Below are 68113 nucleotides of genomic sequence, written 5' to 3'. Positions count from 1 at the left end.
GCATTATTAGTCGGTGTGCATTATTCAACTGAAATTCTACATTATTACACTATAATGGTGCATTATTAGTCGGTGTGCATTATTCAACTAAAAATCTGCATTATTAAATGACATGTGACATCAATCTAACCGTCGGATGATAAAATCGTGGGGCTGAGATTAAAAGGAACAATAGAACAAAAGATACAAAAAGAAAATGAATGCATCCCTATCTTAGTATGTCTTATCAATAGCATTGAAATATAAATTTATGACCACTCCACTACATAATCTAGTGATTCTATACATTACACGGCTCTTTAATTTATTTTATTGTAAATATGTCAATAACTTTTCACATCATATACAATATAATAATATTATATCATTAATAATTTTTGTTGTCTCCTTCCTCAAAATACATCGTCTCCTTGCATTTTCCTCAAATTTCAGATTTAGTTTAAGCAAAAAGGAAATGGAGTGCAGGGCTATTCGAGTCGCCTGGGGCGGAGACCAGGCGGAGGACTACCGTGACAGGAAGGTAATCGGGTCCGGCGGCGGCTAAGCCCCCGCTGAAGCGGTGGCTTGGCCCCGTGTAGTTCCGTCCCTGGAATGTTGCATTTATGATTTGGTTGAAAACTTATGTTGATATTAAACTATTTATGTGATACGACTCCGCATGGAGGACCCGTAACGAGGTCCATGGCGAGGCGACTAGAGCTCTTCAATTTCATCAAAGAGACGCTGCGAGAGGAGTCGATGAAGATTGAAGAGCCGACGATAAAGATCGCGCTGCAAAACGAGGGTCATGAGCATCTACCCGGCCGGGTGTCATTGCAACCACCTAGTTGGGTGCCTACCCGCTGGAATCCGCAAGCTCAAGTCTTCCTACCCGGCCGGGTACCTCGAGGGCAACTCGATCACCTGCTGGGGTACCTTCACCAAGGCATCGAGGAGTCAGGGAGTCCCACCCGGACGGGTGGCTCGTCGCCAACCAGATCACCCGATCGGGTATTCCGCTGAAGGCGGCGGTGAGTCAGAGACTTCTACCGGGGCGGGTGGCTTTTCGCCCACAAGTCCACCCGACCAGGTGACAGGTTGAAGAAAGGAAGGAGTCAGGGAATTCCACCTCGTCGGGTGGCTCAGTGTCCAAAAGCTCACCCGGTCGGGTACAATGCCTATGCTAGATTTTGTAGGCTCATTCCTTGGGTTTTGGACTCTAAGTATAAATACCCCTTGATGTCATTTAATTATGGGTTGGCTGAATTTTGACATTAGAATCTTGCTAGACTTGTGTACTCTCTTGAAGAGAGTTTTTATCCAATTTCTAGTTTTCTATGTTGCTTGATCATCAATTGATCCAATCAAGTATGATCAAGTATAGGTATGCGTCAAGGGTTTGTGAATTCCTTTGAGCAGCAGAGTCATTACTTGAATCTAGTATGTTGAAGATTACTTAGAGTATTTTCTCCATCAATGGATTTAGCTAATACTCCATCCATCCCTCTGTAGCTGAGTCGTATTCATTTTTGGGTTGTCCCATTGTTGATGAGTCGTTTCTTTTTTTGGCAATAAGCAACAACTTTTATTTTCTCTTACTTTACTCTCTTTTATTTTATTCTCTCTTCATCTCTCTACCTTTTTCCTTTTCTACTTTATTATTCATTTACTTACCCCACTTAACACAACGTTTTCTTAAATATCGTGCAGAAAAGAAACACCTCTACTATAGAAGGACGGAGGGAGTATCAAATTCACACTTCTTCATTTCTCATCTCCCATCAAATCATTTTGGATCTAGTTTTTTAGGGCTAGATCCACCCTATCCTTTTATTGCTTTTTGTGTTTTGTGTTCATTTGCAAGATCAAACATCATCCAAGGGTATAAATCTTGGGTTAATGGATCTCAATCTACATGGATCGATATCATACTGTTTGAGTCCGTTCTGATTATCCAAAAAATTGGTATGATACAGACAAAAATTAACATGTCTCGTGCACAAGATGACATGCCTAAATAGAGAAATATATTATTATTAGTGATTAATCATTTAATTACATTTAAAAAATTAATTGTAGAAGGTGGGCCTCTGATGAGCCCGGTCATGGGCTGGTCCTGGGCTGGGCTAGGCTTCAGATGGATCTAGTCCTGGGCTTGGGCTGAACCTGGATTTACAAAATGCCCAATTGGAGCACATCTCAACTAATGAGCCCAGCCCAAGCCCACTTCATTTCACTGATGGGCTGGGCCTGGGCCTAGCTGGCCCAGCCCAACACTCTTCTCTGAGTCAATGTAATCTCAAACAATGACAGATGACAACGACCTGCATGGCTTATTTGCCTATTGAAGTTTCTTATATTTTGCACAGCAGTTAAAGGCGGCTAATTTCACAGGCTTCTCTTTTTGCCCAAGTAAAGTGGGCCCCCTTGCGCTTGAGAAATCTTCTTTCCCTACTATTATAGCCAAGTTTGAATTTATTAAGAAATATCCAAAAATATAAAAAGTAGGAGCAAGGATTTATTCTCTTCTAACCAAATTTGAATTTTTAAGAAATATCCAAAATATAAAAAATTATTCCCCTTTTTATACATCCCTAAAAATTTATCACCTTGCACTTTTATCATTTTTGGTAGTGCACTCCTCATTCCACTCACTTTTTCAACCCACTTTCCATTACATTTCTTAAAACCCTACCGGGTCAAATGGTGATGAATTATTAGGGACGGAGGGAGTAGCAGTAAGGATTTATTTAATACTCCATCTGTCCTCAAATAAATAGATTAGTTTTATCATTCTAGATTGTCCTCTAAAATTAGATGAAGTTTAAATATGAAGATTTTAACCAATTACACAACACAAATAATATAGACCCCATAGTCCACTATCAGTCTACCACTCCTTCCACGACCTTTTCTCCTTTTATCTTACTTTATCAATTGCAAATTGAAACTCGTGTTATATAGTACACGTTTGTTTATATTTTGAGGACATGAGAGTAGTTAAATATCACTTGATAGTTGATAGTCTAACTTCTATTATCTATAATAATAAAGTAGTACTTCTTTCGTTCGCCATGAAAATGTTCCATTTTTTATTCGTCCGTCTACCAATAAATGTCCTAATTCACTTTTACTATTTTTAGTAAGTGGATCCATATTCCACTAACTTATTTCACTAATATTTTATTGTAAAACTAATATATAAAAGTAGGATTCAAGTTCCTCTAACTTTTTATATCCATTTTTTTTTATAAAGCCAAACAATTTCTTAAAATCCAAGTCAGTTAACTATGGGACATCTATTGTGGACGAATGGAATATGTTTAACATAAGCGTGATTAAATAAAAATACTTTACGTTTTAGTAAATTATAAGTTTGTGATCGAATAAAAGATTTATGTGACCGGATCATAATGTGGCACACAGACGTGTGACAAATCTTTAGTGTGTGTGTTACATTGTCAATTAGTTGACCATGACCAAGCTTATGTTTCCTAAATTGATTTTTCGTATTTAAAATTTTCTTCCACAAACTTAAGAGAAGGAAAATCTACATAATAGTCTATGACCTAGCACCCTAAATTCATTACTTTTTCTAACATTGATTTGTTATAGTTTAATATTTTTTTCAATTTAATTTGATATAATACAAAGAATTAATATAGCCGAGTTAGAACACAACATCATGTGACGATAACCTCGATGAGATTAAGATAATCATGCTTTACACTTGTAAATGCATAAAAGGGTTGGCCGGCGGACTACGTATACTATATTAGATCCCATGCGTTACATGAAATTGTTAAAGGTAAAATAAGCAATGAATATTACTACAATATACAATGTGGTGGGAATGTCCAAAGGCCAAATTGCTAAAGACGTGGATCCCCTGTAGCAAAATGTACAAAATTGTTCAAAAATCTGAAATGCAAATAAACATAATAATTTTCCAATAAAATTTTAGTATTTTAGTTTATTTTTATTGTATGTTGATACGGTTGCTCATGCAGCAGGGGAGCCGGCAGCTGCTCCGGGAGCACCTTCGCAACAGCAGCAGAGGAAAGAGGACGTCACGGTAACGAGGAAGTTGAGGCCGAGGGATCGACTCAAGCCACCACGGAAGTATGCGACGTAAGTCGCAAGGCCAGGACCTAAGTCTATTAGGAGTCGTTTTCTATTTTTGGTTTTATGTTGTTTTTTATTATTTTTGGATTATTATTGTTATTTTATTTATAATTGAGTCGAGCGAATTATAAGCCTCGTTCGGGTTTTCTTAGTTGATTCTTTCCCGAACGTATTAGGATTAGGTCGAATCAACCCTAGGGTTTTAGCATAAATAGAGCCACGTTGTCATCCATTGAAACATCTATGAAATAATCTTTTGGCTCAATTGCTTTTACTTCAAGAAACAAACCTTCCCAGGCTGACAACGAGCTATACTCGCGCTCAGCCCACCGCCGCACCGGACTCGCCGCCGACCCACACGCTTGAGCGCTCGACGACGACGGTACCCGTTTCTTGATTGTGCTCGATATTTCAACGTTGAGGAAGCGTTTCCCGAGCCGGACCCCCTACTTCTCAGGCGCGATTTGACAAGATGGAGCTCAGGCTGGAGAAGTTGGAGGCGGCGTGCGATCCTGAGCCGGACCCCCCTACTTCTCGGACGACATCGACAACGACGGATATCGCTCCCCTCGCGACGCTTGGGCGGGATCCGAGGATGTCCTCCAGCCTTTCTCCCATGGTCGGCGAGACCATGGTGGAGATGTCCGCCACCGACGTGGCGCTGCCCGCGCGTTACATAGGCGCGACGGCTGCTATACCGCGATCAAACCGAGGCTCGGCCCCGCACGTGTTTGGACAAGCCGAGGGATCGCGTTCTGGGGGACGTCGACACAGGCTTTCGGGGGTACCGTCAACCTACGTCTTGGGACTCACCCCTGACTAGGCAAGATTACGGGACACACAGGCTTGAGAGACCGAGAGGGCTTTCCATGAAAGCGCCCCCCTTCGACGGCTCAGATGCATCAAATTGGATTTCTAGGGTCGATTATTACTTCAACCACCTGGGGATGCCAGATTCGGAGCGCCTACATTATGTGATCATGCTTTTTCGGCCGTCGGCTGCAGAATGGATATTCAATTATCGTGAGAATAACCCAGTAGTGACGTGGAGGGAATTTTTGGAAGAAGTGGGTCATAGGTTTGACCCGCAAAGTTTCCGCAATTGCATTGGGCCACTCTCCAAATTGGTGCAGACGGGTTCGGTAGCAGAGTATCACGACGCCTTTGAGCGTTATCTTAACCTGGTGAAAGGGCTGTCTGAGGAGGCGTTGATCCCGATTTTCATCACGGGCCTTAAAGAACCCATCCAGGAGAAGGTAGAATTGCAAGAGCCGCGCTCTTTGGCGGAGGCGATGGCTCTGGCTTTACGACTGGCAGCGTCGCACGACGAACGCCAATCCCAGGCAGGGCGCGGGAGGTGGAATCACCGCGACACGCGGATTCCCGGGGTCGGCCAGCCCCAACCAGGCGGCCAGGCAGACACGGCGCCCAGAGAGGCCATGAAAGCAGCTCACGGAAGGGCTTATGCTACCACTATTCGGAGAAATGGACACCGGGCCATGTATGTAAGTAGAAAATATTGTCGTATGTGGGCGAGGATGATGGGGAAATTAATCTTGAAGGGTCAGACTGCAGTGAGGAGGGCGAGACGATTATCACAGTAGACCTGTCACATCTTCACGCCATGGCAGGGGGTGCTAAGGGTCGCCCGTTTAATGTTGCCGGGACCATAGGAACTACTACTGTAAGTATACTCATAGATACCGGGAGCACACATGATTTCCTGCATCCACGAGTGGCGAAGCAATTGTAGTTGTCCCTGACTCCCTGCATCCACGGTGCTTCGTTAGTTTGCTCGCACATCGCACGTCGGACCAAGCTATCAGTGCAGGGAATCGATTTCCACTTCGACCTGCATATTATGGAAATTCATAGGCCGGATATAGTGCTGGGGATAGAATGGTTGGAATCATTGGGCAAGATCTCCGCCGATTTTGTTGGGAAGACCTTGGAATTCAGCCAGAGCGGGGTAAGGGTAGCGTTGCGCGGCGTCCAACCCTCGCCACGCCTTATTTCATTGCAGTCCTTGGCGATGCTTGCGTCCCATTCATCTACCCATGAGTTTTACAAGATTATACCGGTCGTCACGGAGAATGGGGAGACCGGACCGCCAACAGAAGAGGACTTTCCGCCAGATACACAGCCCGAGGTACGGCGTGTGTTAGATCAGTTCAGACAGGTCTTCTCCTTGGGGACTGGCATGCCGCCGCGGCGTCAGTTCGATCACCACATCCATCTACTCCCTGGTTCTAAGCCAGTTAATGTGCGGCCATACAGGTATCCCTACTTTCAGAAGAGTGAGATCGAGCGTCAGGTCCGCGACATGCTTGACCAGGGGCTTATTCAACGGAGCCAGAGCCCGTTTTCTTCCCTGGTCCTCCTTATTCGGAATAAGGACGGTACGTTCCGATTCTGCATTGATTACAGAGCCCTGAACCTTGCCACAGTACCAGCTCATTTTCCGATTCCCACTGCGGATGAACTTTTTGATGAACTCGGCAGAGCAAAATTCTTCACCAAATTGGACTTGCGTTCGGGTTACCATCAGATCCGCATGCATGACGCGGATGTATTGAAGACGGACTTCAGAACTCACGATGGTCATTATGAATTCCTGGTTATGCCGTTTGGCCTCACTAATGCCCCATCTACGTTTCAGGCCGCCATGAATAGTATTTTCCAGTCCTTGCTCAGGAAGTGTGTAATCGTCTTCTTCGACGATATCCTTGTATACAACCCGACGCTAGAAGAGCACTGTTCTCATTTGACAGAGGTGCTACAACTACTACAATCACACCAGTTCTTCGTCAAGATGTCTCAGTGTTCATTCTGCGGTACGACAGTGGAGTATCTGGGTCATTTGGTATCGGATGGAGAACTTAAGGCTGACCCAGAGAAGATTGTGGCTATGACATCGTGGCCCCAACCTAAGTCGGTTAAGCAGCTACGTGGGTTCCTGGGATTGACCGGCTATTATCGTCGGTTCGTAGCCAACTACGCCATGAACGCCGCCCCGCCCACAGATCTACTGAAAAGGAAGCATTTGTTTGGTCCCCGGCGGCGGACACGGCATTCTCTGCTCTCAAGCAGGCTATGACATCGGCGCCTGCTCTGAGCTTGCCAGATTACGACAAACCATTTTTCATAGAAACGGACCCCTCCGACATCGGCATCGGGGCGGTGCTAATCCAGGATAAACACCCAATCGCCTATTTCAGCGAGAAGCTGGGGCCGCGTTGCCTCGACGTACCACAAGGAACTGTATGCAATAGTAGAGGCTGTGCAGAAATGGCGCCAGTACCTTCTTGGCCGTGAGTTTATCATTCGGAGTGATCAAAAGAGTTTGAAGGAACTCTTGCAGCAGGTTGTCCAGACTCCGGATCAGCACCTCTATGTGCACAAATTAATGGGGTACAGGTTCAACATCGAGTACAAGAAGGGAAGTACGAATAAGGCTGCGGATGCCTTATCGCACCGGGATGACAGTGACACCACCACCGCGTCCGTTGACCCTGCGGAGCCGGTGGCCCCACCAACAGGAGCCGATGACCTTCTTCCGTCAGAAGAGGCGGCTTTCTTTGCGGCAGTCGCCCAACCGGTGCCGAAGTTAATAGAATTGTTGCGCGAGGAAACCGCCAAGTTGCCCGACCTTCGGGAACTGGTCACCCAAATCGTTGTGGGCGCTGCACCGCCGCATCTATACGTCACAGACGGCCTTGTTTATTTCAAGCGCCAGATCCTACTCAGTATTCACTCCAAGCTCAAACACCATCTCTTGATAGAACACCATTGCACGCCCATTGCTGGCCACCCCGGCTATGAGAGGACTTTTCGCCTGCTGTCGGCTGGATTCTATTGGCCTCAGATGCGCAAGGATGTGAAAAAGTTTGTCGATGCCTGCGCGGTGTGTCAGTCGACCAAGTATTCCACACAAAAGCCTGCAGGTTTGCTGCAGCCACTACTGATCCCCTTGCAGGTTTGGGAAGACGTATCCATGGACTTCATTACGGGTCTTCCCCCATCTAGAGGTTATACCACGATCATGGTAGTGGTGGATCACCTCTCTAAGTACGCGCACTTTGCCCCGTTGCCTACAAAGTTTGATGCCTTACGGGTGGTGCATTTATTCATCAACACAGTGGTCCGGCACCATGGTTTTCCGAAGACCTTGGTGTCGGATAGGGATTCAGTTTTTCTAAATGCGACGTGGGAGGATATGTTGCGCCTAAGCGGCACCAAACTTCATTTTTCCACAGCGTATCATCCCCAAACTGATGGCTAGACTAAGTCCGAAACCGCGGCTTGGAGCAATATCTGTGTGCGTTCGCTGCTGATCGCCCGTCCAAGTGGTGTAACCTGTTGCCATGGGCGGAACTGTCCCTTAATTGCTTCCATCACGCCGCGTTGGGAACTTCCCCCTTCAAAGCATTATATGGCCGCGAGCCGCCGCTTTTGGTGGCATCATCGCCATCGACCACCACCCCACCGAAGGTGGCTGATCTGATACGACAACGAGGGACGCTCCTTCGCGAGTTGCGCGATAACTTGCAACGCGCACAGCAGAGGATGAGGGACTCCGCCAATAAGCACCGTCGCCATGTGGAGTTCGAAGTGGGCAACTTGGTATGGCTGAAACTCCAACCTTACCGTCAGCATTCGGTGGCCAAACCTCTGTCGGCCAAGCTAGCCAGACGATATTACGGCCCGTTTGAGGTCTTGGAACGAGTAGGGCCAGTGGCGTACTGTCTGCGCCTTCCGGAGGGGAGCCGCATTCATGACGTCTTTCATGTCAGCCTCCTTCGTGAGTTTGTGGCGGGGAAGGACTCAGTTACACACGTTACCCTTCCAACCGATTTCGTAGGTAGCCGTCCGGTCGCGCAACCTATAGCTTTTGTGGATTCGCAAGTGATGTGGCATGACGACAAAGCGGTGGAACATGTGCTCGTGCGTTGGTCGGATGGCTCTGACTCGCCTTCGTGGGAGCCTCTGGACGTCATTCGTAAGCGTTACCCTAACCTCCCCCTTGAGGCCAAGGAGTTTGTTAAGCCGGGGGGAGTTGATACGGTTGCTCATGCAGCAGACGAGCCGGCTGAAGCAGGGGAGCCGGTAGTTGCTCCGGGAGCACCTTCGCAGCAGCAGCAGCAGCAGAGGAAAGAGGACATCACGGCAACGAGGACATTGAGGTCGCGAGATCGACTCAAGCCACCACGGAAGTATGCGACGTAAGTCGCAAGTCCTGGACCTAAGTCTATTAGGAGTCGTTTTCTATTTTTGGTTTTATGTTGTTTTTTATTATTTTTGGATTATTATTGTTATTTTATTTATAATTGAGTAGGGCGAATTATAAGCCCCGTTCGGGTTTTCTTAGTTGATTCTTTCCCGAACGTATTAGGAATAGGTCGAATCAACCCTAGGGTTTTAGCATAATAAAGCCACGTTGTCATCCATTGAAACATCTATGAAATAATCTTTTGGCTCAGTTGCTTTTACTTCAAGAAACAAACCTTCCCAGGCTGACGACGAGCTATACTCGCGCTCAGCCAACCCCCGCATCGGAGCCGCCGCCGACCCACACGCTTGGGCGCTCGACGACGACGGTACCCGTTTCTTGATTGTGCTCGATATTTCAACGTTGAGGAAGCGTTTCCTTAACAAATTGGTGCCTTCATTGCGTACTCACCACGACTGGATCGGATGAACGTATTCCGCCGACGGGGCTCCTCACCGGAGGCAACGCGCAGGTGGTGATCGGCGGCACGTCGCGCCGCGTGTCCACAAGCGCATCTCACGGCGACGACCAGCAGCGTTATCCGCGGCGCGATTTCCAGGCGGCCGACGAGCCGCCGCACGACGTGGCAGGAACAGCCGCGATTTCCTCCACCTGTTTGGAGAAGATCTTGGCGAGACTTGACAAGATGAAACTCAGGCTGGAGAAGTTGGAGGCGGCGCGCGATCCCGAGCCGGACCCCCCCTACTTCTCGGACGACATCGACAACGACGGATATCGCTCCCCTCGCGACGCTTGGGCAGGAGCCGAGGATGTCCTCCAGCCTTTCTCCCATGGTCGGCGAGACCATGGTGGAGATGTCCGCCGCCGACGTGGTGCTGCCCGCGCGTTACATAGGCGCGACGGCCGCTATCCGCGTTACATATGTAGTATGATTTTACCGATGAGTTAAATGAGAAAATGTAAAAATAATCAAATTGCTTTGAAGATAAGTGAAATACTACTTCTAAACAATATGCAACTAGAAACGATAAATAAAAACATTGTTGAAACTAATTGAATTTTCATAAATTATACTCCATGTTCCTTTGCAAGGAATATTAATTGTTCTACACCGAAATGTTTATATTTATTCTTTTGAAATTTACATTCAGTCAAAATATGCGTATATATATACTATATGTTACACTTGTAGTATTTTCAGTGATACATTACAATATCCATATACGAGTATCATAAGGAAAAGTTTACATCATTAAGTAATTTCAATTGCTCTTGTCTTTTATTCTTAAGGAAGAATTTGATTCTGAATTACAAAACAAACTGAATTTTAGATACTGCATTTGTTTTATTAATCACTGGTCAATGCCGTATAACGAAAGTCACACATCATTAAGCTGTATTGGAGGAAGGGAATATCTGATTAAATTAGATTGACATTTTGCCATAATACTACCACTTATTAGTACTTATTAGTAGCATCTTTCTATAAAGTACAAAGGAGATAAAATGTAGTAGACGGTTGAATATACAGAAAAGAACCATTCTAATAAGAATCATATTTCCTATATTAGTCTCTTTCGTCTAATAATTAACTCTCTCAATTCCTATCTAATGAAGTCATTAAGAGCATTCATAATGACTGCCCCTCTGGCGGACGTCCGACCGGTGTGCCGGACGTCTGCACGGAACGTCCGCCATTAGGCATGGGAGGGATGGATACGGACGTCCGCTGCGGACAACGGAGTTCCGCGGCATTCCTACGACGTCCCGATTTTTCATTCTTTTAAAACTCTATATATACGGCTCGTTGAACTTCATTTCATTCGCACCACTTGTTTTAACGAGTTTCTCTCTCTCTACGTTTCTTTTATATGTCCAGAATGGTTGGTGGTAGTGGTGCAGGTGGTAGTCGTGGAATTTCTGATGACGTACGTCGGCGAATTAGAGAACAATTGCGGGCCGTTACGTCCAGGGAGATAAATCGCGCGATACAAGCGGCCTTGCAGCAGTAGCAGCAGCGGCGATACCTCGACCCATCCATCGTCGAACTATAGTACCCCGGGACCACATCGCTGCACACCGTCGGTTGTATGAGGACTACTTCGCTTCGGAGTCGCGGTTTGGGGAGAACATGTTCTAGCGACGTTTTAGGATGCATCGTCGGCTATTTCTGCGTAGCGTCGATACAAGTATTTCAGGATGAAGGAGGATGCGGTTGGTAAACCCAGCCACATGCCCATGCAGAAGTGCACTGCTGCAATCAGGCAGCTGGCATACGGAGGTGCGGCCGACATGTTCGATGAGTACCTCCACATCGGTGAGACGACTGCCCGAAATTGTCTGAAGTATTTTTGTGAGGGAGTTAGGGAGATATTCGGGGATAGGTATCTTCGGAAGCCTACCCCGAAGATTGCCAGGCTCTGATGGATATGCACGGGAGTCTGCACAGGTTTCCAGGAATGTTGGGCAGCATAGATTGTATGCATTGGGAGTGGAAGAACTGCCCCGCCGCCTGGAAAGGGGTGTACACTACCGGTTTCAAGGGCAAGAATCCCACGATGATCCTTGAAGGGGTAGCTGACTGCCGGCTGTGGATTTGGCATGCGTATTTTGGAGTAGCCGGGTCGAACAACGACATCATTGTCCTCCAGTCATCGCCCATTTTCAACGACCAGTGTATGGGTGTTGGTCAGACCGTCAGTTTCGTCGCCAACGGAAACCAGTACAAAATGAGCTATTATTTGGCAGATGAGATATATACCCTATTTGGGCCGTCTTTGTGAAGACGATCAGATGCCCCACAGAAGAAAAGAAGGTTTATTTTACGGGTCGTCAGGAGGCAGCGCGCAAGGATGTGGAGCGGGCATTTGGTGTGCTCCAGGCTCGATGGGGGCAGTGAAGGGTCCATCACGACTGTGGTATATTGACAACATCGCTGATATCATGTACGCATGTATATCATGCACAACATGATTGTCGAAGATAAAGGTCCAGCACTGACTGATTGGGCCAATGATGATGTTGATGCTGCCGGTCCAAGCCACGACGTGGCCACCGCCAATGTACGTATGAGGATACCCCAGGAAGAGGCCGATCGAGTCCGTGCATTTGCCGACATGCGCCAACGACAAGCCCATATTCGACTCCAGAACGATATTATTGAAGAGATAAGGACGCGGAGGGGTCGTCGTTGATATTTAGAATGTAATTTGTTTAGACTTTTTTTTTGTTGAAATGTACTTTTTTTTATTTTTTTAATTCCGTAAATTGTTTAATTTGGTGAATTTGTGAATTGTTATTATTATGGGATGTCCATCGGGATGTCTTTGAAGATGTCCGTCATTGTGCAGTGAGATATCCTTATGACGTGATAGGAGGTATTTTTGGGAAGTCTGTTGAGACATCCCGCTGTGTGGATGCTCTAATACAATAAAGAGTGTTACTAGTCACTATTGATGATATTATTCAATATTACTATAAGCCGAAAGAAGAGAAAAACAAAAGTTAGCTACTCAAACGTTGATTTGATTTGAAATTTGTTTTATAAAAGGTCACAATTCGCCCACCGAATCCCATCTACCCCTCCGCCATGGCAGCAGCAGTGGAGGAAATCACCGCGATCTACAAATCCCTGCCGCCGCGGCCGTCCATCGAGCAAGTCGCGGCGGCGAATTCCGTGCTCCAGACCGTGGAAACCGAGCAGCGCCTCCAGCTAGAGGAGATCTCGAAGCAGCAGCAGCAGCAGGGCGTGCCGCCGGAGCTCTTCTCCGTGCTGCAGGAGGTGAAGAAAACGATGGTGTCGTTCCGGAGCCACGAGCAGCGCAAAGAGGCGGCGGAGCTGGTGGAGCTCGATCGGATTCTCCAGGTGTTTGATGAATTGATTCGGAAGGCTTCGTCGCTAGTGTCTGGCTGCCCCTTTCTGGAGGGAGATGGAAAAGATGGTGATGATGATGACTGTGGAGAGAGCGAGATCGTTGAGGAAAAGAGTGTGGATTCTACTGATGATGATGTGCAGAGCCGTAGTATATATCCAATTACTGCTCCTCCTTCTAAAATTGTTGCTCTAGCTGCAGGTTTGCGTTCAATCCTTGCTTGCTTTTCTTCAATTCAATCATTCAATTTCGATTTTTTATTATATTATATTCCCATTTATACCACTCTTGAACTGTAGACTTTTTCTAGTATGATTTATTTGGACTATCCTCTTTCTAGATTGTTATAACTCTATATGCAATAATATCTATTTTGGATAAGCTCTGACCAATACCAATTTTTGACTATACGTTGTGTCTAATTGTTATTTCCAGAATTCGTATTGAGAAGCCTAGTTTTGGAAGGAAAATACCTATTTTGCTTAAATTTATAACTCAACTTCTGTGATGAGCTTCAAACGTATTACTCCTCCATTGCATAGTAGTAGAGTCATTTCATTTTTTGGCTCTAGTTTTGGTAGGAAAAATAACATACTCCCTCCCTCTTATAAAAATTAGGATACTTTCCTTTTTCTTTGTCCCATAAAAATATCTCATTTTCTATTTATAGAAAGTTCTCCCAAATTCATCATCCATATAGTATTACTTAATTTACAACTTATATCACTAACGCCCATCATTAAAAACTAATAAAAATAAGAGTCCTACTATCCACTAATTCTATTTTAATTACCTTCTCATCATCAATCTTACTTTAACAATTATGCATTAATTCTCATTCCCAAATGTCTTTATCTTTTTGGGACAGATGGAGTAATAAATAGTTAAGGCGGATAAATAGTAAAATAGAAGATAGAATAATGTAGAGAGTTTCTTATCTACATTTTTTTTTATTTTACTGTTTCTCCACTTTAATTATGAAAAGTCTTTACTATTAATTATGAAAAGACTTTACTATTGTGGAATGGAGGGAGTAGTACTTATGTAGAATGCATGATATTTAGCATTTGATTTTGAGCGATCTGCTTGTGTTTCAGCTGCATTCCCTAGAGATGGAGGATCAGAGAAGCTGAATCTGATGGACGTCGCTGCAGCCATCGAGAACGCCTCCAAAACTGGGGCGACCGTCTTAGATCTTCGAGGAAAACTGATGGACAAGGTCGAATGGCTTCCTTTCACTCTAGGGAAGCTATCAACTCTCTCAGAGTTGAACATATCTGAAAACAGAATCATGGCTCTCCCCAATTCCATAGCCACTCTCAAGACCTTAATGAAGCTCGATGTCCATGGAAACCAGCTCATAAACCTCCCAAGTTTGTTCGGTGAAATGCACAGTCTGACGGATCTTGACCTCTCCGGCAACCTGCTGAAGTCTCTGCCCGAATCTTTCGGGAACTTGAAGCTCTTGATCAATCTCGATCTTAGTTTAAACCGCTTCTCAAAGCTGCCCACCATCGTTGGCGATCTGTGCTCTTTACAGAAGCTAAATGTGGAAACAAATGACCTTGAGGAACTTCCCTACACAATCGGGTCATGCTCGTCTCTAGTGGAACTAAGATTGGATTTCAACAAGCTGAAAGCTCTTCCGGAAGGGATTGGGAAGCTTGAGCGCCTTGAGATTCTAACTCTGCACTTTAACCATGTAAGAAGATTGCCATCGACAATGGGAAGTCTCTTCCGTTTGAAGGAGCTGGATGCAAGCTTCAACGAACTTGAGATGATACCCGAGGCACTGTGTGATGCGGTTAGCCTGGAAAAACTGAATGTAGGGAAGAACTTCGCAGACCTAAGAGCTCTGCCCGAATCCATTGGGAATCTAAAGATGCTGGAGGATCTCGACATCTGCGACAATCAAATAAATGTTTTGCCAGATTCCTTTAGATTGTTGTCGAGGTTGAGAAACCTGCGTGCTGATCAAACGCCTCTTCAAGTTCCACCGATGAAGATCACAGAATCGGGGGCGCAGGTATGTTACGGTTCTTGTGTCGTGTCATGATATAGATATACTAGTACTAATTTATGGAGTGCTTATGTTATGGTAGGGTGTGGTGGAATATATGGCTAAGTATGTTGCAGAGAGGGATGGGGGATTGGTGCAGAGACACAAGAAAAGGGGGATACTTGCATATATATGCCTGCTGCTGCTCTGTTTTCCCACTGGGAAGGCTTGACCTGAGTTTCCCGCCATGTCTCCCTACTGTAAATTTGTAAAATATGGATTGTAAGTATTTAGTTTAGGCATCTGCCAAGTACTATTGTGTGACTCAATTACAAACACTTTAGTGTTCATAAAAATATGAGTGGAACATTTTGTTCAAATATACATTTTTGTACAATTGTTCAAATCCATATCCATAATAATAATATAATCTATACATATATACAATGGAGTTTGATAACAATGTCATTATGAATTTGTTAATAAAATTAATGAAGTAAAATGACTTTATTTATTTTTAGAGTGAACTACTATTCAGAAATTGTTATTATCACGTTTTGAGTATCCCATGTCTAGAAAATCACTTTTTACATCAAAACGCATGAAAATCACAAATTAGGACCATTTTTTTTACTATCTGCCCTTTATGCTAACAAGGGTGAATTAGTTTTTTTTTTGCAGATCGTCAGTCGTTATATTATGACGGGTTAATTTGACATTTGTCTGAATAAAGTATAAATAGCTAAGAGAAATGTTATTCAACGTTAGTCACTTTCCATTCTTCTTTAATTTTTTTATATTATATTATTGCTTTTATTATCGATTTATCTTCTCCCAAATGAACTTTCTCTCTCTTCAGATTTTTCTTTCTCATTCTTCACATCCACGTTTATCCTCTCACATCCAACGTCAATGTTTTTCTCATCCTCTTCTTTTGCCAGGTTTAATTTTTGTTACTAATGATTTTGCACAATTACGGATAGAGTTCTCGAGTGGGCTGGGGCCTAGCCCGGCTCAGGTTCATGTCAAACTAGGGCTGGCTGGGCCGAACTTGTATTAATTTTGCTAGGCCTGACCCGGCCCAACCCAAATCCAAAATAAGCAAGTGATTATTAATTTAAATCCTAAAATATTTGATTTGAACAAAAAATATTTTGAAGTTTCAATACATCAATAAAATACTCAAAAATAATTGTATCTGACAATAATATCATAATAAAAGTAAATATAAAAAAATATTTATCAACGCAATTAAAATCTAAACATGAAAAATAGAAAGGCATGATTTAACTAAGAGCATCCGCAATGACGCCCGTCGCGTGCGGGAATTCCGTCGCTGACGTTCGCCATTGTGCATGCCCGCAACGGATACGGGATTCCCCTGATGACGTCGCAGTTCCGCGGCGTTAAGCGGAATTCCGCAGGGAAGTCAGCCATTGCGTTGACTCCCGCGAAATTCCGCTTTATTTCATTTTTTTGGTACCGTCTATATATACTGCTCGTTGAACTTTCATTTCATTCCGCGCGAAATGTATTTTTTTTTAATTTGGTGAAATGTACTTTTCTTTTTTTAATGGAATTTTTTCCCTATTTGTGTCGAAATTTTAATTACGTAAATTGTTTACTTCCGGAAATTGTTTAATTTGTGAATTTTTTTTATTGTGGGAATTCCGTCGGGAATTCCGTGGGGAATTCCGCCATTGTGCAGTGGGAATTCCGTATGATGTGGCAGTGCAGTGGGAAGTCCTTATGACGTGGCATGAGGTGTTTTTGGGAATTCCGCGGGGATTTCCGCCGGGAATTCCGCGCCACTGCAGATGCCCTAAAAATAATGACTAATAAATAAGTGAATCGACACTAATTAATTCATGTCTTTTTATTTTATGCATAAATTTTAATTGTGTTGAAAGTAGTTTTTATATTTATTCTTATTATGATATTATTGTTAATATGATATAATTATTTTTTGAGTATTTTATCGATCCAATACTCACTCGTTTATTTTGTATGTTTGATTCATAACTACATAAAACAATAATAACACAATCATATATTTGAATTTACCAATATTTTATTATCATTAAAATTAATTTGATTTCAAATTCATAATTTAAAGATATGATGATAAAAAAGAGAAAAAATAAGAAAAAAAAGTAAAGGTGAAAAACAACATAAACAAAAATAATAAAGAAGGTATCCGATAACGTTTCAGTTACCATTTGAAGTGTACTACATATTAATGGGTATTTAGTCACGGACAACTTTGCTATCAACTCAAAAAATAGCTAAAAAGGTAAAAATGTCCAGAAATAGTGCAAAAGTCCTTCCAACGATGATTATATTATACGTCCAAGGACCAAAGATATTAATAAAATTGTCTAATGATCTAAATTGTTACAATCCAATTGTACAAGAACCTTTTTTATAGTTCACTCTTATAAAAATAGGGATGTATTCACATTAATGTGTAAAAAACTGTTAAAAAGGAAAACTAATTTCATCCATTGATTAGGTGTGATCTGATAGTTGATATGAAAGCCACTTGGAATTAAAAAAAATAATACTCCCTCTGTCCCGCTTTAGGAGTCCCGGTTGAGTCGGGCACATGTTTTAAAAAAGTGTTTGAGTGTGTAATAAATAATTGTTGTAGTGGATGTTGGGACCCATTTTTAATTGAGTGTGTAATAAATAAATGTTGTAGTGGATGTTCAGACCCACTTTTAACACTTTTTTACTTATTTTGTAGGCATTTTTTATTAGTTTATCCCAACCGGGACTCCTAAAGCTGGATGCCTAAAATTAATCAACCGGAACTCCTAAAGAGGGACCGGGGGGAGTAAAAATTCGAAAATGGTAAAAATGGTAAAGCACAATTGTACATGACTTTGCTACGTGATGTAGTTATATTTGTACATCATGTTCTATTAGTACATGATGCTAATGTATGAAAATGGTATTTTAATGTACGAGTCTCACGCATTAATGTACGTACGTGACTGAATAAGGTATACATTATCATGGGTATATCGTACATTACTTTCTGTTTCATGAATTTGTTAATTTGTGGATGCTATATAGTATAGCTTCCATCCAAAAATTCATACGATGCTGAAAGTAATGTACGATATACCCATGATAATGTAGCATCGTATGAATTTGTGGATGGAAGCTATACTATATAACATCCACAAATTCATACGATGCTGAAAGTAATGTACGATATACCCATGATAATGTACAATATACCCATGATAATGTAGCATCGTATGAATCTGCGGATGAAAGCTATACTATATAGCATCCACAAATTCACAAATTCATGAGACAGAAAGTAATATACGGTATACACATGATAATGTACTATATACGCATGATTATGTACGATATACTCATGATAATGTAGCATCGTATGAATTTTCTTAGGGCCGAAAGTTAACATCATTCACCAAGGGTTTAGTAGTCCATGAGGCTAGGGTGTAGTACCATAATATTAACATAACGTTCACTAACCAGAGGAAGTTAGATCCAGTCCCCTAGGGTTAACTTACCCATAGGGCTAGGGTATAGTATCCACAAGATTACCCTATTGAACGTTGTGTTACTGAGTCGGTACTACACCTCATGGATTGCTAAACCCTTGGGGAATAGATATAACTTTCGTCACTCATTCAAAAAATTATAATCTACATTACGTAGAAGGGGCATATACATTAAAACACATTAATGTATACATTAAGTTAATGTACTAATTCATATAAATGATGTAACAGTAATATACCCAAATTGCTCTTTAATGTACGAAAATAGTATAATAATGTAAGGCGATACTTTTAATTAAAGCCATTAGATTAATATATAAAGGAATTATATTAGTCCTATGTTTTATACTAGGGGATGATAAGGAGGGTAATGAACCCCTATAAAAATATGGACATAAACATATAGCAACCTATTCGTTTAGTTATTGCTCTACAAATTAAAAAACCTTGGTATAATGACCGGGCGACAATGATAACTACCGTCACGATGTAAACCTACCACTAAGTTCGAATGATCACATTCATAAGATAAATATGGAATTGTTATTAATCATGGAGAATTGGAAAAGACCCATAATATCTGGTTGCCGACATAAGAACAAATAATTACTGCTAAAATGAGAATAATTACGTGACTAGCACATGGGAAAATAGGCGCGGCCCATGTTCGCCATCTCTCAAGATTCTTCTTGCCAAAATAAATTTTCTGTTGTATTAGTATTTGTGGTTACAGATATATTGTAATTAGGTATGAGCTTAGAATTCTATCTTAGAATGCCATATTTTATTACTTATTAACTAATCAACATTTTGTTTGTAGAGGGTAACATCTCCCCTCCCAAAAGATCCCACCACTGAATTAGTTAATAAATTACTAATAAAATAGGTTTATGATTGTGATATGAATGAATGTACATCCCCATTTTTTTTTTTTGGATCGATCTCCCTTGATTGCGGTAGTTTTTAACTTTTGCAGTCAACGAATCATGCAATTTAAATTCGAGGGCTAATGGAAAATAATTCAAAAGGTGAAATTTTGAAGTAAAATGATGTTATTTTAATATAGAATTAAAACAAAGTTAATGTCGACACTTTTGGATGATAGATATTTGTTTGGTTTATTTCAATGTTTTAAAAATCAGACCGATGAGCGAACCGGCAAGACTATCGGTTCACGGTTCAACTGGTCCAATCGGTTAGACCACCGATTGAACCGTTATACTGTATTACATAAAAAATAATTATAGAATATTATATATAAAGTATAAAATATAATTAAATCATAAATTATTCAAAAAATTAAACCATGAATAACACATTTAATGATTAATACTAAAAAATGATAAACATAATTTAAATTTAGTACATGATAAATATAATTAAATTATATATACAAATGTTTAAATTATATGATAAAGTTTCATTATTTAGCTGGATTGAATACAATCCAAAATAAGGGGCAGAGTACAGAAAGTAATCTGAAATTGAAATACAAATTGAAACTGCAAAATCGTAATGTAACAAACTGAGTTGATGAATCTTCTTTTGGCAAGATGAGATACGTTCCAATAGTGCTCTCGAGTTGACTTGTCATCCTTAAAAATAAAATGATTTCATCTTTGAAGTAGCCACACAGAGCTTTGAAAAACTTGATGATGACGACTTTGATAGAAAAAATAAAGTTAGAGAAAAAGCTTATGATGCATAGTATGTTTGTTAGTACTTGTTAGGTATAGAATGCATGACTACCCTATTTGTAGATGCAGTCCATTGCACGTGGAGGTTGGAGTCAACGCAAACATTAAATTTGTTGTCATTCTTGGTGTGTAACTACCGGGGGTTATAGACGTGTCAGCGCTGGAGCTAAAGGTTGAACCTGGACGGATGTATTTGGACATGCCTCGGGTCCATGTTCGTCCATGGATGTGGACATCCAACGTGACAACCGCGTTTGCTTCGTCACGTCATGTTGACTTGGATTGGGTTTAAGTTCGGCTCGGATAAATCTCAATTGTCAAGTCCAAGTAAGTCACACATTCCACTAACTTAACTTAATTGTCACTCTTTTCTATTTTGGTCCGTCCCAACTTAATTGTGACACTTCATTTTTTACCATAAATGGTAAGTAAGTCTCATATTCTACTAACTCGCTTCTCTCACATTTTATTATAAAATCAATATAAAAAAGTGAGTCTCATATTCCACTAATTTTTCTTTACATTTTTCAAAACTCTTGTCCACTCCAAAGTGACAATTAAATTGGGACGGAGGGAGTATTTATCACTCAATGGAGATCGATTTAAAGAATGAATATACCATGATGATCTGCTCCGTCATAAATACGATGTGATAAGAACCCTTAACCGGTCACGATCTTAATAGAATCTTTACATTATTGACAATAAAAATTACTCCGTACTAATACTATTATTGAAACAGTATGAGTTACATAAAAGTGTTTTCATATAAATTTATAGTTCACTTTAAAATTAGTTATACGTATTTCATTTTGATAAGTTTTTTATGAGTAGAGAAATTTCATTTTACATTAATAATAATATAACTAATTTTTATTTCTATCTTTTTACATATTTTTATCAATTTCATATTAAAAATTTATATTTCACCCTAAAACTTGTGTCGTTCTTAAATTCTTTATTTTGTTGGACAAATGACTTATAAAAAGTGAAGTGCCTACCTGAAATGATCGATCTTTAACCATAGTTGTGGAACTGCGTGAGCTTTTTAGAGTGAATTAAAATCTAAAATAAGAATGAAAATGCAATATATCTTTAATATATGATCAATTCATAATTAAACCAGTATTTGAACAAGCGCATGGATAAAAAAACCCAAAGCCCCAAATCAAACAATTTCTTTCACCAAAATTATAAAAAAAATTACTCCTCTCCCAAAAAAAAGGTTAAATATGGAATAATAATAATAGCAGTATTTTGTGGACAATTTATCCTAAAATATGCCCCCCAATCCCTAAAATGTTAAGAAAAAGAAAAACTAATCGACCTCGTGATCATCATCAACGTCCTTGTATAGCACCAAATCCAAATGCGTACGCGTCCTTGTGAAATTTCCCTGCACGGCGGAGGCGAAGGTAGTCAGAGAGGAGGCATTCAAACAGCTCTCGCTCCACGTCCTCCTAATCGGAAAGGAGACGCTATTGGTTGGAGAGGCGTGTGTGCAGCGGTGGCGCTCCCTCACCTTATTATCCTTATGCAAGGCGCACTTGCAATTCTTATGGTACGGCCGCCTCTCGATGCTCATGTCTCTCCCGGAGATGCAAAATCCCCGCTGGAAACCCTCGCCGGCAGCACCCGCCGACATTTCCACCGATCAATTCAGATCTCTGCCCCTTTAATTGATTTTAATTTTGATTTTGATTTTGATTGAGAGAGAGAAGGGGGCGTTTGGGGAGAGTTTTTAGTGGCGATGAATGAATATTAATTGGTGGTTTATAAAGGTTGATTAAGAGGGATTTTGTAACTAATTAAACAGCCACTAAATATTAATGGGCCTCCACACCTACTTCATTTTACTATACCCATGCCATGCCCATCAACTTGGACTCCTTTCTTAGATATTTCTCAGCTTCTAATTAAATTTCATTATTCATCATAATGATAATTTTGAATGCCTATAAATTTTTTTAAATATATCGGTTCCATTTTAATACCAAATACCTTGACTGTTTGAACGTCGATTGAAATAGTAGGAGTAATAAAATTTTGTTTTAGCTTGCATTATTTTGAAACAAAAAAATTACTACTACTATTATAATCAACTAAGACTAATAGTAATTAATAAATACTCTCCTCTGTTTCGCGTTAATGCAGTCCTCCTTCATTTAATTTATTTAATTTTATTTTTAAAAATAAAATAAATAAACAGTAAAAAGGATGAGGTTCAACGGCGTAGTGCAATTAGAGCATCCACAACCGTGCTCTTGCCAGCGGCACGGTTGTGGGCCCGGGCGGTACTATTCATGCCTGCTCTCTGGCAAGAGCACAACACCCACAACTGTGCTCTTCCGCAAGGACGAGCACAATTAATTTAATATTCAATTAAACATAAACATTTCAATAATACTAAAATTCATTAAAAAAACATAAATAATATTACAAATGACAAATAAAATAAAAAACGACATAATTAAAATCCTAAAAATTAAAAATTATATAATTAAAATACTAAAAATTAAAAAAACCACTACTCGTTGCCGAATTTCGCCCACATGTGTTTGATTAGGTCTTCTTGTAGCTGAATGTGGGTTCGGGTATCGCGCATTGTGTGCCTTGTCTCGATCCTCTGGCCAACCGTCGTATGCTCACCTCGGCGTGGGGGAGACCTCGCTGTTGAGCTTCCGGCTTCATCCTCGTCGTAGAAGCTAGCCGCCATTGTCCCTTCGTCGGCTATAATCATGTTGTGTAAGATAATACACGTGAACATGATGTCGGCGATATTATTCACGTACCACAGCCGAGCCGGGGCCTTCACAATGTTAAATCGAGCTTGAAGGACCCCGAAGGCTCTTTCAACGTCTTTCCGCGCGGACTCTTGACGCTGCGCAAAAAGAACCCGCCTCAGGTCGTGCGGGTTGTGGAGCGTCTTCACGAACGTCGACCACCTTGGGTAGATACCATCGGCGAGATAGTAACTCATGTGGTATGTATTTCCGTTGATGGTGAAGTCGATCGCCGGTGCTACACCATTCATCACATCATTGAAGAGTGGTGAAGAATAGAGCACGTTCAAGTCGTTGTTGGCTCCGGCAACGCCGAAATATGCATGCCAAACCCATAGGCGGTAGTCGGCGACCGCCTCAAGGATAAGTGTTGGGCCGCCGCCTTTGTGACCGCTTAAGTGTTGCCCCCTCCAAGCATTCGGGCAATTCTTCCACCTCCAATGCATGCAGTCAATGCTGCCAAGCATTCCGGGGAAGCCATGGACTGATTCGTGAAGACGCAGCAACCGTTGGCAATCATCGGTGCTGGGTGGCCGAAGGAATTCATCCCCGAAAGCTGAACGAACGCCCTCGCAAAAATTCTTTAGACAAAGGATTCCAGTGGACTCACCGATATGCAAATACTAGTCGAAGATGTCGGCCGTTTGCCCAGTAGCGAGTTGTCGGATGGCACACGTACACTTCTGCAACGGCGTGATACTTTGCATGCCAGCTGCATCTTGACCTGTTTGGAAGAATTCAGCACGTGCGGACAATGTGTTGACAATTCGCATGAACAAGCGCTTTGACATGCGAAAACGACGCCTGAAGTAATCTGCCGGAAACCGCGGCTGGTCGGCAAAGTAGTCGGCAACGAGCCTTTCGTGGGCTCCCTCCCGGTCACGATGGATGTAGCGCCGATTTGATCTGGTTCGTTGAGGAGGAGGAGCGGGGGTATTCGCCGCGACATATGCTTCGTAAGCGGCACGATGTTGTTCGTAGTATTCTTGTTCTTCGCGTTCCGCTTCCGCCATAATATGGGTGAAATCCATTTGAGGTTTTGACTGAGGGATGCATGTGTTGATAGTTTGTATGAGAATTTTAAGAATGAGAGATGAATGGGAGATGAATTGATGTGATAAATGGATGATGAATGTGTGTATTTATAGATGATTTTGGGGGGAAAAAAATAAAAAAAAACTCAAAAAAATTCAGAAAAAACGGGAAAAAACGGCCATATTTTTGGGATTTGGAAATTTTTTTTTATCATTTTATATAATTTAAAAACGATTTTTAAAATAAAAAAAATAATTCAAAGGCAACGGCTATGCCGTTGCCCAATCATAAGCCGCCGCGTCGCCTGCTCGCTGGCATGGCGCTGCTCGATGCATCGAGCAGCGCCGTGCCAGCGGCGCGAGCGCAGCGGCGGCGGTCCTCGTCCTCGCCGCTGGCACGGACGGCGGCCTTCACTCCCACCACCGTTGTGGATGCTCTTACACTTGCATCTTAGGTCATCTACAATCCAAGCCAATTTTTTCAACCACAATTATTTTGTTGAATAACAAGAACACTAACAACTTTAGAGCCATGTAAAATAATGGAATTTTTTAAGTTTTGGACTCTATAAATTAGAGTACGAGACGTCCAGCAATGCAACCAAATAATTTATGTTTTATAATTTATACACATATTTAAAAGGAAGTTGAATACTCCCGTCACCCCAAGGTAGTTGAGACATTTCTTTTAGACATGAGATTTAAAAAAATTGATTTGTTAAAGCTTAAAGTAGAGAAAGAATAAAGTAAGAGAGATGAAAAGATAGTAAAGTAAACGATAATAAAGTTTTTATCAAAAATAAGATACGATTCAACTGGGACGGAGGGAGTAATATAGTCTCTCTTTGATGAGCTGTATTATTGGTAATGTACAAAGTACGTAATAAAAGAAATTCAAACCTACTAAAATTTTGGTCGAGCCGATTAAATTCATCATAGATGATTTTTGACGGAAAGAAATAACAAGGTGTTCCTTCATGGGTTTCCTATTTCACAATCATGAATCACCCCCCTCCTTAATACTTGTAGCTGACCTATAAGTCTAAATTATTTCTTTGTTAAGAATAATAACGCATGTGTGTGATCAAATACTAACTAATTTATAGTAATAATTAATAACTAATAGTATCAATTTTGTATGTTAAAAATATCAACACAAAGACATAAATTTATCAATATTTTTGTGTTGATAAACTTATGTATTTGTGTTGATATTTAAATTTACATATTATATTGATATAATTATGTCTTTCTGTTGATAATTTTAATACACAGAATTGAAAATTATTAGTTATTATTATAAATTAGTTAGCACACTAATGCAACCCTAATAACACAATACACAACTTCTTCCGTCCCTGAAAAATATGAACATTTTGTTCGGCACGAATTTTAATGCATAATTAGTAAAGCAAGAGAAATAGAAAGAAAAAGTAATTAAAGTATTGTTAATGGAGAATGAGTCACGCTTCATTAGAGAGAAGACTTCATTAGAGAGAAGAGAGTTTAACTGAGTAAAAACAAGTCACATAAACACACAATTTGTAAGCACTACTAAGCACTAAGCACAGCAAGGCAATGATATTGAACAGCAAGATGACCTCAAGTAGCTAAAGCCAAGAGATCAAGTTTTCTTTTTCCTTTTCACTAACCACGTCCATTATTGCTCAATTATTAAAATTCAGTTTGTGTAATTAAGTATTGAAGTTTCAGGTTCGAGTCATCCGTGACACTAGGGCTGGTAATTTTTGACACGATACGATAACACGACACGAACTAGCACGAAATTAATGGGTTTGGGTCAGAGCTTATTGTGTTCGTGTCCTTATCGGGTCGACCCATTAAGGACATGAAAATTTCGTGTCGTGTTCGTGTCGTGTTCGTGTCTGGTTCGTGTTATCCGTTAACAATACGTGTTCGTGTCGTGTTTGTGTCGGGTTCGTGTTATCCGTTAACAAATAATATTTTAATATTATTAATTCTTATTATTTTTATTTTTCAATATTTATTAAATTGACTCTCATAGTCTCATATGGCCATATCTCATTTAAATCATTTAAGTATTTAATCACTTTCCAATACGTGTTGTTATCGTGTCGTGTTGACCCGAACTGGTTCGTGTAGTGTTCGTGTCGTGTTCGGGTCTGAGGGTAGCGGGTCGTGTTCGTGCTCGTGTTTGAGGTTTTCTTAACAGGTCGTGTTCGTGTTTGTTGTTATCGTGTTCGTGTCGTTATTGTGTCGACACGATAACGACCCGACACGCACGATTTGTCATCCCTACGTGACACGGCCTTTAAATTTAAATTTATTTACCATAAAATTTTTTAAAAAAAGGAGGAAAAGTGTAAGGTGTCTAGACTCCAGTGTGTAAAACTCCGAATTGGCCACTTTCATTATGAAGATATACGTATATCTTTGCTGTTGCAATAATTCAAGAATGTTTCAGGTACAACATTATAATAAAAGAATAGTACAATCAAGCATATCGAGTATCCATATGTTAGAACTGGACATGCCATAATCCACTAATTAGTTTATAGTGCTAACATAAATTACTTTACTCGAATCACAGCTTGTCTTGTCTATGATTTCAATACTATTATTGTTTCCAACTCCAACTAAATTATTTCTCAGCTACAAACTCATTATTAACACCTCAAACTGGATTTTGATTATATTACATACCAAGAGCATTATTGTTTCCAACTCCAACTAAATTATTTCTCAGCTACAACTTAAGATATAACACATTATAAAACCAGCAGTTAAGGTCGCCATGATGGATTCATTCATTATTAAAAATAAAATCGAAAAATTAGCACAGGGATTCCAAGAAATGTTTAGTTATTCTTGGTTAACCAACTCCTTTAGAAGGCAAAAAAAAAGAAGAGAAAACAAGAAATGAAAAAATTTGCTTGTATCCCTTGCAGTGAAGAGATGATCTACTACTCCAGCTTCACCGAGGAAAAGAGGTAATGTACGAACCAGAACGACGAAAGGAAGCCAACCGTGCCAGTCGCAAGCATCACAGCGAGGGCCATGAAGAGCGAGTATCCAATGTAGAGCGTTGCGGAGACAGGTCCACTCAAGCTCTTGAGGTCGAACACGAGGTAATTCAGCGAGTAGAAGAAGATGTACATAGCAACCGAGCCTGAGGCAAAGAACGATTTCCACCACCATTTCCAGTCCTCCACGCAAAGATGCATGTACGTTAGAACCAACGACACCTCTGCACACACCACCACCAGTAGCATCAGCACAACGAACAGGAATCCAAACACGTAGTACACACGCCCCATCCACAGGCACGACATTATGAAGAAAAGCTCGATGAACAGCGTCCCAAACGGAAGTGTGCCTGCCCCAAGCACCAGAAGCCAGGAGGGGTAACGCTGAGATGGGATTTCTCGCGGGATTTGGTTGCTTCGGAGAGGATACTCAATATGACCCGCTTTTGCACCATAGTACCCGCCTACGAGAGTCAACGGGATAGTGATGCAGAACCACAGCAATATTAATACAACAAACAATGCCAAAGGGATAGCTCCTGTGCTATGACTACCCCATAGCAGAAAATTCAAAACAGTGAGTATAAGGAAAGCGATTCCCGGGAAGAAACATGCTACTTTCCATGACACTCCAATCCATCCCTTGTGATCACCACACCAGATAGTCTTCCACAAACGAACCGCAACATAACCAGCTGCGACACCAAGAATCATGTAGAAGAAAATCATCCCGGTAATCAAAGTCCCCCGGGAGGCAGGGGACATAAACCCGAGAGCAGCAAACAAGATTGTCACAACAGCCATTCCAAGAATTTGCACTCCATCTCCAACCATGACACAAAGAAGTGACGGATTAGTAGGCGCACGAAAGGCATCACCCACAACAAGCTTCCATCCCGACAACTCTTCGTTCATATGCGCTTGGCTCTCCTTGTCCACCTCCTCGTATCGAGTAAGATCCCGCCTCACGGTCCTCAGAAATATCACAAGCACGATTCCGGCCAAGAAAGTGATAACCATTAGTGAATTGAGAATTGAGAACCAATGCACCTTAGCCCCCTCCATCTTCAAATACGCATCCCACCTCGATGGCCACTTGATATCCCTCTCCAAGTACGAGACCTCATACGTAAACGCCACCGGCTCATTCTCCTTGATCTCCATAGCTACCGTCCCGGGATCACAACTAATCGAAGATGGATAACCGCTATACATCTTCAACTTCTTCATAGCATCAGCATTGTGGCGAAAGCTACAAGGCACGACCTCAAAACCGACAACCATGTAACCAGGTGCATCGGACGCCTCATTTTCAACGGTGGAGATCACCTCAACCGCGTCGCCAGTGCCCATGACACGAGCGACATTAGTCTCCTCGTACTTATGAACAAGAACCGTGAACTTGAGGTGATTGAACGCGTAATACGTGTCCTGCACCTTGACGCCAACGGGATAGCCCGTCCACCACATCATGAAACCATCCTTCTTAGTGTACCTAATTGCAGGTAAGTTATCAAGAATCACATTCACCTGGTACATTTCATCAATCCTTTTTTTCAAAAGGGTGAACTCGTGGGCTGACAGAGGCTTTGTTTGGCAAAGGAAAATGTCGGTCTCGTTCGTATACATCTTAAACCGGTATGGAGAGTTCTCTATCCGGTCGCCCATAAGGAGCTCACCGAGATTCTCCGCGCTATCCTTGATGCCCTCTTTGGGCTGACAGAATGGCAAACTGTAATAGCTGAAGGGGATTTCTGTGTCAATTGAAGTTAAGGAATTGACCTTCATATTCAAATAATCCCCAATTCCATACTTGTGAGGGTAGCTACCGGGGAGATAGAATCCTTGCCCTAATTGGAACAATGCTAACAAACCAAGCATTGCTCCGATCTTCAATTTGTGTAAAGATTCCATTTTTCTCCTCTGTTTTCCAAAGCAGATCAAGAAATCTTATATAGGTATTCCACTTGTGATCAAGAAATCTTGTTAATGGATATTTATATATATATGAGCATGCAAACACCATAGATCGAACCTGATTTCAGATTGCCTTCGTGTAAGGATGGATAACAGATTTGGATGGGAGGAAAATGAGAGAAGAAGTGGCAGTGTATGTGATGTGCCTATTTTTGCGTCGCTGCATGCATTCATATATTTATAGTATTTAAGTAACAATTTTGGAAGTGTAAAAAAGACCATAATTAAGATTGTTGACCAATTTATGATTAATGATTTTGTGTTATAAGAATGAGATATAGGATACACAAAACATGCCACATGCAACTTTTGTTTTGATACTCATACAAAAAATGATCAATTAATAATGCACGAGTTGTTTCATTTTTTAGATAATAGTAAGAATTTATTGATTTGACATTCTCTCACCATATGTCATGGCAACTTCCTCCGTTCCGCGGTAGTGGAGGCGTTTATTTTCGGCACAAGATTTAAGAAAAAATGTGTTAAGTGAGTTAAATAGAGGAAGAATAAAGTAGGAAATGAAAAAGATACATAGATGAAAAGAAAATAAAATAAGAGAGAGTAAAGTAACTCAAAAAAATTGTGATGCATTTTACTAAAAAGAAAAATGATTCATACCAAAATGACAAAATGACTTCTCTACTATGGAGTAGAGGGAGTATAATTTAGCCTTCATGACAAACTTTGGCTGTCTTAACCTGTAATAAACGTTTACTAATGAAGCTTGATTATGTTGAAAACAAATTAAATTAAATTAAATTACCAGTAACCAATACACTTTTTTCCATCAAAATATAAAACAATCGACATCATTCCAGGCTGTTTCAGATTAAGAGCATCCCTATCCATGCTCTTGCCACATCCATGCTCTTGTCGAAGAGCATGTGGCAAGAGCATGAATGTGGGCCCGGACCCACTTTTAGTCATTTTTTACTCCCTGCTCTTTGGCAAGAGTACAACACCCACGTCCATGCCCTTCCGCATCCCACCATTCTATTATTCAATTTAAATAAAAACATTTACACAATATTAAAATATATTAAAAATACCCAAAATACTATTACTAATTACTAAAAAATTAAAAATTACATAATTAAAATCCTAAAAATTAAAAATTTCATAATTAAAGTCCTAAAAATTAAAAATTACATAATTTAAATCCTAAAAATTTAAAATTACATAATTAAATTCATAAAACTATAAAAACCCACTACTCGTGGCCAAATTTCGCCCAAATGGATGATGAATGTATGTAATTTATAGATGATTTTGAGATTAATTTTTTTTTAAAAAAATTTAAAAAATTTAAAAAAAAACAGTAATAAAACACCTATATTTTCAGGAATCCGATTTTTTTATTTTTTTTTATTTTTGGTATTATTTTCGATTAATTGGAAGACATCCTCTAGGGCCAGCCAGTGAAAGAGAAGAAGAGATAAACAAAAACGGAAGAAAACAAAGAATTAACATATATATTCATTAGCTTGCCCTAATGCATTATTTCCTTAGTTGTTCTGTTACAAACTTACAAAGAGTAAAAAGTAGCGATACACATGTGTACTTAAAAAGAAGAGATGCTGCATGCAGTTTAAATTACCAAGCTAAAGACAGTTTAAATTAGACGAGGGAAAGAGTTTTCCCTCCTTTGACAAATGGCCAAAGACTTGCATTGGTTTTCACCCTGAAGCGCCCAACCCCATTGACTTTGGGCGCCTGACAGCACTCAAAGGATCGACGATCCCTTGAGCATCCCTGCCAAGTCCCATGCCTTCCATGAAACCCATCCTCGCCATCATTTTCGACCCAAATCCCTTCGTATGCTTCTCAAACGATCCCATCTTACTCTCCTGACTCACTTCCTTAATTTTCATTGGTTTACGATTCGTTTCAGAAGACCTGGCACCACCACGTCCAGCTGATTTGGTCTGAGGTGCTGTGTTTGGAGATTTAATAGTAGCTTCAGGAGCCTCTGCGCCCAATCCAAGTGATTTAGGCCTCTGAGACACTTCAATGGGCTGTGCCATGCCCTGACCGTCCTTACCTAGGCCGCCGCCTCCCACATATCCCATCTTAGCCATCATTTTCGACCCAAACCCAGTGGTGTGAACCTCAAATGCACCATATTCCACCGAGTTGGACGCAGGTTTGTCTTTTGTGTCGCTTGATTCAGTGGCTTTCAGCTCAAATATTTCAGTGTTCATAACACCACTAGAGATGAAAGAAAGGGGCTGGGCGGAATAAGAGCCTGTTTTACCTGTCTTGTTCCTTTTTCCATCCTTGCTATCAAGGTAGGTAGCGGAGTTCTTACTTGGTTTTCTCCGGGAAGATTGTGAGCCAGCAGGGATGGCAATGCCACCTTTGGCATTCTTCTTTGCGGTGGATGCATGTCCCTTGACAGGCTTACCACCAATAACAGAGAAATCAGCTTCGTCATCATTAGCTCCAATCAGCTGAAACACAGAAAGCGATTACTTCGTTAAGTGTTACAAGTTAACTGAGGTTCTAAACAAATTTGGAGACACTAAGAAAAGGAAACATGTCCAGTAAGAACAAAGACATTTGCACCCAATACCTTCTCCAGGCGAATTTTATCATTTGAAGAGGGCAGTGATGTGTGATGTGTACGCAACACTGTCACAAACCTGAGAAGCAAACACCATGTTACTTTATGATACAGTTCTCAAATGTTTGCCACGATGAAGAAAGAATGATTTGGAGATAATACAAGCCACACAATTCTTGTCAAGAGTATGATTGTACGGTATTTGCAGAAACTCCACTTTCAAATGAGAAAGACATGCAGAGCTGTTTGTGTTTCTGTAACTTCATTAAATACCTTTTTAATCAGAAAACATGGTAAATATGAGAGAATTGGCAAAATTACCTTTCCATATACAATCAAAACTCTATAAAGTAAAAATATTTGATCCAGATAGAACTCTAAAGTCAGTAACATAACTTGCAAAATACCATCCAGTAGCCAAATTCATATCAACTTATTTGTTACAAGGCTAAGATGGATTATCCCACATGGAATTTTTTTAGGGAACATGTATGAAGTATGAACAGAAACACGATTTACCTCTTCTTGCCGGATCCTTGGCAATCACTTTGCAAGCGATAGATTGCAGCTAATCTACGAACCTATAAAACAAAAACCATAGATTACATAGAAGTGCCAAAAATGAAATAAAATACAATTAGAACTAGAACAATGATCTCACTCTTGAGTCTTGAGTTTTGAGACTCCTTATAAAATTTTCAAAAAATTACAAAAAAAGAGATCCATCGAACAAAATTCTGTTTTGTGCACCTGTATTAAGCCTTGAAGAGCAAAATTCTGAACTGTCCATACTTAAAATGTTAGCAAATGAGATTATATTGTCACAACTTTCACAAGCCTAAGTATTCCATGATTAAAAAAATTACATATGGAAACCAAGGCAAAAAAAAATTGTACTCCCTCCGTCCCATAAAAATAGAGATTCTTTCCATTTTGTCGGTCAAATGAGGTGGGCCCCATTCTCCACTAACATACTCTAATACTTAACTTTTTTCTTTCAATCTCTCTCCTACTTTACCCATTATGCATTAAAACTCATGTTGTCCCAAATGTCTCTATTTTTTGGAACGGAGGAAGTATTAAAATTACAATCTTTAATGGGAACATGTTGCAAGAGGGTTCAGCAGAACATGAGACACAGTAGGTCACCAGCTGCAGAGCAAAAGACCATACCTGAGTACAATCACGTGGATACATAGGAGTGAAGGAAAGGATATCTCCACCATTAAGAACCATTCGTTGCATTTTCTGCAACAAATAAAGTATTATAGCATTTGTGAGTGTTGATTTATACATCTAGATTGCCAATAGGAATTAGGGAAAATAACATTAAGTCACAGAACCACATTGTTTGGCCTACCAAATTTATCTTCTGAAGATCTACACCACGGTTCATCATTCGGTCTCGACGCTTTGTTGCAATGGTTTCGTTACGTTGTTTCTTTTTTTCTCCTGAAATGCAATGCATGCATACCACACATTCAGTAATAAAGAAAGCTTACTCACATGAAGAAAAAACAATAAGCAAAGTAAACATAATACCCAAATGAGACTCTAAAGCACAGTATAACTTGAAAGGCAGTATATTTAGTTACCAAAACTCAACCATTACGAAACAGAATGAAAGGGGAAAGGTGACTTCTATACTGACTCCCTTGATGCAACCAGTGTTATTAAATAGCTGCCATGGCTCTATATTGTGGCGGTTTTTCAGAAAAACACCATCGCATGGTGGATTTTGGAAAAACGCCACAGCATGGTGTGTCAGCTTTCTCCTGTGGCAGCGTATGACGGCCGCCATGCCGTGGTACCATTGCAGTTATGGCGGCCGTTTTCTCACATTCAACACATCAACCCAAACAACTCGACCCAATACCCCAACCCATTTACCAATTTAAAATAAGGTTTTTAGCTTAATTCAACCTCCTCCAGATTTATCAGCATCCACACCCTGCATCTATATCTCTCTAACATATAAAAAAAAATCTGTAACAGAGTAACTTCAAACAAAAAAAGAATGTTCAAACTTATTTGATATACTTAGCAAACTAGATTCATAAGCTTGTTAAATAAATTGGACTCTTAAGTTCGTAAAACAATATCTTGCAGTAAATATACAATATATATTTATTTTATGCTTCAGTAAATATTTTTCATGCTATGTAAGTTACATTTGATTTTTATTCGTATTGTAATGGAAATAATGTCTACTGTAATAATTTATGACTTTATGTTTTAATTGTTATTCTAAGATTTGAAAATATTAGTACTATGTTTTTATCATTTTTTTTATATACCCCTCCGTCTACGAAAAGTAGTAGTATTTCGTTTTTCATTTTGATCCGTTCACCAAAATTAGTACCCATCATTTATGAAAACTTTCTCACAATTTATTACCCTCATACATTTACTTATTTACAACTTATACCTATGTGAACCACCACTTATTACCATCACCACTACTAATGATGTGCATTAAATCCCCGTGTAGTCAGGACTATTTTGTTAGGGAAATAACAAAAAATGTGTTCTAATCATGTTTTATCTCTCTTCCCTACCAAACAGTCTCTAAGGATATTTTATTTATTTATCAATAGTCATACCCCGGCATTTGGACCGGCCATAACCTTGTGGCAGTTTTTTGGCCGACTGCCATAAGCCACCATATGCCATTAACAACATTGATCCGGAATAATCTTTTAGAAACCAATAGAGGCTACAGAAGCCCTTACCTGGCAATCTCCTATGCTTTTTGCTCTTGCGAGCCTCAGGAGGCCATGTCTGCGATACTCGAGCAACATGTTTTTTCTTTCCAGAAATAGCTCTAATATCTTTAATAAGCAATATGTCGTCCAGAGCAGATGGCTTGGCAAATTTAATAGGAGTTGATTTTGTATTTCCTGGTCGATATTTTCTAACTTGTTCAGGCTTTTGCATGCCATACTCCCTTGATGCCTCTTGAAGATCAATCCCTCCTAACTTTTGCAGAGTTTCATCAAGGCTGTTTTCAGAACTGTCATCATCAGATACATCAGACATTTTCCCCGTCAGCTGATCCACATTGATGAAGTTGCCAGACCCACCAATTCCCTCAAGATAATCTTCAGCAAGCTCATCGTCAATGTCTGAACCACTATATGACGAATCATCATTCTCAGAAGTTCCAGAGTCAGCTTCTGTGAGAGATGATCCTGATCCATCATCATCACTTGATTCGTCATCTTCTTCTTCAGCCTCGTCATCCTCATCCGAGATATCGTGTGCATATATTTTAGCGCCACCAATTAGCACATAACCTGAATCTTCCTTTGGAGACATCTCAGCCATCAAATCCTCAGCTTCCTCGGAGGAAGATAGGTCATCAGAATCATAATCTTTCACTTCCATTTTAGACGAGGATTCTATAACATCAGCAGTCGTGTCCATTTCATCACAAAACCCCAACCCTCTGTGTGAGCTTTCATCGAGTGTAAAATTAGTCGTGTAGTCATACATGTACTCTACACTAGGAGTTTCCTTAACGGGCTCCTCATCTAGGTAGGCAACAATGGGATTCTTCTCTGAACTGATCAACACTAGAGGATTTGATGCATCAAAAATCTTGTCCTGATTTCCAACTTCATCTACAAATGCATTTTCCTGGAAAGTACCACAATTCTGCTTTAACTACATCTAGAGAAATACGAACAATAAAGGTATAACACGGAATCATATTTCCTATGCAAAAACAATTTTTTAAAACTTGACATTTGGTCATAATAATAATAATCACATTTCTTAATATACAAGGATTTCAGCTGTAGCTAGTAGAATAAAATTATCGATTTCCTATCAAAACTGCACCATTCAATTTAGACTCATCAAAACTTTAATCAAGTCAGCTAATTTGAAGAAACTATCAAACAATTACCAACCTGTGGATACTGGTACCCAACAGCATTATTTCCCCTGGCATTAGTCTCGCTCCTCCGATCCTGAGCCGGCCATGATTTCGATTGAGAAGCGCTACCTTTCCCATTCCCGGATCTCGAATTCCCATTTCCCCCGTTATTCCGTTTCCGCCCTAAAAAGGACAAAACAATAAGATGCGTCTAACAAAAATCATCACCAGAAAAATTTTCAGAGAGAAAAAGAGACCTCTAGAAGGGGGCGAATCGAAGGGGGTCCAATCTGACGATAAAAATCCACCTTCCACGAAGAGGGCGGAGGAAGAGAAACCGGGAGGCCTTCGTCCCCGGCTGCTATTTGATTTGCTAAGCTTTTTTCTGCTTTTTCCAGCCATGGAAAATTGATACAAAGTGCGTGAAGGTTGATAATCGGTGGAGGGGCGGTGGAGCAGCCTGGTTTTGTTTCTGATTTTTATCGGATTCTAAACCAAACATATGAATAATCCGGGCTAGAGGTTAGATCCCAAGCGGCGGGTGTAGGTTTCAGGTTGTACGTTTGCCAATTTGGCATGAGAAGAGGGAAAATTGGGGTGTACAAGTGCGTAATGCGTTGTTGAATCGGCTCGCGATGCCAAGGAATATATTATAGGGTCCACAATAGGAATAACCCAACAGTAGCCCAGTCATAGCTTAGTCACAAACTGCTCATGTCATATCATCAGTCCTAAAAATCCTCCTGCCACATCATCAAGACAAGCAAATAGCCCAGCCATAGCCTAGCCACATCACTCAAAATTATATAAAACAAATAATTAACAATCACACAACATACGAAATTAAATGTACTACACATATACGGGAAATTTTAATAATACTATTAAAATTTTAAAAAGTACATTAATTAAAAAAAATACAATAAAAATTTAAAAAGTACATTAATTAAAAAAATTCACTTCTCGTCTCCGTCGCATCTGTCGTCGCCGTCGCCACTGTCGCCGTCGCCACTCCTCGTCGCCGTCGCCACTGTCGTCGTCGCCTCCGCCACCACCGTCACCGACGCCTCCGTCGCCACCTTCGTCGCCGCCTCCACCCAAATGGTCACGCATGCTCACGAGCAATGCGTGAAGAAAACTCTTCTCCACGGGGTCCGTCGCCGCCCGCCATTCGGCTAACGTCTTGACCATCTGAGCGCGCGTCTGTTGACGCGTGAAGAATTTGAGATCCGCTGTGGACTGGCCAAAGGGGGATGCCGACTGGACCTCCTGGGAACCCCCGGTGACCCCCCTCGCCTCCCGTTGCAGCCGCTTTTGCCCAGCCGGGCTAGGTCGGTGAGCGAACGAACGAGGGGTGGGGATCATCTGGGCCGTCTCGGGGAGGTCGTGGGAACCACCGCTGCTGTCGCTGTAATCACCGTGTAGTTCAGTCGTTGCTTCTTCGGCCAGCCAGCGTCGACACCCTCTCGAAACTTCTCGGATTCGTTCAGCACCACAAAGCAGTTCCAGTTGGTGAAATCCTTATACAACCCGGGCAGGGGGAAGGCTTTCTCCGCTATCCTCCTGCAGTCATCCTCCATTTGGCCACTGCTTTGCATGCGGAGGGCGTTCGTGTACAAGCCCGAAAATCAGGAGACCGCACCCCTGATTCGGTCCCACGCCTTCCGGCAATCCTTCCCGGTGCGTGGCCTCCCCTCCGGGCAAAATGTCTTGTAGGCTGCTGCTATTTTAGCCCACAAGTTGACGATCCTCTGATTGTTCGAAGTGAGAGGATCATCGCAAACACTCACCACGCCTTGGACAGCGCGACGTTCTCCGCATCCGTCCACCTCCTCGGTACCGAGCAGTCGTCCTCACCCGGCTGTGAAGACTCGCCGACCCTCTTCCCCTTGCCCTTCTTCTTTGGGGTGCCACGACCCCGCACTGCTCCCCCCGTTTGAACGGGAGTATCCGGAACTCCGAGAATATCAACCCCCAACTCATCTAATGAAAAAGTATCAAATGGCGTGAACTGCGCCTCCGTTGGGGTCGATGTGTGAGAAGAAGCAGTCGAAAAATCAAAACTGGGGCGATAGACGTTTTCCTCCCCCGGCGTCCCCTGCGTTGTGGGTACCCCCCTGTCGGGGGCTGCATCGCCGCCCCCCTGGCATCATCTGCATCCCGGGCACCCCCCGGCATCATCTGCATCCCGGGCACCCACCCCGGCATCATCTGCATACCGGGTTGCATCCCCGATACCCCCTGCCACGCTGGCGTACTCCCCCCAGCTGCCTTCCCGGGCATATTCCCCCCGACTGCCATCCCAGGCATCATCCCCTGCCACGAGTACATGTTGTAGTACTCTGGGATCGGACCCCGTCCACCTCCCACGGGTACCGGGGGAGTTTGATACCCGCTCGTCACCGGAGTACCTTCGTTGTTGTTCTCCATTTCGCGTTGTTGCTCTTGTACAGAAATTAAGATAGAGAGAAAACTCGTTAAAACAAGCGGTGCGAATGAAAATGACGTGCAAAGCGCGTATATATAGTGTTTAGAAAATTAAAAAAAAAATCCGTTGAGCGATGCGCTCGGCGATCCGGAGCCTGGAATGGGGCCTAGCGGATCGCCCAGCGCCCACACATCGCCTAGCGCTAGGCGATTTTTTTTCCGGAAGCCGGCTCGACGGTTACAATGGTTCGCCTAGCGGACCGCCTAGCGGCAGAGCTCGGCTAGGCGATGAACTAGACGCCATTGTGGATGCTCTTACTAGAGGTTTTCATTCATTAAAATATTGTATTAATTTCTTTTCTTTAATAGTCAGATTAGAAAGCCAGATAAAATATTCTGTCTTGAGAATCAAGGTATGAATTTCATCGAGTTTCAAAATAATTTTCATTAGTCAAGAAAGCCAGATAAAATATTCTGTCTTGAGAATCAAGGTATGAATTTCATCGAGTTTTAAAATAATTTTCTTTAGTCAAGCCGAATTTAGACGGTGTTGTATAATTATAGCACAATTCTTACTATGGCAAAGAAGATAGTGTCATTTTATTATTTTGATAATTTTATACTTCCCCCTTTCTACAAAATTTATCATATTTTAAAAAAAAAATTATGGGGTAGACAGAAATAAAATAAGTGACAAATTTTTTGGGACGTATGGAGTAACTTTTTATCCTTAACATTATGAAACCGTGTACTTTTCTCCTAAAAATGACGATATCGTTTGATTTGACGGTGAAAACAATCTTGATCCGATTAGTAGCTTAAATATTATTAATCAAACACATAAGATTAGATTAATGTTCATTTGATCATAAACACATTAGCATTTTACAAGTTTGGTTCAAATTTATACATTATTTTGCCCATATTTTTTTGCCATAAATTGAAGGGGTCTGATGTGAAGCAAAAGTTTAATCATTTACACATAGATTTCGTACATTTTATTAAGTATTGGGACTCATATTTGGATGAACTTTTATTCTCAGGTCGAAATTTGACGTGAAATGAAGCTAGAACGAAGCTCGGATAGAGAATAAGCTCAAAGAAAAAATCGTGCAAACTGTCCAATTTGAGACAAATTGCTCTACCCAGTCGGGCACCATTGAGCCACCATCTTACCGGCCAGCAGTCTAGTCTGCTGCCTAGTGACTTCCACCCGATCGGCTGGCTTTATGCTCATGATTCTCCCCGGGTGACTTTCAATTTATATCACCACAGTTCGAGCATTTATTGATATCTTTCCATGCACAAAAGGTCTGAGAAATTAAATAACAAGGAAGAAATGATACGAGGTCCATCATCCAATCTTCTGATCTTCATCATCTCAGAGATAAACAACGCTGGAGGAGTGTAGAACATCATGAGTAATTTGCATTTCAATGTTTGGCTAAGGTTTCTCCATTGTTATTGGCATGTGTAGGATTTAAACTATGGATTTCTTTAAATTTAGGATTTTTTTATTTTATTAATTGTATTTAAGTTTTTAATATTTTTATTTTTTGTTTCAGAGTTGTACCTGTAGGCTAAGTCGAGCCAATAACTCTAAATAAAGACGTCAACCCAACGAGTTTTTAGTTTTACTTTTTTATTTTAGTTTTTAAAAATAAATCTTGTTTACTCAATTCTTTATTTCAATGCTTTTTTATGAATTGAATATGTAGTTTTTTGTTGTTTTGTTTTTGCTTCGTTTAAGAGTAACATGGAGAGATGAGTGATGGATGTGATGAAACCAATCACCCACCCGAGCGTACTATGGATTTCATATCAAAGTTTGGGGAGTATTCTTAGCCTTTACTATAGTCAGCCAAATGACCGTTGAATGAGGCTGAAAGGCAAACAGTCAATGGTCTGTCAACTTGAAGGCCGTGATTGAAGTCAAAGAAATGTTTCTACTTTGTCCAAATAAAAACAAAGCAAAAGTCCATTGATTATAATCTTCGTTGTGTGAACTAGAATGAATTTGACCTCAAATTCTTTTTTCCCATTCAATATATATACAGAATCCCATATTTGAACATGAGAGATATATAGATAGATCGATAGAGGGAGAGATGAACACAATCGCGGAAGATGTGTTTGTGCAATGGTTTGAAGGGAGCGTTGCATCTGAGAGAAGAGAAAAAGAGCGAAGGCCATATCACAGACACTGCAGACACTGCAGCTGTGCTCTGCACAAATCGGGATTGGGAAATGTTGGTTCTACTGATTACAAGAGATAAAAGCCGGGCGTAATACAACCCAAAAGAAGGAATACAAGAAACGAAACTGAACTGAATTACAATGAAACAAATAAACCGTGAATGTTTAGCCGAGTCGAGGAGGCCTCTTCCCGCAAGACGAGATACGCCCCGGTAGTGCTCTTCGGTTTGGCGTGTCGTCCCCAAAGGTAAAACGGCTACGTCTCTATTGATGCAGCACCGCAATCAGTAGAGCTCCGGCGAACTGGATGGAGGAGAGGGCAGAGCTTCGACAGAAGGACAATGCAGAGAGAGGGAGAGAGCTTATGATGATGCAGAAGGCTTGTAATCGTGTGTACTAATGCAGTGGTATGGCTAGCCTATTTATAGGCAAAGCCACCATGCAGGGTCAACCGAGCCATGAAGGCTCATCATGGCAGATTCGTAACCGCCGTCGGTTACGAGCGTGTGGCAGGCGTGTGCCTATCGCATGTGGAGCGTGTGGATTTCTCACGTGGCAGCCGTGACTGTGCCTCGCTTGACGACGTGTCAAGCCACTTGGATTGCTGACTCGGCGGTGGTCCAAAAAGAATAGTTTGGGCCAAGCCCCAAGCCCAAAGACCAATTGCCAAGATCCAAGATCCAAGATCCAAGTCCAAGTCCAAGTCCAAGCCCAAGATCGAGATCGAGATCGGGATCGGGCCCGGGCCTGGGCCCGAGGCCCGCGTCCCGCGGCCAGCGCCCACGCCCACGAGCACGGGCTCGGGCTCGGGCGGGGCGGGCGGCGGCGGCAGCGCGCGCGTGTGCGCGCGTGTGGGCTTTTTCACCCATCTTGATCCACTATAATTATTAAGTAACATAAAGTCACTTAATTTAAACACATTAAAGATGTATTAATCTTCCAATGTGGGATAATTAATACTAGTTAATTATTCCCTAAGCACATGCTCCAAGCTTTAATTAAAAGCTAATTATGCCCAACTTTAATCCACTATTTCTCACTCACCGGAAATCGGATTTGAGAAAGTGAATATACTACATTTATCTACGTAAAATGTAGATCGACGCTATATCATTTAATTTCACAAAATTAAATGTCTCGTCACATTTATTCTTTGGTCAAAACCATTGACCGGGCATATTTAATCCATGATTTTACAATCCCCCACATGAGTGGAAATAGCCAAATGCATATGCATGCAGACATAAGCTCAACCCTCGAGAGGTATATAAGCATAAGGATAGGTAGTTGTTGACTTTGAACCCTCCATAGTCGACACCATCGGATACACAGGCGGCTTAGTAGCGCGATGCTTTGAACTAATCCCCCACGGCGTGCACCGAGACAATGGTGTTAACGCTTAAACACCTCAACCTCATCCGTTCTCACGTTTTGTGTCCATTGCGGTCTTGGACACCACTTTGGATTCATAAGTACGTTTTATGAAGCGACCACACTTCGCACTTACATAGGTGATTCTTAGTCAAGTACCTTGCCATACTTGGTCTCTTTGAGAACTCCATCTCTTTGAGATCTTTAAGAACCATTAAAAGTCATAGACTTAGCCTTTACCACTAGGCAAGTTCTCCAACACTCTATTGCTCTTAGGGAATAGATATAGTTTGAGTGTTTTCCATGAACTCTCATAGCTTAGTTGTCCCTTTGAACCAAGTTCTTGGGATCTCCAATCATCATGGTTGGGTTACCACTGTGATAGTTCTTTAGTTTGTGGATTTCAAACCCATTCCCTCTAGCAACTTATTCATTTGATCACGGTTTAACCCTTTGGTTAGCGGATCCGCTAGATTATCTATTGACTTCACATAGTCAATTGTAATCACCCATGTTGTGATCAAATGTCTCACGGTGTTATGTCGTCGACGTATATGTCGAGACTTACCGTTATAGAAGCCATTGTTTGTCCTTCCAATAGCTGCTTGGCTATCGCAGTGGATCAGCACTGGTGGCACTGGCTTAGACCAACATGGAATGTCTTCAAGGAAGTTCTTAAGCCACTCGGCTTCCTCACCAGCCTTATCCAAGGCAATGAACTCCGATTCCATTGTTGATCGGGCTATACAGGTCTGTTTTGTGGATTTCCACGATACAGCACCACCCCCAATAGTAAAGACATATCCACTTGTTGAAAGTGAGTCTCTATTATCGGATATCCAATTGGCATCACAGTACCCTTCAAGTACCGGGGGTATCTCGAGAAGCGTAGCCCATAATTTTGAGTATGTTTTAAATATCTCAAAACCCTTACAAGAGCTCTCCAATGCTCTTTGCTTGGATTGCTCGTGTAACGACTCAACTTGTTCACGGCACAAGCGATGTCAGGTCGAGTGCAATTAGTCAAGTACATAATGCACCCGATGACCCGTGCATACTCTTCTTGAGCAACGGGCTCGCCTTTGTTCTTGCTCAAGTGAACGTCGAGTTCAATTGGAGTCTTAACCGGCGCGCCATCATAGGCTTTGAATTTATTCAATATCTTCTCAACATAATGTGATTGTGTTAAGATGATTCCATCATTCGTTCTTAGAATCTTCATTCCAAGAATTACATCGGCTAGACCCATGTCTTTCATGTCAAAGTTTCTCTTTAACATGACCTTTGTATCGTTAATTACTTGAGTGTTGCTACCCAAGATTAACATATCATCAACGTAGAGACACACTATAACATGACCGTTATTAGTGCTCTTGATGTAGACACATTTGTCGCACTCGTTGATTTTAAACTCATTTGATAACATCACATTATAAAACTTTAAGTGCCATTGCAATGGCGCTTGTTTCAATCCATATAGGGACTTTACGAGCTTGCATACCTTTTTCTCTTGTCCAGGTACTACAAACCCTTCGGGTTGTTCCATATAGATTTCATCTTCTAGTTCACCATTTAGAAACGCGGTCTTTACATCCATTTGATGAGTCTCAAGATTGTGCAATGCAGCAATAGCGAGAAGCACTCGTATAGATGTAATCCTTGTTACAGGTGAATAGGTATCGAAGAAGTCATGTCCTTCCTTTTGTTTAAAACCCTTTACTACTAATCGGGCTTTATACTTATCAACTGTTCCATCGGCCTTAAACTTTCTTTTAAGAACCCATTTGCATCCTAAAGGTTTAGCACCTTCGGGCAAATCAACCAACACCCATGTGTGGTTTAGCAAAATTGAATCAATTTCGCTTTGAACAGCTTCTCTCCAATGCAGCCCGTCTGGGCCAGCAAAGGCTACTTTTATCGATGTTGGTTCTTCATCCAACATGAAAGCAATGTAGTCAGGACCAAAAGTTTTTGGTGTTCTGACTCTATTACCACGTCTTAGTACTGTATCTTTTGGATCGGGCCTTGCACGCTTGCGCGATTTAGGTTCCGCATCTGCTGATTTAGAACTAGTGGCTTCTTCTTCCACTTGTTTAGAACTAGTGGCTTCTTCAATTCTTGTCTCAGAATTGGTTGAGACTTTTTTCCTTGTCTTTGCAAGGAAATGTATTTTCGAGAAATACAGCATTCCTCGACTCAATTGTTGTTCCTACTGTGATAGTCGATATTTCAGACTTGTGAACAACAAATCGATATGCACTACTGTTAAGTGCATATCCAATGAAGATGCAATCAACCGTCTTAGGTCCGATTGTAACTTCTTTGGGCGGAGGAACCATCACCTTTGCCAAACACCCCACACTTTGAGGTATTTGTAGGATGACTTCCTTCCCTTCCACAACTCATAAGGAGTGACATCTTTTCCTTTGAGAGGGATCTTATTCAAGATATAGTTGGCTGTCAAAACAGCTTCCCCCCACATGTTATGTGGTAATCCTGAAGTTAGAAGCAGTGCATTCATCATCTCTTTTAGAGTTCGATTTTTGCGTTCTGCAACACCATTAGATTGTGGTGAATATGGAGCAGTTGTTTGATGAATTATACCACTTGCGTTGCATAACTCCTCAAACGGGGCTACATATTCGCCTCCTCTATCGCTTCGAATCATTTTGATTTTACAACCAAGTTGATTCTCAACTTCGTTCTTATAATTTTTGAACGCTTCTATTGCTTCATCTTTACTTCTTAAAAGATAAATGTAGCAATACCTTGTGCAATCATCTATGAAAGTGATAAAGTACTTTTTACCACCTCTTGTTTGCACCATCTTTAAATCACATACGTCCGTGTGAATTAATTCAAGGGGTTTTGTGCTTCGTTCAACCGAGTGAAACGGCAACTTAGTCATTTTTGCTTCAAGACAAATTTCACATTTATCTTGGGTATCCAATTCATTAGCCTTTAGTAAATCTAAATTCACTAATCTTTTAATAGCTTTTGAATTCACATGTCCCAATCTACAATGCCACAAATTTGAAGACTCAATCAAATAAGAGGAAGTAGATGCTTTATTCTTATTAGCCAGTGGCTTTGGAACACGCAGTGTTGCTACACTAAGCTTGAAAAGTCCGTCGGTTACATAACCTTTTCCGAGGGACTTCCCAAACTTATACAATGCAAACCTATCGGATTCAAATACAAGTTTAAAACCCTTATTCACTAGTATTGATCCTGAAACTAGGTTCTTCCGGATGTCCGGAACGTGCAGCGCATCCTTCAAGGTGATTAAGACGCCAGACGTCATCTTTAGGATTACATCACCAACTCCGAGGATTTCAGACGAGGCTTGATTCCCCATGTTTATCTTTCTCCCTTCAACGTTGTTGTAGGTGGAGAACATACTCCTATCTGCACAAACATGTGCAGTAGCGCCGGTATCAATATACCAGCCACCCTTGTTGTTGTTGACAAGGTTGACCTCTTCAGTGACCACAGCAATGAGGTCGTTCTCATCCCAGTCCTTGAATTCCTTCTCAATGACGTGGGCAGCCGGCTTCTTCTTCTTGCTGCGGCAGTCTTTAGCAAAGTGGCCTGGTTTGCCACACTTGTAGCAGTCGCCTTCAAACTTCTTTGAAGGCTGCTTTTCCTTCCCTTTGTCGTTTGGACGGTTTGGGCGAGGGCGTTTGTTGGAGGGTCCGCCCCGCTCCAACAGATTGGCTTTGGCCTCATTTGGGGTGAAGCCCTTAGCCTTTTGATAACTTTTGCGCACGTCGGTCTCGATGCGCAACTTCACGATCAAGTCTTCAAGGGTCATCTGCTTTCGCTTGTGCTTGAGATAACTCTTGAAGTCCTTCCAACTTGGAGGGAGCTTGTCAATGATCGTGCACCTTAGGAATTTGTCGGGCAAGGTCATCCCTTCAGCCACTAATGAGTGGATGATCATTTGGAGCTCTTGGACTTGCTCCATGACGGGTCGAGAGTCGACCATTTTGTAGTCCATAAACTTGGATGCTACAACTTGTTCCGTCCCTGCAGCATTATCTATGCTATACTTCTTTTCTAGGTTTTCCCACATTTGTTTAGATGTGGTTACATTGGAGTATACATTATAGAGGCTATCATCTAATGCACTTAAAATAAAATTTTTACATAGATAATCCCCTTTTCTCCAAGCTTCATAGTCCGCCATGACTTCGAGCCTAGTCTCTTGGTCGCTTGGCGCGGGCGGCTCGTTCTCCGTGAGGAAGTTGGCGACGCCCAATGTTGTCAAGTAGAACAACATCTTCTGGTACCACCTCTTGAAGTCAGATCCTCCAAACTTTGGCGGCTTCTCGGCAGGTGGCATCATTCTTGGTGCCATAGGTGCCGCACTTGGTCCTTGGAATGAACCAATTCCGTTGCCCCCGAAGGAGCCAACAACATGGTTGGGCATAGAGCCCCCTCCATTCATTTTGGGCATAGAGCCCACCATGGTCGTACCAGCCCCGAAGGGACTAGCACCCGCATGAGACCCGAAGGCCCCAGCATTCGTGTGAGACCCGAAGGCCCCAACACCCGTGTGAGACCCGAAGGCCCCAGCACTCGATCCATTAAAGGACCCGAAGGAACCACTAAAAGTGGAACCAACCGACCCACTCGAAGTGGATCCACCAGTGAGCCCAAGGGGGTTAACGAACTCCCAAGGGGTTGTTGAGGAAGAAGGATAGCGCCCGGGAGTGGGCATCATCGTCGGAATCGACGACGTGTTGACAGGTCCAGTGGTCGCCATGGTTGAAGGAATGGCGGCGGTGGTGGCGGCAGCGGTGGTGTTGGATTCCGTCGACATCTCCAGCAAAGGTGTATTAAGTTTCGAAATTTTAAGTTCAGTTTAGAGGTCAAAAATCCCTTCAAAAGCAAGTTATCTCGTCTTGCGTTTGTTGGTTCTACTGATTACAAGAGATAAAAGCCGGGCGTAATACAACCCAAAAGAAGGAATACAAGAAACGAAACTGAACTGAATTACAATGAAACAAATAAACCGTGAATGTTTAGCCGAGTCGAGGAGGCCTCTTCCCGCAAGACGAGATACGCCCCGGTAGTGCTCTTCGGTTTGGCGTGTCGTCCCCAAAGGTAAAACGGCTACGTCTCTATTGATGCAGCACCGCAATCAGTAGAGCTCCGGCGAACTGGATGGAGGAGAGGGCAGAGCTTCGACAGAAGGACAATGCAGAGAGAGGGAGAGAGCTTATGATGATGCAGAAGGATTGTAATCGTGTGTACTAATGCAGTGGTATGGCTAGCCTATTTATAGGTCAAGCCACCATGCAGGGTCAACCGAGCCATGAAGGCTCATCATGGCAGATTCGTAACCGCCGTCGGTTACGAGCGTGTGGCAGGCGTGTGCCTATCGCATGTGGAGCGTGTGGATTTCTCACGTGGCAGCCGTGACTGTGCCTCGCTTGACGACGTGTCAAGCCACTTGGATTGCTGACTCGGCGGTGGTCCAAAAAGAATAGTTTGGGCCAAGCCCCAAGCCCAAAGACCAATTGCCAAGATCCAAGTCCAAGTCCAAGTCCAAGTCCAAGTCCAAGATCGAGATCGGGCCCGCGGCCCGCGCCCACGCCCACGAGCACGGGCTCGGGCTCGGGCGGGGCAGGCGGCGGCGGCGGCGCGCGCGTGTGCGCGCGTGTGGGCTTTTTCACCCATCTTGATCCACTATAATTATTAAGTAACATAAAGTCACTTAATTTAAACACATTAAAGATGTATTAATCTTCCAATGTGGGATAATTAACACTAGTTAATTATTCCCTAAGCACATGCTCCAAGCTTTAATTAAAAGCTAATTATGCCCAACTTTAATCCACTATTTCTCACTCACCGGAAATCGGATTTGAGAAAGTGAATATACTACATTTATCTACGTAAAATGTAGATCGACGCTATATCATTTAATTTCACAAAATTAAATGTCTCGTCACATTTATTCTTTGGTCAAAACCATTGACCGGGCATATTTAATCCATGATTTTTACAGGAAATACATGTTTTCATCACAGGAATGCTAGAATGGTGAAGAAGGCGCAGCCACGGAACCTGATACGGCTAGCACAGGCACACCCGCTGCGCCACAGGAGATGAAGAGGAAGCGTCGACACCAAGCGCGGAGAGACCGTCGACGCTGCAAGGGAGGCTACACGAGGGAACGACGAAGAGAATACTGCGTCCAAGAGATAAGATCAAGTAGCCAATGAAGTTCGCAAATTATGGCACTAATAGCGCGTAATTATTTCCTTATCTTGTAATCTTTTTTTTTATTTCCTTATGTTATTTTTACATATTTAAACTATGTTTTGGGTCGAGCGTTTTATAAGCTCCTTTCGGGTTTTCTTAGTTGGTTCTTTCCCGAATGTTAGGTTAGGTCCCTAGGGTCCTTAGAATTATAAGTAGTGCAATTTCATTAATCTTGCTTAATTAATGAAATCATTTTTTTGGCCCAATTATTGGCATATCAAGGAAACCCTAACTCTCTCTTGCTGCCGACGAGATTTGCTCTCGCGATCAGCTTCAATCCGTGAACCAACCGCCGACCCAAACACTTTGGGCGCTTGGGAAATCGGCGGAACTAGTTTCTTGGTACTGGAAATCCGTTAAGAGAAGTCACCTCTTAACAGAACCACTGCTCTTTGTCTATACAATGGAATTCCAACACCCATGTCTTCACAATAGGTAGAATAGATCAATGGTTGATGTTTGTCTAGTTTCCAAATCCTATAATTTACCCAAATTACCCTGCCTTATTGTCACATTTCATTTAAATTGTATAATCAACCACATTTTAGTGTATTTTACTATCTAAGACTATATATTTTTTTATGTGCTCCAATCAATGTGGAATCACAAATTAAGTATCTTGTGTACATTGATTGATAAAAAAATTTCGCAATAATAATAAAAAATTATACTACTCTACTACATACTTTTATATTTTTATGCGTATCATAGGGGTTTAGACTAGATGATGACACGGGTTTAAAATTAAAGAAAATCGACTCTTTTCTTGTACTTATATATAGAAATACTAATAATTTGTTAAGGATAAATCCCTTATTAAGAACCCAGAACAAAGAAAGGAAGTCGCAGAAGCAAATCCGTCGATTAACCAATAATTGAGATAGAAATAACATGCTAAACGCGTAAAAGGAAAAATATAATTTGTTATTTCTTGAATGAATAATATGAAAGAATAATATGGAAAAGATATGGCAAATCCCTAAAATATCGAAACATAATAATACACTCGTATCATACTTCCTTCGTCCACCAATAATCGTTTCATTTTGCCGTTTTCGTTCGCCCACTAATTAATAAATGTTCTAGTATTTGTTTTTTACTAGTACTTTTGTTATGAAATCTACATTCTACTAATTTTTATCTCACTCATCATATTTTATTACTACCATCGTCTTTAAAAATTAAAAACTTTTGAAATAACACGAATTTTAATGCATAATTGTTAAAGTAGAAGAGTGGAAGAGAAAAATGAGTGGAAATAGTATTAGTAGATTGTGAGGTCCACTTTCTAAAATAGAAATTTAAAAAAAATTCTATTTTCAAAGGACGGACTAGGATGAAAATAGTTTCCATAGCATAAAGTTCATATAGAATTAATGTTATTAAAGCAAAAACAGTGAAAATCATACAATTGTGTACCCCACACCCAAAATCAATCTAGTGTATGTGGTATCCAAGCATCCCACATCATAACCACACTATCTTCCTTCCCTCCATCTCCACCATGCACCACCAATTCCCATGGCCACTTTCAATCTCCCACGAAATCCCATCTCACCACCCCACCACCACCACCCTCACACCCTCCCCCTCAACCGCCGCTCCCTCCTCTTCCTCTCCGCCACCCTCCCCCTCCTTACCCCCCTAACCACCTCCGCCGCTCCCCCTCCCCCCGACACCACCGTCACCGACCGAGTATTCCTCGACTTCAGCATCTGCCCCTCCTACTTCCTCAACCGCACCCTCGGCGAGTCCGACCTCTCCCTCTGCGCTGAGCCCGAGCCGCTCGGCCGAGTCGTGCTCGGCCTCTACGGCAACGTCGTCCCCATCACCGTCGCCAACTTCAAGTCCATGTGCACCGGCTCTTGTGGCTCCACCTACAAGGGCACTTTGGTCCAGAAACTGTTGCCCGGCCAGTTCTTCGTGGCGGGCCGCCAGGGCCGCAGAGACAAAGGAGATGTTAGGCCGCCCGTGGGCCTGGTTAGGAACACCGAGACCGTTGATTCAAAGGCGTTTGTGCTCGAGCACTCCAGGCCCGGCGTGGTGTCGTTGTGCTTGTCGGAAAACGACGACGACGATGACTTGAAGCTCAGCCCGAATTACCATAATGTGGAGTTCTTGATCACCACTGGGCCCGGCCCTTGCCCGCAGCTTGATAGCAACAATATTGTGTTTGGGTCCGTGCTTGAAGGTTAGATGCTGCCTACATTTTACTATATATATATTAATTTAACTTTGGTGCCATGAAATTGGAATTAATTTGTCCAAAAAGACAGACACGGATTTTTAAAAATATAGTACTTCCTTCATTTACGATTAAATATCACATATTTGATCGGCACAGGTTTTAAGAAATTGTTTGACTTAATAAAGTAAGTGAGTAAAATAGTTAGTAGAATATGAGACCTACTTTTATATATTAGTTTTTTACTCCTTCCGTCCCACAATAAGAGTCACATATTTTCATTTCGATTTGTCATTCACATTTCACTTTTACCATAAATAATAAGTAGGTCTCACATTCCACTAACTCACTTTACTCACATTTTATTATAAAACCAATATAAAAAAGTGGACCACATATATATTCCACTAACATTTTCAATCCACTATTCTTTACATTTATTAAAATTCGAGCCCACACCAAATGTGATTCCTATTGTGGGGCGGAGGGAGTAATAAAATTTGAGTAGAATGAGTTAGTGAAATGTTTGGTCCACTTACCAAACATAGTGAAATGAGACATTTATTGGCAGACGAACGAAAAAAGAAAAATGTACTACTCCCTCCGTCCTGCGTTACTTGAGGCGTTTCATTTTAACACGAGATTTAAGAAAGTTGTGTTTAGTGAGTTAAATAAAGTAGAAAAGAGAATAAAGTAAGAAAGATGAGAGAATGTAAAGTAAGAAAGAATAAAGTAAGTGTGATTAAATGTTTTGTTTTTAGCCAAATAGAGAAATGACTCAAGTAACTTGGGGACAACCCATAATAGAATACGACTCAAGTAAGTTGGGACGGAGGGAGTAACATTTAATGGCATACAGAGAAAGTAACATTTAATGGCACACGGAGGAGTAATAGAAAGTGAGTTGAAAAAGTTAGTGGAATGTAGACTGTACTTTTATACTTCCTCCGTTCCAAGGAAGATGACCCATTCCTTGGGTGGCACGAGATTTTATGCAGCTTTATTTTGTGTATTAAGCGGAGAGAGTAAAGTAAGAGAGAAGGAATAAAGTATAGATAAAAGGTGTTTCCATTTTTAGAATGAGTCATCTTGGTTGAGACAAACTAAAAAGGAAAGTGAATCATCTTCAATGGGACAGAGGGAGTATATTAGTTTTATAATAAAATGTGATTGAGATTGAGTTAGTGGAATGTTACACTATAAAAATGAAATGAGATAATTAATATGGTACAAATCAAAATGAAAAACTGAGACACATAATGGGAGACCGATGGAGTACATATTTGCTGTGAAATGATATGAAGGTGTGGAAGGTCTTGAGGTTATGATCTATAATCATCAAGTTAGGTCGTAGTTATAAATGTAATATTGGCGAGATTAGAGCTAGCTTCCAGCTTAGAGTAAAATAGAACTAGTACTACACGAAGTAGTAGTTTCGACATAGAAGTAAAGTAGTGTTGATATGGATGCAAGTGATAGGAAAAGTGATATGGTATAACACATGGTGCAGGATTGGATGTTGTGAGGACTATAGCATCGATTCCGACATATATACCCGGTGAAAGAATCCGACAGTACAACGATTTGGCAGAGTTTCTGGGAGATGGAAGAGCTAAGAGTGCTCGTGCAATATGGAACAGACCTCTTAAGACGCTCTATATTAGCGATTGCGGTGTTATCAAAGTTGCAAAACCTACCCTTTCCCCTAGTCTTCCTTGAAATTACATCTCTCTCTATCTACTTCATTTGTGATTGAGTGAACTTATCCAAATAAAATTATTTACACTGCTCCAGATGTATAGTATCCCTCTAGCTCCCTCTTTCTGTTGGTTTTTTATATGTACTATGTAGAGTAAAGGATAATCTGAGAAGGATTCAAGGCATATTATATATACTCCAAATGAGTACATGTTAAACATATTGGATGAATCCCTATTCATTCTAAAATTTTCAAGTTCTACATTTGATGCATGTAGTTGAAGAGTCTTGCAACATTTAACTTCTTCAGAATTACTACAAATTTATTCTTCAACATCTCTTCTTAATTTGCAACTCGAAACTGACTTCAAAAAGCAGCAGGTGTCTATAAACTACCCGCCTTAGTAAAGTTGTCTGCAAATTGCTCTTCGGTGTATAAGCTCAATTTTTATCTCAGTGTGCTTTGACCTTCCATGAAAAATTGAGTTCTATGTCATTGCGTGGCTGACTAGGAAATTTTTGTGCCATTCTCTTGCTTCTGATGAACATCGATTGAAATACCGTTGGTTGCTTATTTGATGACCAAGACATTATTTTTTATCCCAATGAAAATATATAACCGGATTTGAAAAAACATGGGATTCACTATAAGGACATTTTAGTTTGCCACTTATAAAGGTGTTTTAGTTCATAACACGAATTTGAAAACACAGAGTGAACCAAAACACCATTATAGTGAACTTCGTATTTTCAAAATCCATCTAATATACTCCTTCCATTTTTCTATCTAATGGTTGAGATTTGGTCTCTAGTTATGCATTAAGATGTGGTTAGGCATTAATCACTCCCCTTTATCTAATACTCCATCCGTCCCAAGGTAGATGTCAACACTTTCTTTTTTATTTTTCCACGAATGATGTTACATTTCATTTTTTGAAAAATAAAATCTTTCTTACATTAGCATACTATAAAAATATATTCTCTCTCTTCACTTAATACAGAAAAAACATCTCCTAAATTCCGGTGTCATCACCCAAATATGATATCTACCTTAGGACGATGGAGTAATTAGCGTTGCTTGTGCCAAAAATTCCTGAAGCTAGAAGAATCAAGTTTGATGACAAAGGTGAAAATTTTATCATCGTGGGATAAGGTGATCGAGTAATAGGTTATAAATTGTATAACTCACTCACGATGAAAGTGATCATAAGTAATGATGTTGTGTTTGAAGAAGATCAAACATGGAGCTAGGATCATAAGAAAATATACACGTTCAGCCAGAAAATGCACATAACATCGAAGAACCAAAGTCACCTGAATCATATCCAGGTCCAAAGGACAAGAAGAATGGGCAATCTGAGTGATTTATATGAAGCTACTAAAGAAGTCGATGAAGCCATTGAGGAAATGTGAATCCTATTTGTTTCTATGTAGATACTGATCCTGTGGCTTATGTAGATGTTGTGCTAGACATGAAATGGAAGATTGCAATGGATGAAGAAATTAATGTGAATGAGAAAAATGATACTATTTCGTTGACAATGCTGACAAAAAGGCGAAAACCAATTGGTGTGAAATGGGCATTTAAAACAAAGAAAAATGTTAATGGAGAATTGCGAAGGTATAAAGCAAGGTTGGTGGCAAAAGGATATAAACCAATTGGTGTGAAATGGACTATTTTGCTCTTGTTGTTGATCGTGAGACAATTATACTCCCCCCGTTCATGAAAAATAGTCTCATTTTGCCTTTGGGATGTCCACAAGAAATAGTATAATTTTTTAAAAATGAAAAGTTTCTCTCTCATACTTTTTCCACTTTTTCTCCCATCTTCCTTACTTTACTTACTTTTTCTATAATCTCTCTTACTTTACCTATTTTTTGTTCTTCTCTCTTACTTTACCAATTTTTCATTAAAACTCTTGTCGTCCACAAATAAGACTTTTTTTGTGGATGGAGGGATGATAAGACTCGTTTCATGCACAGTTTAATGGTGGTTAACATATTGATTTGGAAAATTAATGTTAGAAATAGTGGAAGTTTAAGTGTGCAGGAATGAAAAACAATGAAGTGGTGGTGTACCTTGATCAAGGGGACGCAGAAGACAAAAAATGACCCAGAAATGGAATAAACTGATGAAGAGAGCGAAAATGAAATAACCATGCCAAGCAGCCGTGCAACTTGATAAAGAGGATCCAATTACAATGGAGCTGCAAAAGGATGAGTCAGATGAGAGAGAAAGAGGAGTTGTCTTCTTCTGCAAGGGTATTAATGCCAAATCATGAAGACTTTTCCCTAGGGATTGGTGCTGAAGCCGTCCTATAAATAGGGGAAGAAATTAAGAAGAAATCATCATCTCTCGCCTCGGATCATATGGAATCAGGAGGAAAATTCATCTTTTCACTTACACACCACGTAGTGAGCAGCAGTGATGGAGCAAGGAGGTTAGATAGCAACGAAGATTAAAGTTCTACCGCAGCAACACTCTCTTCTTCCTTACTTGGGAGGAGAGAGCTTAGTTTAGAAGAAAACAACTATTCGTTTGATGTTTTTCTAAGCTCCAAAGAGTTGATACAGTTGTTCATCTTGTTTTCATTTTGTTTTTGGGATACACGTTTGAATTTATTGTTAATTTTTTAGTTTTTCTTAGTTAAATATCTACTGCAAGTTTGTTTGTTGTTAAATCTCTACTGAATTTCTTGGAAATCCTTGGTGCAATGAAGTTTGCCGTTGGATGTTTGGTTAGATCTAGAGTTTCGAAGTCTGATTATGTTTTGTTCATGTTTAGTTACGTTTGATTGTCGTTTGATTGCTTAGATCTAAGTAAGTAGTGTTCTGATCATTGCTCTATTTCTTAGATTTAGCTGTTCTGAGTTAGATTTACGTCGGACCGAGTTTACGTTTGTCAGCTTGCATGAACTAGGATAGTTACTGTTTGATCTGTTTATAATTCAGTTAAATTGCATGGATCTAGTGCTGATTGGTTGATTTCTGTTTTACGCTATATGATCTGTTTTTGATAAGAAATGACGTTTAATTATGCGTTTATCTTTGTTGTTTAAGGAAGAAGACGATCGTAGTTAGTTAGTGTAGCAGTGTCTGCCACCTTTTGCATTTGTTTCAGCTTTATTTGCCAACGCATTTATTAAGTCAGTGGTCCTGTTAACTTTCTGTTTCTGCAGTCTACCTCCTACTTTATTGAGTTCATTTGATCAGTTGGAAGTAGCAATAGGTCAGTCACTTTAAGAATAGTCTAGTTTAAGTTGATCAGTTAGATAGGAGTCAATTTAAGTAGTTCAGTCCAGTAGTTAAAACCTAACCCACTATAAAGCGTGGCAACAGCCATCCCAAAATGTAAACAACATATGCCAAAACACCTTCATCTCTGTGGGATTCGACCCTCACTTCCCTTTACTATATAATAGTATCATCGGTTAAGGTTCTTTGAAAGCAGCTCCCTATTCTGGATCAATTGACCAACGTCGTCTTGATCAATTTGCGTTTATTTTCTATATCATATTGCGTAAACTAGAAACAGTAGAAAGAGAGCCAAGTTTCAAATGACGCCGTTGCCGGGGAATGAATGGCGTTTTATATGCATGTGTTTGAGATATCTTGGTGTATATAGTTTTGATTTTTTATTTCTTTTTCTTTACAGTTTATGAGCAGAGGCTCAAATTTGGGATGCTGGAATAGCCCTAGTAACTGGAGGGGCACCGAGTCTAACTAGAGGATCAGGGCAGCAGGAAACCCTATCACCACTAGATCAAGGTTAAATACAGCAGGGCCATCCCGTTCGAGTTCAGAAAGTGAGGAAGATCAAGCCCCACTGGCCGAGTGCAAAGAGGAATTTTCTACTGAGGAAAAACCAATGATGATGGCTGCTATACAGGATGATGACCCCAAAATTGGATCTTTAAATGCTCATTTGAATGGCGAGCCAGCCCAGGCCATCGTGGTAACTCCAGAGCAGTCTGGAATTGAGGTGAAGAATAATGTGCTGGCGGTCATGCCACATTTCTACTGGAGAAAGAATGACAACCCCTGTGAATTCTTGCACGAGTTTTGCAAGCTCTGCGGGATACAAAAGCGACCAAACGGATCAAGCGAGGAGGACTACCGTCTGCGAGCTCTGTCGTTAGCACTGAAAGGGGAGGCGTATACATGGTTTATGAGGTTGCCCCCTAACTCCATCAGATCGTGGGCTGATTTCAGATTTGTATTCCTGGACTATTTCTTTCCAACCACGAATAATCCCCACCACGAATAATCAAAGTGGTGGGGATTTTTCTAAACTACGGGTGAACGAGGCTAAGAAGATTGTGGAAAGATTAATCAATGCCAAGAAACCTATGACAATCCGCGCACAACGATACTCAAACGGGTGCCGACAAATGCAGCAAACGAACTACAAAACAAGAACAAATTGGAGGCCCGAATAGATAAACTGGAGAAGTCGCTCTTGAATGCCTTAGAGAAGAATAACCAGGCCGCTCCTGTTGAGAAAGCTAAAGTAGTGGCGGGGCCAGAGGAAATCTACCCTTACTATGGTCTGACTGGGAATGTTAAGTATCTGGTTCAGGTGAATGCGGTAGGAAGCTGGAATCAAAATGGTAGTTGGAATCCTGGAAAGCAGAGGGATGCTCCATGGAGAGATCACCCCAATTTTCGGTGGACTGACGCAAACCTGAATCCCCTACCTCAGCAGCCACCAAGTTATCAGCAGCAACCGGAGGCGCAACCACCGTGGCAGAATAGGAATCAAGATGGGCCGAACAACTGGAACAAAAGAAATCAGGGGAACCAGCAGAATTTGCAGAACATAAATCAGAACAATGAAGGGGTTTCATATGTTCCCCCCCACTAGATAGGATACCAAAGAAGTAGTTCCGGCCCACAGAACCAGCACCATGGGAACCAAGGACCGAGTAACAACCACAATGCCAACCAGGGGCCACAAGGGAATTTCAATTCTAACCAAGGATCAGGACCAAACCACTATCAAGGTTCGGGATTTAGTCTGTATCAAGGGTCGAGTTAAAATCAATCGTTCTTTAGGCATCCGAAGCACATCGATGATTTAGTCAGAGATCTGCTCAACTCTCAGCAGCATTTTCAGGGTAACATGCAAGCTAACAATGATGTGGTGCACCGACTGCAGGATGCTCAACAAGAACAGAAAGCATCCATGGACATGCTGACAAAGCAACTGTCTCAAATAACCACAACGCTGAATGAGATGCGTGGGAATGATGAAAAACTCCCACCTACAGTTAGGATGCCGGATAAGGCAAACATTAGTTAGATCACTCTAAGGTCTGGGAGAAAGTACATCGGACTATCTCAGAAGGCAAACGAAGAAAGAGGCAAGCTGGTCCAAGGGAATGGTGAAGCAGTGAGGAAAGAAGAAATTTTTCTGGACGACCTGAGAAATCCAGTGCCCCAGACGACCTGAGGAGATGGTTGAGAAAAAAAAGGAAGACGCAGGGAAAGCTTTCAACGAAATCCCAATTGATCCAGTCAAACTAGTGAAACCGTTCCCTTACCGAGGGGAGGCGAGAAAGAAGAAAGAGGATCTGGTAGACTTCATGGAGATCTTTGGTAAGCTAGAGATTAATTTTCCTTTTCTACAAGCACTAAAGCATCTCCCGTTCAGCCGGTTTATAAAGGACTTTATAGCCAGGAAGGCTAAGGCTGATGGGAAGATCGTGATTGGTGAAAATGTCTCTGCCGTGATCCAGAAAAGGAAGCTACCTTCTAAACAAACTGACCCAGGGATGTTCACTCTACCAATCGTCATCGGAGATGTAAGGATCGAACACGCAATGTGTGACTTGGGAGCCTCGATCAATGTGCTACCATTTTTAGTGTACAAGAGGTTGACTGGGGCCAGATTGGTGGAGACAAAAGTGGTAATCTAGTTGGCCGATAGATCTTGCATTAGTCCAGAGGGAGTGCGGGAAAATATGATCATCAAGGTACATGACTTTCTCAACCCTGCAGATTTTCATGTAATTCATATGAATGAATCTGAATCTGCGGATTCAACTGGTGTATTACTGGGAAGATCATTTTTTAGGATAACCAAAACCATCATTGGTGTGTGTGATGGCACAATCTGCTTGGACTACCGCATGGATAAGTTTACCTTTAATATTGACGAAGCCATGAGGAAGCCTATGGCTATTGAAAATCTACATTCCTTGGATATAATTACCCCTTTAGTCCAAGAATATCTTGAGACAGAACTATTGCAGAAACAGATTGAAGGATCGGAATTGAGCAATTCAGTTGAGAAGGAAGTCGCTGGGTGGTGCGAGGCGGTTCTGAAGCAAGGCTTGACTGATCAAGAGATGAATGAGGCAATGATTGAGTTTTTCCAGAAATTGGGGTTCGCTGGATTAAGTGGCTCTGCCCAACTGTCCAGTTTGGAAAGGTTACCGGAACTGGGAGATCTGGATGTGAAGAACATGGAAAAGAATCCATTGCCTTTGGAAGCAAGCCCACCCAAGAAGGAGTTGAAGACATTGCCCCATAGTTTGAAGTATGCTTACTTGGGAAGAGATGAGACATTGCATGTGATTATCAAGAGTGGGCTAACTAAGGAACAAGAGGAGGTGTTGATGGAAGTGTTGAGAATGAATAAGAAAGCTATCGGGTGGACTCTATCGGATTTGGTGGGGATTAGCCCAGACCTGTGCATGCACCACATACTATTGGAAGAAAGTGCCAAGGCACATAGAGATCCTCAACGTAAGCTAAACCCAAACATGAGAGTGGAAGTGCTAAAGGAAGTCTCGATGCTATTGGCTTTGGGGATTATTTACTCTATACCAGATAGCGAATGGGTCGGTCTCGTACACAGGTCGGTCTCGTACACATGGTGCCGAAGAAGTCGGGAATCCAAGTGGTCACAAATGAGAAGAATGAATTGGTGCCTACTCGACTGGTCACTGGGTGGCGAATGTGCATTGACTATAGGAAGATGAATACGACCACCAGAAAAGATCATTTCCCTTTGCCTTTCATCTATCAGATGCTTGAGCGGTTGGCAAGGAAACAATACTTCTGCTTCCTGGATGGGTACAACGGGTACTTCCAGATTTACGTGGATCCAGAGGATCAGGATAAGACTAACTTCACTTGTCCTTTTGGTACATATGCTAACAGGAGAATGCCATTCCGGACCTCTTGGAGGAGTGCATTGAAATCTTCATGGATGATTTCACAGTCATCCATGTACTAAAGAGATGCCAAGAAAATGATCTAGTTCTGAACTTTGAGAAATGCCACTTCATGGTACCCGAGGGCATTGTACTGGGTCATGTGGTATCGGAAAGGGGAATACAAGTTGACAAGGCAAAGGTAGAAACAATCTCCAAACTACTAACCCTACTAACTAGAAGGAGAACAGAGGATTTCTTGGTCATGTCGGGTTCTATAGAATGTTTATAAGGATTTCGCTAAGATTGAGCAACCTTTGACAACACTTCTAAAAAATGACAAAGATTTCGAGTTTGATGACAAATGCAAAGAAACGTTTCAGTTGCTCAAGGACAAGCTGATAGCTGCCCTGATTATACGAGCACCTGACTGAAATCACCCCTTCGAGGTGATGTGTGATGCAAGCGACTTTGCAGTAGGAGCAGTTTTGGGCCAGAGGATAGATGGAAAGAGCTATGTGATATTCTATGCCTCGAAAACTTTAAATCAAGCTCAGAAGAACTATGATACGACCGAGAAGGAGATGCTAGCAATCGTGTACTCTTTTAAGAAATTCCGTCCTTACCTGCTTGGGTCAAAAGTCATTGTACTGACCATGCAGCGATTAAGTACCTATTGGCGAAGAAGGAGTCTAAGCCCAGGTTGATCCGTTGGGTATTATTGCTACAGAAGTTCAATTGGGAGGCAAAGGACAAAACAGTAATGGAAAACAAGGTCGCAGATCACTTGAGCAGGATAGCACAAGGGGAGGATGAGGAGGCTATCCCGGATGCCTTTCCTGAAGAGAACTTGTAATGTATCTTGGCACCGGCTGACTTGATCAATTTGGAAAAGGAAAAAGTTCCAACTAATCTAGCGGAATATGTGAATGAAGTAGGAAAGAACGCTGAGCCGTGGTTTGCTGACCTAGCAAACTACCTAGTGACCGGTTACCATCGTCTGCAGACGTTACTCGGGCTCAAAGGCTGAAGATTAAAGTGAAGCTAAATACTACTTTTGGGATGATCCCTACCTGTGGAAAATGGGAACAAATCAAGTTATACGACAATGCATTACAGAATGGGACCTGGAGGACGTGTTGATCCATTGCCATTCTCTTACTTGTGGAGGTAATTTTGGCCCGAAAAAGACAGCATGGAAAATCCTAGACAGCGGTTTTTATTGGCCAAATCTGCACAAAGATTCCTACGAGTTCTGTAAAAGGTGTAGCCGCTGCCAGCTGACAGGTGGAATCTCTGCCAAGGATGAGATGTCACAGGTACCCATAGTGGTCTGCGAAATTTTCGACGTATGGGGCATGGATTTCATGGGACCATTTCCGTCATCTTATGGGAATTCATACATCTTAGTGGCCGTTGATTATGTCTCGAAATGGATCGAAGCTAAAGCTACAAGCACATGTGAGTCAAAAGAAGTCGCGAAGTTTCTAAAAGATAATATCTTTAGCCGATTTGGGGTACCCAGGGCGGTAATCTCAGATCAAGGGACACACTTTTGCAACCGTACGATCGAGGCACTAATGAAGAAATACGGAGTTTATCACAGATTATCCGCCCCATACCACCAACATATAATGGCCAGGCAGATATATCCAACATGGAAATCAAGAGCATTTTGGAAAAGACAGTGAACCCATCAAGGAATGACTGGAGTAAGCGTCTGGATGATTCTCTCTGGGCCTATCGGACTGCTTACAAGACGCCTATCGGGATGTTTCCCTACAGATTGGTGTTTGGAAAGATGTGTCCTTTGCCTGTCGGGATTAAACATAAGGCCTATTGGGCAGTGAAGGAGATAAATATGAAGACTGAAGCTTGTGAGGAAGAGAGGAAGCTCCAACTACAAGAGCTAGAGGAGCTCAGACTGGAGTCCTATGACTATGCTATGTGGTACAAGGAAAATACCAAGCTATGGCATGACAAGAACCTTTAGACAAAAGAACTGCAAGTAGGGCAGAAGGTTCTCTTGTTCCAGTCCAGGCTAAAGTGGATGCTAGGAAAGCTGAAGTCTAAGTGGATAGGCCCGTATACAATCGTCGCCCCCAGAGCGAATGGAGCGGTGGAACTTCAAGGTAGTGACCCAGACTCTAACTCCTTCTTGGTGAATGGTCATAGAGCCAAAGTATTTAGGGATAATTCAGAGTTGTGCGTAGTGGAAGAAATTCCACTACGCATATACCCTATTATTGCCTAACTGATCAATTTGCTAACTACTCTTCGGGAATCTGCTGGTTAGGTAGAAAGGAAGGAATTTAAAATTTTTTGGACTGGACCAGTAAGCCCCCAAGAATACTTGAGCAAAACTTGTACATAATGTGAATATATTCTCTCTAAAATTTCCTTATAAAAATCCAAAAAAAGTAAAAAATTTCTAAACTCAGAAAAATATTTTCGGAACTCTAGACTGACTAGGTAAAGCTATGAAGCCAGGAAATTTTAAGAATGACACAACCCACTTGATCCAGTTGGTTTGGAGTCCCAAATTTAGATATGCAGTTCTTTATTGAAATTTACTAAGTGTTGAGAAAGCAGGAGACGACACGTATCGGAAAAAAGGTGGGAAAAATGATTTTAGGGGGAAACTGAACAGTCACTAATAGAATAGTACACATTTGAATCGCCCCATGTACTTTTCCCCACAACTACCACCAAAATCTCATCGCAATTTTCTCTCTGCAGATACAGCTGGAATCCAACCCTAGCACAACATCTACCGATCAAAATGGAGGGAAAATCACAGAAGGCATCAGGAAGCAGTTTCACCCCAAAAACCACTAGAATCGCGAACCTCACACGGCGAGAAGGAGAAGGGTCGGAGGCGGTTCCGTCTACAACGGCACCGGATGTTTTGGAGATCAACCGCCCTTCCACCGTCACAATGTCCAGAGCCAATTTTGAAAGATTGATTCAACTTTTGAGGCCCTACATAGACCCGACTCTAGCATTAGCCCAACTGGAAACCGACCCAGCATAACCTACGGTCGTACAACCTGTTTCACAACCCCTAAACGTGGAGGTACCTGCCTCCGAGGAGGGATGGGGTGAATGGTTTGATGCCATAGGTGAAATAGAACCACCAACAGGAGATGTGGGGGTTGACGAAGTGTATAATGGAGCAACCCAAGAGGTGACTCACGAGGATGAGATTGAAGTGGAGAAAACCGGGGAGTTGGAAATGGAGAAAACCGAATTGATTCCTCCCCAAACCAAGTAACTTTTACTCTTCCATTTCGTTTAGTTTTTCGCTTTCTGTTTGTGTTTATCTGTGCCAGCATGCTCTGTTCTGTATATATGTGTTGCACCTTCCCACACTTAGCCCAATCCTTGGTCTAAGTGTGAGAAGGGGTTGTTCTGTTTTTGCATGTTTGGTTTTGTTTGTGTGCTTTCTCCCACTTAGCCCGGTGTCCGGTCTAAGTGTGAGAAGTTTGTTTTGTTCATCCTTCCCTATTTCCCCACTTCACTAGGATAGCTTGGGGACAAGCTTGAGTGAAGCGGGAGGGGGAGGGAGTAAGTGCAGTAAGTTTTTCTTAGTATCTCTAGGTTTTTATGTTTGCGTGTTGCATGAGCTAGTGGATATAATAAGGCAAGTTTTCCTTAGTAAGAGCGATTGAAGAAAGGATACACGTCAACTTTGATGCCTTTTTCCTTAATAAACTAAAAGCGGTCTGAATGAAGTAAGGACGATAGAAAATGCCCAAGATAACCTAGCTGTGCTGCCCTACTATAAGAGCGAGTTATAAGCCTAAACACTTTGAGCTAACATGTAAAAATTGGGCTGCCACTTGATGCTTATGGAGAAGAGTCTGACGGAGAAAAAAAAAGGGTTTCTGGAGGTATAAGCTGGACGAAGTCCAGGAAATGGAGGTATAAGCTGGACGAAGTCCAGGGGAGAAATAAAATAACAATTCAGAGGTATAAGCTGGACGAAGTCCAGGGGGAAAATAGAAAAAGAGAAAGAAAAAAGGGGGAAAAGAAGATTAATTACCTAAGGGCAGGAAGTAATAGTTACCTGACCCAAGAAAAAAAGGAAAAAAAGGGGAGACGATAGAAAGGAGAAACTCTCATAACCCGACGCATCAGTGGTGTAACTTTAACTTTGGAGCGTTTTGATCCTAACATCCCTGGTGAGGAATGAGTGATCGAGCGAACCTAACCGCTGCGAAATCAATAGGCTATCTTGACAAACTGACGGATCGTTTAGGTAGCAGAAGGAATGGGGAGGATTTGAAGACTGTAAACGATCGGAGAGAACTTGAGCTTGCGGGGACAGTCGCCTAAAAGTTGAAACTAGTGCATGCTTATCTGTTGTGTTTTGTTTTTCTCTTTGTGTGATGATTTCTTTTATGAGTCTTTAGTTGTCTAGGTCTAGGAGTCTGTTCTTTGTTAGTGTCTTATTTGTAGAGTCGTACTTGGGAACCGTGCATTGAAATTCGCCTTATTCCTTTTTCTTGTCTTTCATGCTTGAGGACAAGCATGGTTTAAGTGTGAGCAGTTTGATAAGGCTAATTTCATGCATAGGTCTAGGGGATAAATCCGTGAATTTGCTGGGTCTAACACATGTTTTAAGCCAGGTGTATAGAAGAAATTCGCCAGGTCTAGGAAAAGAAGGAGACAATCACACGCCCGAGGAAACTGGCGAATAAGTGAACATTGTGAAAGAAATTGCAAGACGGAGTAAATCTCAGAACTGAAGGGTAGAATGGAGATTTCTACGAAGGTTCTAGAAGATTATGTTCGTGTCTATAAAAGGAAGGTTGCATGCATTCTGGAGGGATCTTCTCGGGTGGAGACCTCACTAACAGTCTGCAGCTAGTTCACTTTTCTATACACTTGGGTTCTTAGAGGGAAATTCAGGGGGTTTCGTACTTAGGTTCACTTTCTGTTTTCTCGTATTTTCAAGCTGTGGTGTAACACCGTCCTGTTGAGGGCGAAGAAACAAGTTCCCGTTTAATTTCTCGCATTTTGTGGTTTCCACCGAGCTTCGCTGTTCGAAGCTCGGCATTCTGTTTTATCGACTATTCCCGTGTTTTATGCAAGTTTAATTTTCTGTTATGTCGATAATGTTGATTTCTATTTTTGCCGTTGTGATTTTCTGGAGTTTGAGCTAGCTTACTTGTTATGGATGCATTTCGCAATTGTTTACGGAAACTGAGCAGAGTAATGGCTGGATCGGAGTGATCGGAGTTTGTTGGTGAATGAATCAGAGGTTTGAATTTGGTTTTGTAGCTTGATTGTGGAAACGTTTAAATTCGGAGTTGATCGGAGTAGATCTGTTAGATCAGAAGTTATGGAGTTGAATCTAGTTGTTGTTGGTTTCGGATTGCTTGGATCCGGAGTGGATTAAGCACCCGACGTGAATCTGAGCAAAATTGGTTTTAATTCTATGCCTAGTCTATGTGTTTTCATTTCATTTCGTCTAGTATATTTAGATCTGTGTTATTTCCGGTTGGTCGTTAGTTTCCGACGACCAAATCTCTACATTCAGTTCGAATCTGGGTATGTGCTCTATTTCCTTCATCTTCGTGTTTAATTCCGTTGAAGAAATGCATGTCCTGTTAGTTAAGTGCTCAGTTAGTTATTTGCAGCTTTATTAACCATACGCGCTATTTCTGGGTCATGGTCCCCACTGTTAGTTGATTTATGACTAGCTAAATTAGGTAGTCGTTTACACAGTCTAGGAAGTGAGTTTAATATACCAAAGTCTCGATGATGTTTGATCTCAGCATGTTTACAGTTTTCTAGGTCTAGCGTTTACATTTCCTGCCTAGGTCTAGTAGTAGTTATACCTCAACCCTGTTTGCGTGGCAGCAGCCGCCTTTGTCAAGAGTCTCTAAATGCTTTCTTACGTGTCCATCTTCGTGGGATCGACCCCTGCTTCTCTATACTAATCCATAATATTCGGGTTGAGGGATCTTTGAAGGAGAGTCTGTGTGTACAACGACAGAGTATTCATTGTTACATTGAGTTCCTAGACCAAGTGATCTAGTGGATTCATAGGACTTGGTGTCTCGACCTAGCATCGCATTTTCACAACAAACGAAAACACATAACAAACTCCCACTCAGTGCACCTGGGCTACTGGATTGCCCAGACTTGCCATGCCATTGCTAACCGTCCAGTTCGCCATCTAAATGTTGTCATATTTTGGGTGCCTATGTCAGGAACTACCTGTATCTGAAGATGGACAGAGGGATACCTAATTTGACCTTCTGCCCAAACCCGGAGCTATTCGACACGAAATTCTTCATCAATGTGCAGATTATAGTGAGGAAAAGTGGAAGACTGTACTTCTATAAGGTGAGCAAGCCTGATTTGCATGTGGAGAGAGTTGATGAGAAGGAATAGGAGGAAGAAAGCCCAGCCGAGACTGTGGTTCCTGCTGCACGTGCTGAGCCAGTTGAACACATGGATGAATGGAGACAGAGGATGGAGGTTTTGGTGTAAACCTTAGCTCAAAATGTGACTGCGCAAACAGAGATAATGACTGCCCAGACAGCTGAGCTGCAAAGGGTAGGCAATACAATGGAACAATTGATGGTTCTGATGACCAGACAGGTAGCACCCCGTCCACAGCACAAGGCCATGGCAGCAGGAGGCAGCTGGCGATTGATAGACAGGACCCTGAGGATGTTGACCCCAAGAGGAGTCATAAGAAGAAGTGACCACCACCACCTTGACCAAGTATTTTAGTATTCTATTTTTAGTTTCTGTTTATATGTGTGAATGTGTTTATTGCTAGTGAGAGTCTGTTTAACTTCCCCACACTTAGTCTGATGTTCAGTCTAAGTGTGAGAAGTTTGTTTGTCTATTTATATGTTTTTGTTGGAATCTATTTTGCATGCCTTCTCCCACTTAGCCCGATGCTCGGACTAAGTGTGAGAAGTTTGTGTTTGTTTAATATATTTTTTATGTTTGTTGAGATTGCAGCACTAACTGCCCTGTTTCCCCTTCATCATTCTAGCTTGAGGGCAAGCTGAAATGAAGTGAGAGGTGGGAGTTAGTGTGAAGTATGTTGATAGGAGCATGATAATAAGACAACTTGACTGTTTGATATTCGAAAAAATTGCAATTTGTTTAGCATAATTATCCGTTGAACCTGCTGAGATATTATTTTGTTGATCCTCTGGATCAGTTGAAAGGTCAGTCGAGTTTATGTCAAGAAGTTTGTATAGGTCGTGTTAGGGAAACAAGCATGAACTGGCCTAATGAAAAGCATAATCCCCTTAGTGAGAGTAAGTAAAGAAAGAATGCATGTTGATATGTAAGACCCCTCTTTCGAATAGGTTGAAATCAGTTTGGACGAAGTAAGTACGATAGGTTGAAATCAGTTTGGACGAAGTAAGTACGATGGGAGTGCCCTAATTTAAACCAACTGTGAAGCCCTCTAAATGTGAGTTATAGGGCGGCTAAAGTAGAACTCTTTATACTACACTAAACAAAAAAAAATTAGAGAGGTTGCCACATGACGCTAAGAGGGAGAATGACATAAGGTAGTGAAGACTAAGTGCAATACGGTTAACCACTTTTAGCTTAATTCTTTCAAACTTATTGAACCAACCTCATTGTAAGGGCACCCCCTAGTAACCCAACTTGAGCCTACACTGAAGTTCACCCTTCTATGGAACCATGAGCCTTCATGCCATGTGAGTAAGGGGACAGAATGGAACAACTCACTAATTGGGATAGAGGGGATAAAATAGAGAGAAATAGCCAAACAAGGCAAGAGAAGAAAAGAAAAAAATATACATGTACAGTCTTAGCAAAAGAAAAGAAAAGAAAAGAACAAATTTTGTGAAAAAAATAGGGCAGGAGTAAAATGTAACCTTACCCGGAAAAAAGAGAGAGATGGAGAAAGAGAGAGAGAGAAGAGAAAATAGAAAATAGAAAAAGATATATACATGGCAGAAATGAAATGTAAACCTGACCCTAAGAAATAAGGCCAAAATGACCAAGGGACATCTCCAAGTTTTGGAAATTTCGAGTTGTAAATAGGGAGGTTGTACCAGTTTTGTCCCTAAGTTCACATGTTCTTCATATGTTTACTTAAACTTTTGAACTTAGGACCCACATGACTCTCACCTTATACATTATAACCCATTAGCCCCACTACAACCCAAAGAAAGACCTTAAGGAACTACCATGTGTCAGTAAAACTCAAAATGAATGAGAGAATAATCCTAACATTTCTGGTGAGGAGTGAGTGACTGAGTGAATCCAACAGTTGGTGAAAATAGGGGCAATCTTGACAAACTGAAAGGTTGATCAAACTGAACAAGAGAGAGGGGGAATTTGAGAGTGCAAACAATTGGAATGAGCTTAAACTTGTGGGGAAGGTTGCTAAGAATCAAACCAGTCTTATGCATGCGTATGTGTTTATGTGTCTAAATATTTTCTAAGTGTCTGTGTGTTTGAGTCTGTTCTTGTTAAGTCTTGTAGAATCAGTCTAGATTGTTTGAATTTTCTTAGGTTTCAGTCAAGGAAAACCATGTATGCAACTTGCCTTATTTCTTTTTCTTGTTCTTTCATACTTGAGGATAAGCATGGTTTAAGTGTGAGCAATTTGATAAGGCTCGTTTCATGCATAGTTTAATGGTGGTTAACATACTGATTGGGAAATTAATGTTAGAAATAGTGGAAGTTTAAGTGTGCATGAATGAAAAGTAACGAAGTGGTAGCGTGCCTTGATCAAGCGGACGCAGAAGGCAAAAAATCACCTAGAAATGGAATAAACTGATCAAGGAAGCGAAAGTGAAGTAACCATGCCAAGCAGCCGTGCAACTTGATCAAGAGGATCCAATTACAATGGAGCAGTAAAAGGATGAGTCAGATGAGAGAGAAAGAGGAGTTGTCTTCTTCTACAATGGCATTAAGCCAAATCATGAACACTTTGCCCTAGGGATTGATGTTGAAGCCGTCCTATAAACAGGGGAAGAAATTGAGAAGAAATCATTATCTCTAGCCTCAGATCATCTGCGATCAGGAGGAAAATTCATCTTTTCACTTATACACCACGTAGTGAGCAGCAGTCATGGAGTAAGGAGGTTAGATAACAGC

General features: G+C 41.4%; 4 protein-coding genes and 1 long non-coding RNA gene across 5 annotated transcripts; 2 read left to right on the top strand and 3 right to left on the bottom strand.

The window, feature by feature from the left end:
- The first annotated feature begins 12801 nt into the window (after positions 1-12801).
- LOC121748614 (plant intracellular Ras-group-related LRR protein 5-like) lies at positions 12802-15587 on the top strand. The gene is made up of 3 exons (XM_042143081.1): positions 12802-13407; positions 14304-15232; positions 15309-15587. The coding sequence occupies exons 1-3, from the start codon at positions 12924-12926 to the stop codon at positions 15435-15437; spliced, it is 1542 nt and encodes a 513-aa protein (XP_041999015.1). The 5' UTR covers positions 12802-12923; the 3' UTR covers positions 15438-15587.
- Positions 15588-21531: 5944 nt separating this feature from the next.
- LOC121747274 lies at positions 21532-22105 on the bottom strand. The gene is made up of 2 exons (XR_006039170.1): positions 21964-22105; positions 21532-21837 (listed from the first exon to the last, which is right to left on the bottom strand). It is a non-coding gene; the product is annotated as an uncharacterized LOC121747274 (long non-coding RNA).
- A 5098-nt stretch (positions 22106-27203) lies between these two features.
- Positions 27204-29180, bottom strand: LOC121747680 (transmembrane 9 superfamily member 11-like). The gene has a single exon (XM_042141782.1). It carries the CDS (start codon positions 29178-29180, stop codon positions 27204-27206), a length of 1977 nt encoding a protein of 658 aa, XP_041997716.1.
- Positions 29181-30694: 1514 nt separating this feature from the next.
- On the bottom strand, positions 30695-36293 carry LOC121748179. The gene is made up of 8 exons (XM_042142405.1): positions 35947-36293; positions 35724-35872; positions 34542-35448; positions 33170-33261; positions 32983-33057; positions 32329-32390; positions 31819-31888; positions 30695-31696 (listed from the first exon to the last, which is right to left on the bottom strand). The coding sequence occupies exons 1-8, from the start codon at positions 36089-36091 to the stop codon at positions 30923-30925; spliced, it is 2274 nt and encodes a 757-aa protein (XP_041998339.1). The 5' UTR covers positions 36092-36293; the 3' UTR covers positions 30695-30922.
- A 13169-nt stretch (positions 36294-49462) lies between these two features.
- Positions 49463-52112, top strand: LOC121746453 (peptidyl-prolyl cis-trans isomerase CYP28, chloroplastic-like). Its single transcript, XM_042140293.1, has 2 exons — positions 49463-50147; positions 51652-52112. Exons 1-2 carry the CDS (start codon positions 49478-49480, stop codon positions 51858-51860), a joined length of 879 nt encoding a protein of 292 aa, XP_041996227.1. The 5' UTR covers positions 49463-49477; the 3' UTR covers positions 51861-52112.
- Positions 52113-68113: the final 16001 nt, after the last annotated feature.

The sequence above is a fragment of the Salvia splendens genome, chromosome 9 (genome assembly GCF_004379255.2).
Source record: "Salvia splendens isolate huo1 chromosome 9, SspV2, whole genome shotgun sequence".
NCBI lineage: Eukaryota > Viridiplantae > Streptophyta > Magnoliopsida > Lamiales > Lamiaceae > Salvia > Salvia splendens.
Note: the sequence above shows the minus strand (reverse complement) of the source record. Positions and strands in the feature narration are given on the sequence as shown.

What these genes read in the sequence shown, in the direction of transcription:
- LOC121748614 (XM_042143081.1), top strand. Translation starts at nt 12,924, where the DNA reads ATGGCAGCAGCAGTGGAGGAAATCACCGCGATCTACAAATCCCTGCCG. An exon ending in AATTGTTGCTCTAGCTGCAG is followed by an intron (nt 13,408 to 14,303) that starts GTTTGCGTTCAA and finishes CTTGTGTTTCAG; the next exon opens with CTGCATTCCCTAGAGATGGA. An exon ending in TCACAGAATCGGGGGCGCAG is followed by an intron (nt 15,233 to 15,308) that starts GTATGTTACGGT and finishes ATGTTATGGTAG; the next exon opens with GGTGTGGTGGAATATATGGC.
- LOC121747680 (XM_042141782.1), bottom strand. Translation starts at nt 29,180, where the DNA reads ATGGAATCTTTACACAAATTGAAGATCGGAGCAATGCTTGGTTTGTTA.
- LOC121748179 (XM_042142405.1), bottom strand. Translation starts at nt 36,091, where the DNA reads ATGGCTGGAAAAAGCAGAAAAAAGCTTAGCAAATCAAATAGCAGCCGG. An exon ending in CAAGGATCCGGCAAGAAGAG is followed by an intron (nt 31,889 to 32,328) that starts GTAAATCGTGTT and finishes TTTGCTTCTCAG; the next exon opens with GTTTGTGACAGTGTTGCGTA. An exon ending in ATAAAATTCGCCTGGAGAAG is followed by an intron (nt 31,697 to 31,818) that starts GTATTGGGTGCA and finishes TCTGTGTTTCAG; the next exon opens with CTGATTGGAGCTAATGATGA.
- LOC121746453 (XM_042140293.1), top strand. Translation starts at nt 49,478, where the DNA reads ATGGCCACTTTCAATCTCCCACGAAATCCCATCTCACCACCCCACCAC. An exon ending in GTTTGGGTCCGTGCTTGAAG is followed by an intron (nt 50,148 to 51,651) that starts GTTAGATGCTGC and finishes CACATGGTGCAG; the next exon opens with GATTGGATGTTGTGAGGACT.